General features: G+C 48.9%; 2 protein-coding genes and 1 pseudogene across 3 annotated transcripts; 2 read left to right on the forward strand and 1 right to left on the reverse strand.

The window, feature by feature from the left end:
* The first annotated feature begins 5746 nt into the window (after window positions 1-5746).
* Window positions 5747-23440, forward strand: LOC124018537 (annotated as a pseudogene). Its single transcript, XR_006835636.1, has 21 exons — window positions 5747-6057; window positions 6445-6602; window positions 7083-7276; window positions 8239-8312; window positions 9038-9205; window positions 9849-10124; window positions 10327-10464; window positions 13613-13759; window positions 14000-14116; window positions 14277-14378; window positions 14847-14911; window positions 15021-15105; window positions 15224-15351; window positions 16941-17027; window positions 17650-17806; window positions 18045-18052; window positions 20085-20305; window positions 21751-21919; window positions 22461-22619; window positions 22770-22892; window positions 23067-23440. The product of XR_006835636.1 is annotated as an exosome complex exonuclease RRP44-like (transcript).
* A 76-nt stretch (window positions 23441-23516) lies between these two features.
* LOC124018538 (protein aurora borealis-like) lies at window positions 23517-33178 on the reverse strand. The gene is made up of 10 exons (XM_046333869.1): window positions 33064-33178; window positions 32581-32748; window positions 31763-31869; window positions 29710-29840; window positions 29408-29518; window positions 29025-29257; window positions 28689-28845; window positions 27773-28452; window positions 27339-27479; window positions 23517-24224 (listed from the first exon to the last, which is right to left on the reverse strand). The coding sequence occupies exons 2-10, from the start codon at window positions 32731-32733 to the stop codon at window positions 24201-24203; spliced, it is 1737 nt and encodes a 578-aa protein (XP_046189825.1). The 5' UTR covers window positions 32734-32748; window positions 33064-33178; the 3' UTR covers window positions 23517-24200.
* Window positions 33179-33199: 21 nt separating this feature from the next.
* LOC124018536 (mitotic-spindle organizing protein 1) lies at window positions 33200-37522 on the forward strand. Its single transcript, XM_046333868.1, has 3 exons — window positions 33200-33483; window positions 33819-33964; window positions 36994-37522. Exons 1-3 carry the CDS (start codon window positions 33429-33431, stop codon window positions 37006-37008), a joined length of 216 nt encoding a protein of 71 aa, XP_046189824.1. The 5' UTR covers window positions 33200-33428; the 3' UTR covers window positions 37009-37522.
* Window positions 37523-69397: the final 31875 nt, after the last annotated feature.

Here is a 69397-nt window from a genome sequence, read left to right on the forward strand (position 1 = left end):
TCTTCTTCCTGCTGCTGTCAACGTTGTTCTGACTGGCACTCATCTCCTGACTCCTTCTGACAGGCTTCGACTTCTGACTGAAAACAGACATCGCAGAAAGCAGGCGAGGATGTTCCAGTCTGTGCTAGAAGAAACATGAAATGTAACAGAGATATCGGTGTGATGAACACTCACAACCTGGGTCACCTGCTACGTTTCAACATTCCAATGACCTGTCCTGAGGACATACCTGCATGTGGATGTATCTGTTTTATGACGAACACTTCCTGATGTGGGTAAGAATGGCGTGCTAGATGGTATGTTTGATTACGCAATAATGTTCAACACAATCACAATGATTGAACAATCACAAACTTAAATGGTTGAGAACAGTGTTGTCAGGGCTTAATAGTGTTGTCATGGCTTAATAGTGTTGTTATGGCTTAATAGTGTTGTTATGGCTTAATAGTGTTGTTACGGCTTAATAGTGTTGTTACGGCTTAATAGTGTTGTTGGGGCTTAATAGTGTTGTTAGGGCTTAATAGTGTTGTTATGGCTTAATAGTGTTGTTATGGCTTAATAGTGTTGTGACGGCTTAATAGTGTTGTTATGGCTTAATAGTGTTGTTATGGCTTAATAGTGTTGTCAGGGCTTAATAGTGTTGTCATGGCTTAATAGTGTTGTTATGGCTTAATAGTGTTGTTATGGCTTAATAGTGTTGTTATGGCTTAATAGTGTTGTTGGGGCTTAATAGTGTTGTTATGGCTTAATAGTGTTGTCATGGCTTAATAGTGTTGTCAGGGCTTAATAGTGTTGCTATGGCTTAATGGTGTTGTCAGGGCTTAATAGTGTTGTCATGGCTTAATAGTGTTGTCAGGGCTTAATAGTGTTGTCATGGCTTAATAGTGTTGTTATGGCTTAATAGTGTTGTTATGGCTTAATAGTGTTGTTAGACTGGCTTAATGCTGTGTTGTTACGGCTTAATAGTGTTGTTGGGGCTTAATAGTGTTGTTAGGGCTTAATAGTGTTGTTATGGCTTAATAGTGTTGTTATGGCTTAATAGTGTTGTTATGGCTTAATAGTGTTGTTATGGCTTAATAGTGTTGTTATGGCTTAATAGTGTTGTTATGGCTTAATAGTGTTGTTACGGCTTAATAGTGTTGTTGGGGCTTAATAGTGTTGTTATGGCTTAATAGTGTTGTTAGGGCTTAATAGTGTTGTTGGGGCTTAATAGTGTTGTTATGGCTTAATAGTGTTGTTATGGCTTAATAGTGTTGTTACGGCTTAATAGTGTTGTTGGGGCTTAATAGTGTTGTTACGGCTTAATAGTGTTGTTGGGGCTTAATAGTGTTGTTAGGGCTTAATAGTGTTGTTATGGCTTAATAGTGTTGTTATGGCTTAATAGTGTTGTTATGGCTTAATAGTGTTGTTGGGGCTTAATAGTGTTGTTGGGGCTTAATAGTGTTGTTAGGGCTTAATAGTGTTGTCAGGGCTTAATAGTGTTGCTATGGCTTAATAGTGTTGCTATGGCTTAATAGTGTTGCTATGGCTTAATAGTGTTGTCAGGGCTTAATAGTGTTGTCAGGGCTTAATAGTGTTGTTATGGCTTAATAGTGTTGTCATGGCTTAATAGTGTTGCTATGGCTTAATAGTGTTGTTAGGGCTTAATAGTGTTGTTATGGCTTAATAGTGTTGTTATGGCTTAATAGTGTTGTCAGGGCTTAATAGTGTTGCTATGGCTTAATAGTGTTGCTATGGCTTAATAGTGTTGTTATGGCTTAATTGTGTTGCCATGGCTTAATTGTGTTGCTAGGGCTAAAGGGGTGTTAATAGGGCTTAATAGTGTTGCTATGGCTTAATGGTGTTGTCAGGGCTTAATAGTGTTGTCATGGCTTAATAGTGTTGTCAGGGCTTAATAGTGTTGTTATGGCTTAATAGTGTTGTTATGGCTTAATAGTGTTGTTACGGCTTAATAGTGTTGTTATGGCTTAATAGTGTTGTTATGGCTTAATAGGGTTGTCAGGGCTTAATAGTGTTGTTACGGCTTAATAGTGTTGTCAGGGCTTAATTGTGTTGCTATGGCTTAATAGTGTTGTCAGGGCTTAATAGTGTTGTTATGGCTTAATAGTGTTGTTATGGCTTAATAGTGTTGTTACGGCTTAATAGTGTTGTCAGGGCTTAATTGTGTTGCTATGGCTTAATAGTGTTGTCAGGGCTTAATAGTGTTGTTATGGCTTAATAGGGTTGTCAGGGCTTAATAGTGTTGCTATGGCTTAATAGTGTTGTTATGGCTTAATTGTGTTGCTATGGCTTAATAGTGTTGTCAGGGCTTAATAGTGTTGCTATGGCTTAATAGTGTTGCTATGGCTTAATAGTGTTGTTATGGCTTAATAGTGTTGTCGGGGCTTAATAGTGTTGCTATGGCTTAATTGTGTTGCTAGGGCTAAAAGGGTGTTATTAGAGCTTAATAGTGTAGCTATGGCTTAATAGTGTTGTCAGGGCTTAATAGTGTTGTCATGGCTTAATAGTGTTGTCATGGCTTAATAGTGTTGTTATGGCTTAATAGTGTTGCTATGGCTTAATTGTGTTGCTAGGGCTATAATGGTGTTATTAGGGCTTAATAGTGTTGTTATGGCTTAATAGTGTTGCTATGGCTTAATAGTGTTGTCAAGGCTTAATAGTGTTGCTATGGCTTAATAGTGTTGTTATGGCTTAATAGTGTTGCTATGGCTTAATTGTGTTGCTATGGCTTAATAGTGTTGCTATGGCGTAATAGTGTTGCTATGGCTTAATTGTGTTGCTAGGGCTAAAAGGATGTTATTAGGGCTTAATAGTGTTGTTATGGCTGAATAGTGTTTCTATGGCTTAATAGTGTTGTCAGGGCTTAATAGTGTTGTTATGGCTTAATTGTGTTGCTATGGCTTAATTGTGTTGCTATGGCTTAATTGTGTTACTATGGCTTAATAGTGTTACTATGGCTTAATAGTGTTGCTATGGCTTAATAGTGTTGTCATGGCTTAGTGTTGTCAGGGCTTAATAGTGTTGCTATGGCTTAATAGTGTTGCTATGGCTTAATAGTGTTGCTATGGCTTAATAGTGTTGTCATGGCTTAATAGTGTTGTCAGGGCTTAATAGTGTTGCTATGGCTTAATAGTGTTGCTATGGCTTAATTGTGTTGCTATGGCTTAATAGTGTTGTCAGGGCTTAATAGTGTTGTTATGGCTTAATTGTGTTGCTATGGCTTAATAGTGTTGTCATGGCTTAATAGTGTTGTTATGGCTTAATAGTGTTGCTAGGGCTAAAAGGTGTTGCTAGGGCTTAATATTGTTGCTATGGCATAATAGTGTTGCTATGGCATAATAGTGTTGTGACTTGCAGCTTTTGAGAACTGTGATAACAGAACACTGACCATGCCATAACCTTTCCTTAACAAACAAAGTTAAACATCTCAGAAAAACACACAGGGATACGGAAGTCCCAGCTACCAACTGCTCTTAATGATGCAACTCTCAGTCAATATCATGTAGGATCATTTCAAACTGTGAAACTCAGCAACGATACGAGACCACTACCAAAGAGACCACTACCAAAGAGACCACTACCAAAGAGACTACTACCAAAGAGACTACTACCACTACCAAAGAGACTACTACTAAAGAGACCACTACCAAAGAGACCACTACCAAAGAGACCACTACCTAAAGAGACTACTACCAAAGAGACTACTACTAAAGAGACTACTACCAAAGAGACCACTACTAAAGAGACCACTACCAAAGAGACCACTACTAAAGAGACTACTACCAAAGAGACCACTACTAAAGAGACTACTACCAAAGAGACCACTACCAAAGAGACCACTACTAAAGAGACCACTACTAAAGAGACCACTACTAAAGAGACTACTACCAAAGAGACTACTACCAAAGAGACTACTACCAAAGAGACTACTACCAAAGAGACTACTACCAAAGAGACCACTACTAAAGAGACCACTACCAAAGAGACCACTACCAAAGAGACTACTACCAAAGAGACTACTACCAAAGAGACCACTACTAAAGAGACCACTACCAAAGAGACCACTACCAAAGAGACCACTACCAAAGAGACCACTACCAAAGAGACCACTACCAAAGATGTACCCTCTTTATAGAAAATGATAGATGTATCTGTTTAACTCACCGTGAAGAAGACCAGTGTTCACAATAGTGGCTGATGGTCGTGGATTAGAGGATTTTCTCACTCTCTCTGTCTCTGTCTCTCTCTGTCTCTCTCACTCCCACTCTCTCTCTCTCTCTCTCTCTCTCTCTCTCTCTCTCTCTCTCTCTCTCTCTACTCTCACTCTCACTCTCTCTCACTCTCACTCTCTCTGTCTCTGTCTCTCTCTGTCTCTCTCACTCCCATTCTCTCTCTCTCTCTCTCTCTCTCTGTCTTTCTTTCTCTCTCTCTTTCTCTCTCTCTGTCTCTCTATCTTTCTGTAACTCACTCTGTCTCTCTGTCTCTGTCTGTCTCTCTCTCTTTCTCTCTCTCTTTCTTTCTCTCTCTCTCTCTCTCTCTCTTTCTGTAACTCACTCTGTCTCTCTGTCTCTGTCTGTCTCTCTCTCTTTCTCTCTCTCTTTCTTTCTCTCTCTCTTTCTCTCTCTCTGTCTCTCTCTCTCTATCTTTCTGCAACTCACTCTGTCTCTCTGTCTGTCTCTGTCTCTCTCTCTTTCTCTCTGTCTGTCTCTGTCTCTCTCTCTCTGTCTCTCTCTGACGCTCCCCTTTCTGTCCTGAAGGGTAAGGATAGGGGTCAGGGAGGGAGGTGTGTCATGCTCTGAGCCAGAACAGTACACACATTTAAACCTGAAAGGTGAGTTACCTGAGTTGACTTATCAGTGAGACTAGAAAACCACTGGAGGATGATCATAAAGAACTGATGAGGACTAAACTCAACGAGCTGCTCTACAGCGCAACAACAGTGGTGATCATGGATGTGTGGCTGCCATTAATTAAGGGATGTAGCAATGGCTACATGTTGCTGTTTTGAATCCTGTGTATTATGGCATTGCGACTGACCTGAGGCAACCTGTGTGTGACACTTAATATGCATTAAACAAAGAGAGTGACGTCATCTTTGATTGAAGTCATTACACTATTCATGAAAAAAAAGTTACACACTTTGTCATAATCAGCACATAATGTAATAACTAACTGTAGTAACTATTACATTATGCTCAAAAATGTTATTACATTATGCGTTCAGCATATTTATTACACATTATTGGCAATTTATTACATTATCAGCATTTATAAAATGTTAAACGTAAAAGTTATTACATTATTACCAGATATTCCATTATTGTCAGTTATTACATTATCTGTCGCTACTGACCGTATAGATTTCAAGGAAACAAGATGACGTATCCACCCTGATTATGCATGCAAGTGTTGTTGATGAGCACTTGCACTGTGTCTATGACACTCCAGCCCGCAACGGCGCTGTAAATGCTTCTTGACGTTGGTTTGCACACCGCCATTCAAATGAAGAAGAAAAAGAAGATGGCCTTAAAAAGTTTTACACAGAGTTGGAAAATATTAAATTATGACATATTTAATTATCTATCATAAAATTCCCCCTAAATTGTTTTTAAAATACACACATGTCATTGATATATGTATAAAAAGTACACAAAGTATCTGGTAACTTTCACAATAGAATATGAATCAGATATGATCCGTCACAAGAAACCCCGGGAACGTTTTTATCTTCCCTCCCCTCCACGTGTGTACATCGGTCTCGGGTGGAATGTTTGTTGATGTACACCTATGAGTAGAAACGTATCAAAATTACTGTTGTGATATATATTTATCGGAGTTATGTTGAAATCAAAAACTTTCGTAAAGAAAACCCGATCAGGCGGGATCATGAAAATAGTCCGTGAGCATTACCTGCGAGACGATATTTGGTGCGGAAGTGAAGTTTGTACAGAATGCAAGCAAGAAGAGACTGTGTTGCAGAAAGACGCTTGCATTGAAAGCAACTTGTGTTCTTTCCCACACTATTTACTCCCAGACACAAATATTGTGTTGAGCCAGGTAAGTTACTATGCAATAATGTCTAACGTAAACGTTATTATTAACAACAAATTAATACAATAAAAGTACATGTCTAAAGTAAACGCTAGATTTTCCCACCGCATCACTACAGTTTTACATGTCTCACACGCCTCTAGTGAAAGTGTGAACCCCACTTATCGAGCTCAGGGTTTCGCAAATTCGGTCCTGCCCCCGTCCCCCGGTGGCACGTTCTGGTTTGTACCCTACCCAGCTGATTAAAATAATCAAAGCTTGATGATGAGTTTGATATTTGAGTCCGCTATGTAGTGCTGGGGCAAAAACCCTGATCTAGCTAACACTAATTTGACTAACTTTCAGGTGTGACATTCTATCACGCTGAGTCAGTATCCCTTTTAATGTCTGTAGATTGATATCCTGGAGGATCCCTTGATCAAGAACGTGATCATTCTGCAGACTGTACTCCAAGAGGTCCGCCACAGGAGCGCTCCCATCTACAAGCGGTTGAAAGACATCCTTCACGACAAGGAAAAACACTTTTACACTTTCACTAATGAACATCACAGGTAGAAAATAGATATATACTGTTTGCCTTAGATAACTGACTGTTTTGTAGTGATTTAAGAGGGTGCACCCTAACTTGGTTTTGAATCAGTGACCCTTGGGGTTATCCCACCACTGACGCCAATGTAGCAATTGACTGAAATAAGTTGGAGCAAGACTGAAGTCAGCATGTTTCCCAACCAAAACAGTTTGGGAGAGTTTGCGTATATTAAACGACAAACAACATTTAGTTTGTTTTTGTTTGTTTTTTGGACTTGGGCAAGGTTTTTTAAACTGTTCTTATTCACGTTTTCTCTTGAGAAATACTGCACCTAACATCCTAATCAGATGGAAAATTGCGTGACTAAGATCTCCTAGGCAAAAAAGTAAATTTAGCTCAGGCTAGTCGCCAGCCAAACTGAAGCATGTTGACTCCTTAACTGTCCATCCATTTGTGATCAATGCTTTTCAAAGCGACGTATGGTTGTATTCTTCTGTTCCAGAGAAACGTATATAGAGAGAGAGCAGGGGGAAAGCGCCAACGATCGTAATGACAGAGCCATCCGCATATCTACCAAGTGGTACAGTGATCACCTGAACAACACCCCCACGGACAAGAGGTTAAAGGTTGTTTTGCTGACCAACGACCGGGGCAACAAGGAGAAAGCAGAGGAGTCCGGCCTGCTCACATACAGATGTAAGAAACAAGACACCTCCGTTACCTCAGTACCCCAAGATTAGACCGCTGTTCTTGTCTTTAATATCACAATATCTGTTACCTCAGTACCCCAAGATGAGACCTCTGTTCTTACCTCAGTACCCCAAGATGAGACCTCTGTTCTTACCTCAGTACCCCAAGATGAGACTGGTGTTCTTGTCTTTAACCTTAAACACAAGGTCACAATACTAGGTGTGTTCAATATGTCGACTACGTGTTTACTCTAGTAGATGTGGACTACGTGTTTACTCTAGTAGATGTGGACTACGTGTTTACTCTAGTAGATGTGGACTACGTGTTTACTCTAGTAGGTGTGGACTACGTGTTTACTCTAGTAGATGTGGACTACATGTTTACTCTAGAAGATGTGGACTACATGTTTACTCTAGAAGATGTGGACTACGTGTTTACTCTAGTAGATGTGGACTACGTGTTTACTCTGGTAGATGTGGACTACGTGTTTACTCTGGTAGATGTGGACTACGTGTTTACTCTAGAAGATGTGGACTATGTGTTTACTCTAGTAGATGTGGACTACGTGTTTACTCTAGAAGATGTGGACTACGTGTTTACTCTAGTAGATGTGGACTACGTGTTTACTCTAGAAGATGTGGACTACGTGTTTACTCTAGTAGATGTGGACTACGTGTTTACTCTAGTAGATGTGGACTACGTGTTTACTCTAGAAGATGTGGACTACGTGTTTACTCTAGAAGATGTGGACTACGTGTTTACTCTAGAAGATGTGGACTACGTGTTTACTCTAGTAGATGTGGACTACATGTTTACTCTAGAAGATGTGGACTACGTGTTTACTCTAGAAGATGTGGACTACGTGTTTACTCTAGTAGATGTGGACTACGTGTTTACTCTAGTAGATGTGGACTACGTGTTTACTCTAGTAGATGCCGCCGTCTTCATCCGTCCTCTGTTCCACACAGGTGAGGAGTACGTCAAGAGTCTGATAGCCAACCCTGAGCTGGTGGATCGACTGGCTTTGACCAACGATGACAAGGTAACTCATATCTACACAATATCACATTTACACATATTTACTTTCTACAGCAGCTATTTTAGATTCATAGAGAAAGTTAGATCTGCATATTCAGTTAGATCTGCATATTCATAGAGAAAGTTAGATCTGCATATTCATAGAGCAAGTTAGATCTGCATATTCATAAAGTTAGATCTGCATATTCATAAAGTTAGATCTGCATATTCATAAAGTTAGGTCTGCATATTCATAAAGTTAGATCTGCATATTCATAAAGTTAGGTCTGCATATTCATAGAGACAGTTAGGTCTGCATATTCATAGAGACAGTTAGATCTGCATATTCATAGAGACAGTTAGATCTGCATATTCATAGAGACAGTTAGATCTGCATATTCATAAAGTTAGATCTGCATATTCATAGAGACAGTTAGATCTGCATATTCATAAAGTTAGATCTGCATATTCGTAGAGACAGTTAGAGCTGCATATTCGTAGAGACAGTTAGATCTGCATATTCATAGAGACAGTTAGATCTGCATATTCATAAAGTTAGATCTGCATATTCATAGAGACAGTTAGAGCTGCATATTCATAGAGACAGTTAGAGCTGCATATTCATAGAGACAGTTAGATCTGCATATTCATAGAGACAGTTAGATCTGCATATTCATAGAGACAGTTAGATCTGCATATTCATGGTTATTCCTGTAATTTATCCCTTTAATTTCTCTCTCCCTCCCCCAGAATGAGATCACCAGCAGTAAGGTGTTGTTCCCGGAGCACCTGCCCCTGTCTAGGATCCAGTCTGGGATTAAGAGTGGGACCTTCCAACAGGGAACGTTCCGGGCTAGCAGAGACAACTACCTGGAGGCTACTGTGTTCGTCCACGGAGAAGGAGATGACAGTACAGAGGTGAGCGCTGCTGAAGCATAGCTCGTGTTCATTAGTGGATTCTGGCCGTGTAACCTGACATAGTTAGTATGGAACCTCTGTTCATGTACCTCCAACAGTTAACTCCTCTGTTCATGTACCTGGTTAGTTAACTCCTCTGTTCATGTACCTGGTTAGTTAACTCCTCTGTTCATGTACCTGGTTAGTTAACTCCTCTGTTCATGTACCTGGTTAGTTAACTCCTCTGTTAACTCCTCTGTTCATGTACCTGGTTAGTTAACTCCTCTGTTCATGTACCTGGTTAGTTAACTCCTCTGTTCATGTACCTGGTTAGTTAACTCCTCTGTTCATGTACCTGGTTAGTTAACTCCTCTGTTCATGTACCTGGTTAGTTAACTCCTCTGTTCATGTACCTGGTTAGTTAACTCCTCTGTTCATGTACCTGGTTAGTTAACTCCTCTGTTCATGTACCTGGTTTGGAAAAGTGAGTGATCAACAGTATAATTCCTCCTTTACCATTGGATAGGAGTGGAGAATCTTTTTGTGCTGTTCTAAATGCCAGCTGGCGAGATGGGGATGAGTGAGTGAGTGATTGGATGGGAAATGTAAACGAAGCAGCGTTGGTTACCATGGTAACACTTCCTCTTCCTGTCCCGCCCCTCAGGTTCTGATCCAAGGCCTGCAGAACCTGAACAGGGCTGTCCATCAGGACCTGGTTGCTGTGGAGATCCTGCCTCTGAACCAATGGGTGGCTCCGTCCTCTGTGGTGCTGCAGGACGAGGGGCCCAAGGAGGATGATGTCACAGAGGAGGAGGAGGCAGAGTTGAAGAGTGGTCCGTCTGGGGCGGCGTCACGGAAGCCCACAGGCAGGGTGGTGGGCATCATCAAGAGGAACTGGAGACCCTTCTGTGGCATGCTCTTCCTGTCCCAAATCAAAGAGGTAAACTAGCATCACTCGCTCTGCTCTGTCAATCAACACATCAATCAAATCAAGCCTACATGAGTATTTATCCATAGGGATGCATATACCACCATGCTTTGGTTTCTCATGTGATTATTTTTATCGTCTGTCGTACTAGTTTTGTGCTGACGAAGATATCTCATTGTTCCTGGTCTGTTATACCCCGTCCTCCCCTTCCCAGGCGACCCGTCACCTCTTCACCCCAGCCGACCGCCGTATCCCCAGGATCCGTATAGAGACGCGCCAGGCGGCCACGTTGGCAGGACAGAGGATCATGGTGGCCGTCGACGGCTGGCCCAAGCACTCCAGATACCCGAATGTATGTGTCTCTCAGGTCCTCTTTATTACAGTTGGGCTGCTCAGATGATCATTATGGGATATCAATGCCTGGAGAAGTGTGTGATGTACATGAGATGTGCAGCTCGACTGCAATGAAGAGGACCTGGAACGCACCTCAATCATAACGGCTTATCTCTCCTCTTTCGGTCTTTGAGGAACTAGCAGAGACTAGACACCATTCTCTCCTCACCCACCCCTCTCTCCTCACCCACCCCTCTCTCCTCCTCTCCCTCTCTCCTCACCCACCCCCTCTCCTTCTCTCCCTCTCTCCTTCTCTCCCTCTCTCCTCCTCTCCCTCTCTCCTCACCCACCCCTCTCTCCTTCTCTCCCTCTCTCCTTTCTCCCTCTCTCCTCACCCACCCCTCTCTCTCCTCACCCACCCCTCTCTCCTCCTCTCCCTCCTCCTCCTCTCCTCTCTCCTCCTCTCCCTCTCTCCTCCTCTCCCTCTCTCCTTCTCTCCCTCTCTCCTTCTCTCCCTCTCTCCTCACCCACACCTCTCTCTCCTCACCCACCCCTCTCTCTCCTCACCCACCTCTCTCCTCACCCACCCCTCTCTCCTCACCCACCCCTCTCTCCTTAACCCTCTCTCCTCACCCACCCCTCTCTCCTTCTCTCCCTCTCTCCTCACCCACCCCTCTCTCCTCTCTCCCTCTCTCCTCCTTCCTCCCCTCTCTCCTTCTCTCCCTCTCTCCTCCTTCTCTCCCTCTCTCCTCCTTCTCTCCCTCTCTCCTCCTTCTCCCTCTCTCCTTCTCTCCCTCTCTCCTCACCCACCCCTCTCCTCTCCCTCTCTCCTCCTTCTCTCCCTCTCTCCTCCTTCTCTCCCTCTCTCCTCCTTCTCTCCCTCTCTCCTCACCCACCCCTCTCTCCTCCTCTCCCTCTCTCCTTCTCTCCCTCTCTCCTTCTCTCCCTCTCTCCTCACCCACCCCTCTCTCCTTCTCTCCCTCTCTCCTCCTTCTCTCCCTCTCTCCTCACCCACCCCTCTCTCCTTCTCTCCCTCTCTCCTTCTCTCCCTCTCCCCTCACCCACCCCTCTCTCCTTCTCTCCCTCTCTCCTCACCCACCCCTCTCTCCTTCTCTCCTTCTCTCCCTCTCTCCTCACCCACCCCTCTCTCCTTCTCTCCCTCTCTCCTCCTTCTCTCCCTCTCTCCTCCTTCTCTCCCTCTCTCCTCCTTCTCTCCCTCTCTCCTCCTTCTCTCCCTCTCTCCTCCTTCTCTCCCTCTCTCCTCACCCACCCCTCTCTCCTTCTCTCCCTCTCTCCTCCTTCTCTCCCCTCTCCTCCTTCTCTCCCTCTCTCCTCACCCACCCCTCTCTCCTTCTCTCCCTCTCTCCTTCTCTCCCTCTCTCCTCCTCTCCCTCTCTCCTCACCCACCCCTCTCTCCTTCTCTCCCTCTCTCCTTCTCTCCCTCTCTCCTCACCCACCCCTCTCTCTCCTCACCCACCCCTCTCTCCTCCTCTCCCTCTCTCCTCCTCTCCCTCTCTCCTCCTCTCCCTCTCTCCTTCTCTCCCTCTCTCCTTCTCTCCCTCTCTCCTCACCCACACCTCTCTCTCCTCACCCACCCTCTCTCTCCTCACCCACCCCTCTCTCCTCACCCACCCCTCTCTCCTCACCCACCCCCTCTCCTTCTCTCCCTCTCTCCTCACCCACCCCTCTCTCCTTCTCTCCCCCTCTCTCCTCACCCACCCCTCTCTCCTTCTCTCCCTCTCTCCTCCTTCTCTCCCTCTCTCCTCCTTCTCTCCCTCTCTCCTCCTTCTCCCTCTCTCCTTCTCTCCCTCTCTCTCCTCACCCACCCCTCTCTCCTTCTCTCCCTCTCTCCTCCTCTCTCCCTCTCTCCTCCTTCTCTCCCTCTCTCCTCCTTCTCTCCCTCTCTCCTCACCCACCCCTCTCTCCTCCTCTCCCTCTCTCCTTCTCTCCCTCTCTCCCTCTCTCCTTCTCTCCTCTCTCCCTCTCTCCTTCTCTCCCTCTCTCCTTCTCTCCCTCTCTCCTCACCCACACCCTCTCTCCTCACCCTCCCCTCTCTCTCCTTCCCACCCCTCTCTCCTCACTCTCCCTCTCTCCTCACTCACCCCTCTCTCCTTCTCTCCCTCTCTCCTCACCCACCCCTCTCTCCTTCTCTCCCTCTCTCCTCACCCACCCCTCTCTCCTTCTCTCCCTCTCTCCTCCTTCTCTCCCTCTCTCCTCCTCTCTCCCTCTCTCCTCCTTCTCCCCTCTCCTCTCTCCCTCTCTCCTCACCCACCCCTCTCTCCTTCTCTCCCTCTCTCCTCCTTCTCTCCCTCTCTCCTCCTTCTCTCCCTCTCTCCTCCTTCTCTCCCTCTCTCCTCACCCACCCCTCTCTCCTCCTCTCCCTCTCTCCTTCTCTCCTCTCTCCCTCTCTCCTTCTCTCCCTCTCTCCTCACCCACCCCTCTCTCCTTCTCTCCCTCTCTCCTCCTTCTCTCCCTCTCTCCTCACCCACCCCTCTCTCCTTCTCTCCCTCTCTCCTTCTCTCCCTCTCCCTCACCCACCCCTCTCTCCTTCTCTCCCTCTCTCCTCACCCACCCCTCTCTCCTTCTCTCCTTCTCTCCCTCTCTCCTCACCCACCCCCCTCCTTCTCTCCTTCTCTCCCTCTCTCCTCACCCACCCCTCTCTCCTTCTCTCCCTCTCTCCCTCCTCTCTCCCTCTCTCCTCCTCTCCCTCTCTCCTCCTTCTCCCTCTCTCCTTCTCTCCCTCTCTCCTCCTTCTCCCTCTCTCCTTCTCTCCCTCTCTCCTCACCCACCCCTCTCTCCTTCTCTCCCTCTCTCCTCCTTCTCTCCCTCTCTCCTCCTTCTCTCCCTCTCTCCTCCTTCTCTCCCTCTCTCCTCCTTCTCTCCCTCTCTCCTTCTCTCCCTCTCTCCTCCTCTCCCTCTCTCCTCCTCTCCCTCTCTCCTCCTCTCCCTCTCTCCTCACCCACCCCTCTCTCCTTCTCTCCCTCTCTCATCCTCTCCCTCTCTCATCCTCTCCTCCTCTCCCTCTCTTCTCCTCCTCTCCCTCTTCCTCCTCTCCCTCTTCCTCCTCTCCCTCTTCCTCCTCTCCCTCTCTCCTCCTCTCCCTCTCTCCTCCTCTCCCTCTCTCTTCACCCACCCTCTCTCCTCCTCTCCCTCTCTCCTCCTCTCAGGGCCATTTTGTTCGTAGCCTGGGAAGTGCAGGGGACAAGGAGACGGAGACGGAGGTGCTACTGCTGGAGCATGATGTCCCTCACCAGGACTTCTCACAGGCCGTCCTCAGTTTCCTCCCCAAGATGCCCTGGAACATCACAGAGGAGGTAACTGCACCGCACAGGGGGGTTCTGTTATGGCGGCCATTTTGTGTCAAGACATATATATCAATGGTTGTCAGCTGGTGGCTACGTTGTTGTAGCTATACCAATCAACAATTTGGTAACACTACTTAAAGCCTGTTGGTATAATTGCATTATGATGTGGTTATAATACTTTATAAAGGCTCATAACATGCTTATAACAGGTAATAATGCATCACTAAACCTTATTTGATCTCCTATCAGGACATGGCTGTGAGAGAGGACCTGAGGAACCTGACGGTCTGCAGTGTGGATCCTCCTGGCTGTACGGACATAGATGATGCTCTGCACTGTAGAGAGCTGCCCAATGGAAACCAAGAGGTAGGACACTGAGCAACTAACACAGTTTACCACAGCATTTTATTGGGACGGGTGAATGTTTGGATGAGGTAACAGAATCTATTTTAATTGGTAATATGGTGGAACAGAGTTGAAAGTTGTGAAGTCATCGTGTGTGTGTGTGTTTCTTTGTGGGTTGAAGGTTGGTGTCCACATTGCTGATGTGAGCCACTTCATTCGGCCAGGCAACGCTATGGACCTGGAGGCTGCTAACAGAGGAACTACAGTCTACCTGACTGGAAGGGTACAGACCATCTGTTTCATCACATAGTGACCTTGATGAACCCTAACTAGCTCTTTTAGTGAGTCTTAAATGGCACCCTATTCCCTATATAAGTGCACTATTTTTTTTTTTTACCAGAGCCCGGGTCAAAAGTAGTCCGAAATATATTTTTATTTCACCTTTATTTAACCAGGTAGGCTAGTTGAGAACAAGTTCTCATTTACAACTACGACCTGGCCAAGATAAAGCAAAGCAGTGTGAACAGACAACAACACAGAGTTACACATGGAGTAAACAATAAACAAGTCAATAACACAGTGGAAGGGAAAAAAAGAGTCTATATACATTGTGTGCAAAAGGCATGAGGAGGGAGGCGAATAATTACAATTTATCAGATTGGACTGTTAAATGATCAGATGGTCATGTGCAGGTAGATACAGGGATCCATTTCAGTGTTGTATTGCTAACACAGCTGATTGTCTCCCACAGAGGATCGACATGGTTCCTGAACTGCTGAGCTCCAACCTGTGTTCTCTACGATCCAGTGTGGCGAGGTGACTTCAATACTTCCTGAAGACATCATATATGTTGTTGTTGTTGTTGTTGTTGTTGTTGTTGTTGTCATTTACCATTAGTGGTGTTCATGGTGTCTCCTCTCGGCAGGCTGGCCTTCTCTTGTATATGGGAGATCAACGACAAGGCTGAGATAGTCCAGACCAGATTCACTAAAAGTGTCATCGACTCCAAGGTAGAGGGAGAGGAAACTCACACATTTGACAATGTAACAGTTGCGATTGAGACAATGTAAGAAATGCCCCTCAGGGATCAATAAAGTTTATTGAATTGAAAGATAATTCTTCCTCCAGGCCTCGCTGACATACGCCGAGGCCCAGATGAGGATTGATGACGCCAACATGAATGATGACACCACCAAGAGCTTACGAGGCCTGAACAGACTTGCCAAGATCCTGAAGAAACGGAGGATAGAGAAAGGGTGAGGTTATGAGACCTGGACAGACTAGCCAGGATCCTGAAGAGACAGGATAGAGAAAGGGTGAGGTTACGAGACCAGAACAGACTAGACAGGATCCTGAAGAAACGGAGGATAGAGAAAGGGTGAGGTTATGAGACCTGGACAGACTAGCCAGGATCCTGAAGAAACGGAGGATAGAGAAAGGGTGAGGTTATGAGACCTGGACAGACTAGACAGGACCCTGAAGAGACAGTATAGAGAAAGGGTGAGGTTATGAGACCTGGACAGACTAGACAGGACCCTGAAGAGACAGGATAGAGAAAGGGTGAGGTTATGAGACCTGGACAGACTAGACAGGACCCTGAAGAGACCGAGGATAGAGAAAGGGTAAGAGACCTGAACAGACTAGACAGGACCTGAAGAGACAGGATAGAGAGGCTCTTATCGAGACCAGAACAGACTAGACAGGACCCTGAAGAGACAGGATAGAGGAAGGGTGAGGCTACGAGACCTGAACAGACTAGCCAGGATCCTGAAGAGACAGGATAGAGGAAGGGTGAGGCTACGAGACCTGAACAGACTAGCCAGGATCCTGAAGAGACAGGATAGAGGAAGGGTAAGAGGCCTGAACAGACTAGACAGGATAGAGAAAGGGTGAGGTTACGAGGCCTGAACAGACTAGACAGGACTCTGAAGAGACAGGATAGAGGAAGGGTGAGGTTACGAGGCCTGAACAGACTAGACAGGATCCTGAAGAGACAGGATAGAGGAAGGGTGAGAGACCTGAACAGACTAGACAGGACCCTGAAGAGACAGGATAGAGGAAGGGTAAGAGGCCTGAACAGACTAGACAGGACCCTGAAGAGACAGGATAGAGGAAGGGTAGAGAGGCCTGAACAGACTAGACAGGACTCTGAAGAGACAGGATAGAGGAAGGGTGAGGTTACTAGACCTGGACAGACTAGACAGGACCCTGAAGAGACAGGATAGAGGAAGGGTAAGAGACCTGAACAGACTACATTTACATTTAGAGTCAGGATAGAGGAAGGGTATCCATAGGCCTGAACAGACTACAAGCCAGGACCCTGAAGAGACAGGATAGAGAAAGGGTAAGAGGCCTGAACAGACTAGCCAGGACCCTGAAGAGACAGGATAGAGGAAGGGTAAGAGGCCTGAACAGGCTAGCCAGGACCCTGAAGAGACCGAGGATAGAGGAAGGGTGAGGTTACTAGACCTGGACAGACTAGACAGGACCCTGAAGAGACCGAGGATAGAGGAAGGGTAAGAGGCCTGAATAGACTAGCCAGGACCCTGAAGAGACCGAGGATAGAGGAAGGGTAAGAGGTTATGAGACCTGGACAGACTAGACAGGATCCTGAAGAGACAGGATAGAGGAAGGGTCTGTGATGTCAGTAGTTGATTTCCTTTTCCCTAACTGTTGAAAGAGACGGATCATTAGAACTGTGGCAGATTGATGTATTCCCGAAGGTGATTAGTTGGTTGATGGATTGATTGTGTTTATTGATCTGGTTGCTGGTGTCATTAATCTATATGTTGTACTCTGTCTTTGTTGGTAATCTAACATGGTGGTTTTCCGTTGTGTGTTTCAGTGCGTTGACTCTCTCCTCGCCTGAGGTTCGCTTCCACATCGACAGTGAGACTCACGACCCCATAGACCTACAGACCAAGGAACTCAAGTACGTTGTTAGGCTTTTAGAATATAGAATTTAAAATAAGGCTTTTAGAATATAGAATTTAAAATAAGGCTTTTAGAATATAGAATTTAAAATAAGGCTTTTAGAATATAGAATTTAAAATAAGGCTTTTAGAATATAGAATTTAAAATAAGGCTTTTAGAATATAGAATTTAAAATAAGGCTTTTAGAATATAGAATTTAAAATAAGGCTTTTAGAATATAGAATTTAAAATAAGGCTTTTAGAATATAGAATTTAAAATAAGGCTTTTAGAATATAGAATTTAAAATAAGGCTTTTAGAATATAGAATTTAAAATAAGGCTTTTAGAATATAGAATTTAAAATAAGGCTTTTAGAATATAGCATTTAAAATAAGGTTCTATTTAAGGGGCTTGAAACTGTGCTGTCGTTTTGACCCTGACTAACGTGGTTTAAACTTCAACAAGTTCAGCTGAATTCACATGAATATTGACAAGCTTTTTGTGGCCTGTCAAAGCATCCTGCTGTTTCCAGTTGTACCTTGTCACTGGGTTATAACATCCAGCAGTAGATCTCTGCTCAGAGACTTGATGTTCACGCTGTATCGGTGGGTTCAAATTCAAATAACTTTATTGTTCCCCAGGGAGACCAACTCGATGGTGGAGGAGTTCATGTTGCTGGCCAACATCTCAGTAGCTCAGAAGATTTATGATGAGTTCTCAGAGTGCGCTCTTCTCAGGAAGCACCCCGCCCCTCCTCCATCCAACTACGACATCCTTAACAAGGCTGCCAAGTCTAAGGTACATCTGACGACCTCAACATCTCAGACTGACTAGACCTCAACATCTAAAACAAGTCTAATGACATCTATATATTCAGACTAGACATCTATAACCAGTCTAATGACATCTATATATTCCGACTAGACATCTATAGACAATACTTCTGTCTAAAACACAGTTTTAATAAGACTTTATCTTTTTTGGGGACAATTGTTCCTTTCCGGGTCGAAGGACAACGAAATAGGGACTGACGTAGAACCTTCAGTCTAATGTAGTCCTAACGTTGTTGTTTCTGACATCAGTCTAATGTAGTCCTAACGTTGTTGTTTCTGACATCAGTCTAATGTAGTCCTCACGTTGTTGTTTCTGACAGTCTAATGTAGTCCTAACGTTGTTGTTTCTGACATCAGTCTAATGTAGTCCTCACGTTGTTGTTTCTGACATCAGTCTAATGTAGTCCTAACGTTGTTGTTTCTGACATCAGTCTAATGTAGTCCTAACGTTGTTGTTTCTGACATCAGTCTAATGTAGTCCTAACGTTGTTGTTTCTGACATCAGTCTAATGTAGTCCTAACGTTGTTGTTTCTGACATCAGTCTAATGTAGTCCTAACGTTGTTGTTTCTGACATCAGTCTAATGTAGTCCTAACGTTGTTGTTTCTGACATCAGTCTAATGTAGTCCTAACGTTGTTGTTTCTGACATCAGTCTAATGTAGTCCTAACGTTGTTGTTTCTGACATCAGTCTAATGTAGTCCTAACGTTGTTGTTTCTGACATCAGTCTAATGTAGTCCTCACGTTGTTGTTTCTGACATCAGTCTAATGTAGTCCTCACGTTGTTGTTTCTGACATCAGTCTAATGTAGTCCTAACGTTGTTGTTTCTGACATCAGTCTAATGTAGTCCTCACGTTGTTGTTTCTGACATCAGTCTAATGTAGTCCTCACGTTGTTGTTTCTGACATCAGTCTAATGTAGTCCTAACGTTGTTGTTTCTGACATCAGTCTAATGTAGTCCTAACGTTGTTGTTTCTGACATCAGTCTAATGTAGTCCTAACGTTGTTGTTTCTGACATCAGTCTAATGTAGTCCTAACGTTGTTGTTTCTGACATCAGTCTAATGTAGTCCTAACGTTGTTGTTTCTGACATCAGTCTAATGTAGTCCTAACGTTGTTGTTTCTGACAGTCTAATGTAGTCCTAACGTTGTTGTTTCTGACATCAGTCTAATGTAGTCCTAACGTTGTTGTTTCTGACATCAGTCTAATGTAGTCCTAACGTTGTTGTTTCTGACATCAGTCTAATGTAGTCCTAACGTTGTTGTTTCTGACATCAGTCTAATGTAGTCCTAACGTTGTTGTTTCTGACATCAGTCTAATGTAGTCCTCACGTTGTTGTTTCTGACATCAGTCTAATGTAGTCCTAACGTTGTTGTTTCTGACAGTCTAATGTAGTCCTAACGTTGTTGTTTCTGACAGTCTAATGTAGTCCTAACGTTGTTGTTTCTGACATCAGTGTAATGTAGTCCTAACGTTGTTGTTTCTGACATCAGTCTAATGTAGTCCTAACGTTGTTGTTTCTGACATCAGTCTAATGTAGTCCTCACGTTGTTGTTTCTGACATCAGTCTAATGTAGTCCTAACGTTGTTGTTTCTGACATCAGTCTAATGTAGTCCTCACGTTGTTGTTTCTGACATCAGTCTAATGTAGTCCATAACGTTGTTGTTTCTGACATCAGTCTAACACAGTTCTCAGACGTTGTTGTTTCTGACATCAGTCTAATGAGTCCACACGTTGTTGTTTCTGACATCAGTCTAATGTAGTCCTCACGTTGTTGTTTCTGACATCAGTCTAATGTAGTCTAACGTTGTTGTTTCTGACATCAGTCAATGTAGTCCTCACGTTGTTGTTTCTCACCTATCAGACATCAGTCTAATGTAACACACTCACGTTGTTGTTTCTGACAGTGAGTCTAATGTAGTCTATCAGACGTTGTTGTTTCTGACATCAGTCTAATGTAGTCCAGACGTTGTTGTTTCTGAGATCAGTCTAATTCACCTCCTATCAGTTGGTTTCTGACAGTAGTCACCTATCAGACGTTGTTGTTTCTGACCATCAGTCTAATGAGTCCTAACGTTGTTGTTTCTGACATCAGTCTAATGAGTCCTAACGTTCACCTGTTTCTGACATCAGTGAGAACAGTCCTCACGTTGTTGTTTCTGACAGTGTAATGACCACTTAACGTTGTTGTTTCTGACATCAGTCTAATGTAGTCCTCACGTTGTTGTCCCTCCCCTCAGGACATGGTGATCCCCCACGGACTCGGCCAAGGCTCTAGCTGACTCTCTGGACTGGCCCACCCCCACGGCTTCCCTTCTGACTTCAACACCTTCCTCGTATCCTAGCAACACGCTGCATGATGCAGGCTGTGTACTTCACCCCCCTCCGGGATGGACAGTGACTTCCACCACTATGGACTGGCCTCTCCCATCTACACACACTTCACCTCACCTATCAGACGGTGAGAACACACACTTCACCTCACCTACTCGGACGGCGAGAACACTCTCTCTCTACTCCTGACTGGTCCACCCCCTTCTCTACTCTCAGACTGGACCACCCCCACCCCCTTCTCTACCTCTGACTGGACCACACCCCTCCTCTACTCCTGACTGGTCCACCCCATCCCCCTTCTCTACCTCTGACTGGACCACCCCCTCCTCTACTCCTGACTGGTCCACCCTCACCCCCCTCCCCTCTAGTTCTGACTGGTCCACCCCACCCCCCCCCCTTCTCTACCTCTGACTGGACCACACCCCCCCTCTACTCCTGACTGGTCCACCCCCTTCCTCTACCCTGACTGGACCCCCCCTCCTCTACTCCTGACTGGTCCACCCCCCCCCCCTTCTCTACCTCTGACTGGACCACCCCCCCCTTCTCTACTCCTGACTGGTCCACCCCACCCCCCTCCCTCCTGACTGGTCCACCCCCTTCTCTACCTCTGACTGGACCACCCCCTTCTCTACTCTGACTGGACCACCCCCCCCTCCTCTACTCCTGACTGGTCCACCCCCACACCCCCCCTTCCTCTACTCCTGACTGGTCCACCCCCTTCTCTACCCTGACCCCCCCCTTCTCTACCTCTGACCTCTGACTGGACCACCCCCTTCTCTACTCCTGACTGGTCACCCCCACCCCCCTTCTCTACCTCTGACTGGACCCCACCCCCTCCTCTACTCCTGACTGGTCCACCCCCCTTCTCTACCTCTGACTGGTCCCCCCACCCCCCTTCTCTACCTCTGACTGGTCCCACCCCCTTCTCTACTCTCTGACTGGACCACCCCCCTTCTCTACCTCTGACTGGTCCACCCCCCTTCTCTACCTCTGACTGGTCCCCCCCCCCTTCTCTACCTCTGACTGGACCACCCCCCTTCTCTACTCCTGACTGGACCCCCCCCTCCTCTACTCCTGACTGGCCCACCCCCCCTCCTCTACCTCTGACTGGCCCACCCTCCTCCCCTCCTCTACTCCTGACTGGACCACCCCCTTCCTCTACCTCTGACTGGACCACCCCCCTCCTCTACTCCTGACTGGCCCACCCCCCCCCTTCTCCCCCTCCTCTACTCCTGACTGGTCCACCCCCCCCTTCCTCTACCCCTGACTGGTCCACCCCCTTCTCTACCTCTGACTGGCCCACCCCCCTCCTCTACTCCTGACTGGTCCATCCCCCTCCTCTACTCCAGACTGGTCCACCCCCCCTTCTCTACCCTGACTGGTCCACCCCCCCCTCTACTCCTGACTGGTCCACCCCCCCCCTTCTCTACTCCTGACTGGTCCACCCCCACCCCCCCCTTCCTCTACCCTGACTGGTCCACCCCCCTTCTCTACTCCTGACTGGTCCATCCCCCCCCCACCACCCCCCTTCCTCTACCCTGACTGGTTCTGATGTGATTGTAACCTCTACAGATACTCTGACATCATCGTGCATCGGCTGCTGGCTGTAGCCATTGGAGCAGACAGCACTTACCCAGACCTGATGGACAAACACAAGCAGTCTGCCCTCTGCAACAACCTCAACTACAGACACAAGATGGCCCAGTACGCACAGCGAGCCTCTGTAGCCTACCACACACAGGTACTGGACTCACCCAACACACTGACCTGTTAGAGCCTCTAACCTTCCACACACAGGTACTGGACTCACCCAACACACTGACCTGTTAGAGCCTCTAACCTTCCACACACAGGTACTGGACTCACCCAACACACTGACCTGTTAGAGCCTCTAACCTTCCACACACAGGTACTGGACTCACCCAACACACTGACCTGTTAGAGCCTCTAGCCTTCCACACACAGGTACTGGACTCACCCAACACACTGACCTGTTAGAGCCTCTAACCTTCCACACACAGGTACTGGACCCACCCAACACACTGACCTGTTAGAGCCTCTAGCCTTCCACACACAGGTACTGGACTCACTATTTAACCAGGAAGTCCCATTTGAAGACGAGGGACCCATTTTTACAAAAGGACAACTAGGTCATATTCATTAGTGCACTGTAGCAAAATGCTCTGCAACGGAAATTGGAAAAATAACATTTCTTACTGGACATTTCCGGGTAGTCTCCCTGTTTCCATCTGTTTGACGAGATAATGTGTCGTTTCCTCCAGCTGTTCTTCAAGAGCAGAGGCATCCTGAACGAAGAGGGCTTCATCCTGTTTGTGAGGAAGAACGCCATCATCGTCCTCATCCCTAAGTTTGGTCTGGAGGGAACGGTGTTCTTTGAGAACAAAGATAAACCCAGCCCCAAACTGATCTTCAACGAAGAGGTATCCTCGTTGTGTCAGAGAAAATTAAAGCTTTTTTTTTTGTGTGTGTGTATGGATCAACTGTAACTCTGTGTGTGTGTGTGTATGGATCAACTGTAACTCTGTGTGTGTGTGTGTGTATGGATCAACTAACTCTGTGTGTGTGTGCAGGCTCCTAGTCTGACGGTGGAGGGCCACTCCTTCAACATGTTTGACAAGGTCAAAGTGACCATCAGTCTGGATGCGTCCAACGTCCAGCACCAGAAGATCAGGATGTCCCTGGTTGAACCTGTGGTACGTTTGTTGTTTCAAACTGAATCTCTCTGTAATTACAGAGATCCCATGGTGGTAATTTCCATGAAGTTATGAAATAAAACCATGTTCAGGTAACGGTTTGTGTCCGACGAGGTAAAATAGCCTTCTGTCAAATCACTCATTTCAGGCTTGGACATGGTTGTTGTTTTCTAGATCTCTGGAGTGAGTGTGGCGCCGTCTGAACCAGAACCAGAGGTCAAGAGAGCTAAACTGGACCGTTGAACAACCCCATCCTCAGACTGAAACTCTTCTCCTAGTTCAGTTTAGAGTTATTTTAAATGTCTAGCTTTTCTCTTCTACATTACAAGCACAGAACATCCTGTGGTTAATATGACTTTAAAACCTTCAGTCAGAACCTTTTTTTCCTTGACCTATAGAAAGTCATCCTTCCAGGTAAATGTTAATGGGATGATTTACTGTGGCAAGACATAATGACCCATGGGGTTTGTACGGTCTATTCTGGAAGGAATGTTACCTTGTAAAACTCCCAATAAAGCTCTTGGTTTTAGCCCATGTTCCTTTTCTCATCTCTTTGTCTAGTCTCTGTTTTGTGATTGGAGTCGGTGCATTTCATTCACACGTAGCCAGGAAACTGAAGAGTAGCCCAGTTGTACAACATTTAATGTGTCTCAGTGGTCTAGTCAGAACGTTACACTCATTCATAAAACATGTCATTTAATCAGCTGATGGTGGCTTTGTTTAAAGGGGAGCTCTGCAGTTATACAAATATTTATAACAAAATGTACAATAAATATCCTCAATCACAGTTCACATTCCCGTAATTGTTTAACTGATTAAAAATAATGCTAAATTCACAATCAACAAGAATATAAAATGTATAAATACATAACTGAGTCAATTTTCATCTGTCCCTTGTTCATGTCAACACTACGTTTTCCAAAATAGCACCTTATTCCCAATATAGTGCACTACTGACCAGGGCTCCAAAGTAGTGCACTATATAGGCTGCCATTTCAACTCCACTACGAGGGACAGCTAGCGCCAATAGGAATTCATTTCAAGGTTCATTTGTGCGAATGGCGGCATCTAAACATTGTCACTTAGCCGGGATGTTATTCAGTACACGATTCACTCTAAACAAAAGCGTTTGGCAACAGTTTGTTTCTATTGGACAAATTCAGGTAGGTTCCATGTCTAGAGTAAAGGGTTTCCAACAGAATCCGACTAATGAATACACCCCGACACGGCTGCTTTAAAACATGGCAAAACATCATCATTGGCTTTAGGTGGGAGGGGCTTCCTTATGTTCTCCTCCAATCAGCTCACTCAAGGGTGTTGAGGAAAAACAGTCTGGAAAACAAAAAAAGTATTCTCCATAAGCTGTACCACGTCAATCATGGTTGAGCAATGTTTAAACTCACATTAAATACCATCCAATTCTGGTGTCAGAGGAAAACCCTAAACATTGTCAAAGGCTCCAGCAACCAAAGTTATTCTCTCTGCTCCACAGCAAGAGGTACCGGAGTACCAAGTCTGGGACCAAAAGTCTCCTGAACAGCTTCTACCCCCCAGGCCGCCAGACTGCTGAACAGCTTCTACCCCCAGGCCGCCAGACCGCTGAACAGCTTCTACCCCCAGGCCGCCAGACTGCTGAACAGCTTCTACCCCCAGGCCGCCAGACTGCTGAACAGCTTCTACCCCCAGGCCGCCAGACTGCTGAACAGCTTCTACCCCCAGGCCGCCAGACTGCTGAACAGCTTCTACCCCCAGGCCGCCAGACTGCTGAACAGCTTCTACCCCCAGACCGCAAACAGCTTCTACCCCCAGGCCGCAGACAAACAGCTTCTACCCCCAGGCCGCCAGACCAGCTTCTACCCCCAGGCCGCCAGACTGCTGAACAGCTTCTACCCCCAGGCCGCCAGACTGCTGAACAGCTTCTACCCCCAGGCCGCCAGACTGCTGAACAGCTTCTACCCCCAGGCCGCCAGACTGCTGAACAGCTTCTACCCCCAGGCCGCCAGACTGCTGAACAGCTTCTACCCCCAGGCCGCCAGACCGCTGAACAGCTTCTACCCCCAGGCCGCCAGACTGCTGAACAGCTTCTACCCCCAGGCCGCCAGACTGCTGAACAGCTTCTACCCCCAGGCCGCCAGACTGCTGAACAGCTTCTACCCCCAGGCCGCCAGACTGCTGAACAGCTTCTACCCCCAGGCCGCCAGACTGCTGAACAGCTTCTACCCCCAGGCCGCCAGACTGCTGAACAGCTTCTACCCCCAGGCCGCCAGACTGCTGAACAGCTTCTACCCCCAGGCCGCCAGACTGCTGAACAGCTTCTACCCCCCAGGCCGCCAGACTGCTGAACAGCTTCTACCCCCAGGCCGCCAGACTGCTGAACAGCTTCTACCCCCAGGCCGCCAGACTGCTGAACAGCTTCTACCCCCAGGCCGCCAGACTGCTGAACAGCTTCTACCCCCAGGCCGCCAGACTGCTGAACAGCTTCTACCCCCAGGCTGCCAGACTGCTGAACAGCTTCTACCCCCAGGCCGCCAGTTTGGGCTGAACAGCATTTCACGGTTACCCAGTCTTAGTGTGTCCAGTTCCGCTGAACAGCTTCTGCTGTGGGTTCCCCCAGGCCGCCAGACTGCTGAACAGCTTCTACCCCTTAGTGTCTGCTGTGGGTTCCGTTACCCGGCTTAGTGACTGCTGTGGGTTCTACCCCCAGTGTCTGCTGTGGGTTCCGTTACTCGGTCTGTGTCTGCTGTGGGTTCCTACCCCCCCGGTCAGTGTGTCTGCTGTGGGTTCCAGTTACCCCCAGGGTCAGAGTGAACAGCTGTGGGTTCTACCCCTTAGTGTGTCTGCTGTGGGTTCCGTTACCCCCGGTCTTAGTGTGTCTGCTGAACAGGTTCTACCTCGGTCTTAGTGTGTCCAGGTTCCGTTACCTCTGAACAGCTTCTACTGTGGGTTCCGGCCTCGGTCTTAGTGTGTCTGCTGTGGGTTCCGTTACCCCCAGTGTGTCTGCTGTGGGTTCCAGACTCGGCTTGAACTGCTGTGGGTTCTACCCCAGGTCCTGTGGGACTGCTGTGGGTTCCGTTACCCCCCAGTGTCTGCTGTGGGTTCCAGACCTGCTGAACAGCTTCTACCCCCAGTCTGCCAGCTTTACCTCGGTCTTAGTGTGTCTGCTGTGGGTTCCAGTTACCTCGGTCTTAGTGTGTCTGCTGTGGGTTCCGTTACCCCCAGTGTCTGCGCCAGACTGCTTAGTGTGTCTGCTGTGGGTTCTACCCCTTAGGCCTGTGGGTTCCGACTCGGTCTTAGTGTGTCTGCTGTGGGTTCCGTTACCCGGTCCAGTCTGCTGTGGGTTCCGTTACCTCGGTCTTAGTGTGTCTGCTGTGGGTTCTACCCCTTAGTGCCGCCAGACCTCGGTCTGAACAGCTGTGGGTTCCTACCCGGTCTTAGTGTGTCTGCTGTTCCGTTAGAGTGTGTCTGCTGAACAGCTTCTACCCCCAGTGTCTGCTGTGGGTTCCTACCTCGGTTTAGTGTGTCTGCTTGGGTTCCGTTCTCGGTCTTAGTGTGTCTGCTGTGGGTTCCGTTACCTCGGTCTTAGTGTGTCTGCTGTGGGTTCCGTTACCTCGGTCTTAGTGTGTCTGCTGTGGGTTCCGTTACCTCGGTCTTAGTGTGTCTGCTGTGGGTTCCGTTACCTCGGTCTTAGTGTGTCTGCTGTGGGTTCCGTTACCTCGGTCTTAGTGTGTCTGCTGTGGGTTCCGTTACCTCGGTCTTAGTGTGTCTGCTGTGGGTTCCGTTACCTCGGTCTTAGTGTGTCTGCTGTGGGTTCGTTACCTCGGTCTTAGTGTGTCTGCTGTGGGTTCCGTTACCTCGGTCTTAGTGTGTCTGCTGTGGGTTCCGTTACCTCGGTCTTAGTGTGTCTGCTGTGGGTTCCGTTACCTCGGTCTTAGTGTGTCTGCTGTGGGTTCCGTTACCTCGGTCTTAGTGTGTCTGCTGTGGGTTCCGTTACCTCGGTCTTAGTGTGTCTGCTGTGGGTTCCGTTACCTCGGTCTTAGTGTGTCTGCTGTGGGTTCCGTTACCTCGGTCTTAGTGTGTCTGCTGTGGGTTCCGTTACCTCGGTCTTAGTGTGTCTGCTGTGGGTTCCGTTACCTCGGTCTTAGTGTGTCTGCTGTGGGTTCCGTTACCTCGGTCTTAGTGTGTCTGCTGTGGGTTCCGTTACCTCGGTCTTAGTGTGTCTGCTGTGGGTTCCGTTACCTCGGTCTTAGTGTGTCTGCTGTGGGTTCCGTTACCTCGGTCTTAGTGTGTCTGCTGTGGGTTCCGTTACCTCGGTCTTAGTGTGTCTGCTGTGGGTTCCGTTACCTCGGTCTTAGTGTGTCTGCTGTGGGTTCCGTTACCTCGGTCTTAGTGTGTCTGCTGTGGGTTCCGTTACCTCGGTCTTAGTGTGTCTGCTGTGGGTTCCGTTACCTTGGTCTTAGTGTGTCTGCTGTGAGGGAAGACCTCGTCGGGGTTGTGTGCTGCGTCAAACGACTCCTTACTCTGGCTGTCTGAACTCGTGGCATCTATCAGGCTGGCGGTGCCAGCGTATGTGTTGTACCCACTGTCCACCTACACAGAGCAAACAGGCAGTTCAAATCACTCCCATTAACATGGTCGTCAAAAATACAAGAATAATTCAAAGTACGTGACCCTTCTGTGTACATTCAACCCAATAACATTTTAGTGCAAAAAATGTCAAAAACACAGTGATTGAAACATACATATCAGTGTAACTCTTCCAAAAAAATGTATAAACATGAAAATGCCTTTACTGAAATGTAAAACTGGTGTCCAGCTTGTCAGAGGTCTATTCTGTTGTGATTAGAGCGTTTTAGTCAGTAGACGGCCGTCAGGATACAGACCTGCATGCTGTTGTCATAAGGGATGCTGCTTCCTTCAGCTAGCAGAGACACAAACATATGAGACGCCTCCGCGGCCATCACGCTCGCCCCCACACGGGAGCTGGTCAACCGGACACCAACAGGAGTCACACCTCCTTCCTCCTCCTCCTCTTCCACAGGGAGGTCCACTTCCACCTCGCCGTTCTCCTCCACCTCCTCCTCCATCTTCACTGAGTCCAACAGAGGCTGGTCCATCCCCGAACCCCCATCACACAGCCTCTCCATCCCCAGCAGACCCCCACTGGTCCTGGGTAAACACGGCTCCGGAGAGGGGGAACAGGAGCCCATCTCCATGGGTGGTAGTGAAGTAGGACACATATTGCCCTGGTCCAGGAGGGAAGGGTTGGGGGAGATGGTTGGGGGTGAGGCCCAGCAGTGGGCTCCGGGTCTGAGCTGAGGGTTGACCTGGGTCCGGCCCGGGGGCTGGAGGGAAGGGTTGGGGGAGATGGTTGGGGGTGAGGCCCAGCAGTGGGCTCTGGGTCTGAGCTGAGGGTTGACCTGGGTCCGGCCCGGGGGCTGGAGGGAGGAGCAGAAGTGGATGGGGGAACAGCCGTCTACGTAGGGGCTCTCTGTACAGGAGTTGATGTCCATGTCTAGGGGAACACCTTCAGGGGTCACGAAGCTCAGCTTCCTCCTCTCTCCTAGACAAGACAGACAATCACGGCATCACTCAAATGACCAACAGCATGGATACCTTTTCACCTAATGACTTGACTCAACAGGTCGAGGTCCGTAAAAGATGACTGTGCAAATCTGCACAGACATATTCAATCAGTTTCCATAGATACCGTCTCCAAAGCCGCATCAGGTTTATGGTATAACAGAGCATTTGAGACACAATAAGGACATAAAACACCCCTTTAACAGACTTGTATACCTGCTACGGGTGTCTGTGTGAACTGGGGCCCGATGGGGGACAGGGCAGGGGACTGGAAGCCAGCAGGAGAAGACCGCTCAGGGCACAGGGGGCTGGTGACACTTCCCAGGCTGTAGGTTCGGTAACGACCCTGGATAGGGCTGGACGAGAAAAGACCCTTTGAAACAAAGAGAGAGAGACAGCGTCTCATTAAAACAGCAAGAGAGAAAACAAGTGGTTATGTCTTTATTTGAAATCCTTTGTGATTCTTCCTCACACAGATTCCCTTAATTGTACACACTGGGCAGACACCATTGACATTGAATAGTGGCACACTTACAGTGGAGGGGTCAGGGCAGACATGCCAGACAACGGGCAGGACAGAGGAGAGGCGCTCATGGGTGAGAGGAAATCTCTATCTCCTCCCCCAGGGGCTCTCCTTCCCCCTCCTCCTTCTGGGCTGGGGGGGTTGGAGGACTCAGAGCCACTCCCTTGGCCGTCCAAAAACAACTTCCGTCTCAGAGACGAGGAGCTCAGGGTCTCCTGAACCTGATCCTGCTGAGACACCTCCTTCAATCTGTAGTATTCTCCTGGGGTGGGCGAGGGACAGCCGAGAGAGAGACACACAGACAGACAGAGAGGTTATTTGAGACCTGATAAGGGTTCTTGGCAGTTGGGTAATATCTGCACAGAGATAAACATGACGTGTATGGAGTGTTCACGGACATGTAAAGGTTTACCTAATATTTTGTCCAGGTGGAAGTCCACAGGTAAGGACAGGACTGTCTGGCAGCCTACTGTGGTCTTTTTAGTTGGTAGTGGCTCTTCTAGTATCAGTGGGGACATGGAACCTGAAGATAGAAGCTCTTACACATTTAACATCCATAGAAATGGCTGAACATAACAGTTACTCAGGAAATAGAAAATAAAACACTATAATGTGTGTGTGTGTGTGTAGGTGTGTAGGTGTGTAGGTGTGTAGGTGTGTAGGTGTGTGTATGTGTGTAAAGCGACTCAACTCCAACTCATTGGATTCACTTACTCTTCCCAAAGTGCACCTGTGCTGATTTCTGTTTGCTTGTTGGTTCTGTCCATGGTGAAGGCACAATGGCACCTTTAGTGAAAAACTGCTCGATGGCATTCTGACGTTTCTCCTCGATGTCAGAATCCATCCTGGATGTTTTCAAAAAACAAAAACAAAGCTGTTACCAGACCAATAAACCAATACCCCCAACCTCTCAGCAGCGGTTCTATTTCAAAGTGCTCCCCATTTCTCGTGTGCATTGTTAACCTTATCCTGGTCAGAGTTCCTCACCTGGTCTGACTGCAGTACAAGGACTGGTTACTAGTTCCTCACCTGGTCTGACTGTAGTACATGTACTGGTTACTAGTTCCTCACCTGGTCTGACTGTAGTACATGGACTGGTTACTAGTTCCTCACCTGGTCTGACTAGTACATGGACTGGTTACTAGTTCCTCACCTGGTCTGAAAGTACATGGTAGTTCCTCACCTGTCTGACTGCAGTACAAGGACTGGTTACTAGTTCCTCACCTGGTCTGACTGCAGTACATGGACTGGTTACTAGTTCCTCACCTGGTCTGACTGCAGTACAAGGACTGGTTACTAGTTCCTCACCTGGTCTGACTGCAGTACATGGACTGGTTACTAGTTCCTCACCTGGTCTGACTGCAGTACAAGGACTGGTTACTAGTTACTCACCTGGTCTGACTGCAGTACATGGACTGGTTACTAGTTCCTCACCTGGTCTGACTGCAGTACATGGACTGGTTACTAGTTCCTCACCTGGTCTGACTGCAGTACAAGGACTGGTTACTAGTTCCTCACCTGGTCTGACTGCAGTACATGGACTGGTTACTAGTTCCTCACCTGGTCTGACTGCAGTACATGGACTGGTTACTAGTTCCTCACCTGGTCTGACTGCAGTACATGGACTGGTTACTAGTTCCTCACCTGGTCTGACTGCAGTACATGGACTGGTTACTAGTTCCTCACCTGGTCTGACTGCAGTACAAGGACTGGTTACTAGTTCCTCACCTGGTCTGACTGCAGTACATGGACTGGTTACTAGTTCCTCACCTGGTCTGACAAGGACTGGTTACTAGTTCCTCACCTTGTCTGACTGCAGTACATGGACTGGTTATTAGTTCCTCACCTGGTCTGACTGGTACATGGACTGGTTACTAGTTCCTCACCTGGTCTGACTGCAGTACATGGACTGGTTACTAGTTCCTCACCTGGTCTGACTGCAGTACATGGACTGGTTACTAGTTCCTCACCTGGTCTGACTGCAGTACATGGACTGGTTACTAGTTCCTCACCTGGTCTGACTGTAGTACATGGACTGGTTACTAGTTCCTCACCTGGTCTGACTGAGGTACAAGGACTGGTTACTAGTTCCTCACCTGGTCTGACTGAGGTACATGGACTGGTTACTAGTTCCTCACCTGGTCTGACTGAGGTACAAGGACTGGTTACTAGTTCCTCACCTGGTCTGACTGCAGTACATGGACTGATTACTAGTTCCTCACCTGGTCTGACTGCAGTACATGGACTGGTTACTAGTTCCTCACCTGGTCTGACTGCAGTACATGGACTGGTTACTAGTTCCTCACCTGGTCTGACTGTAGTACATGGACTGGTTACTAGTTCCTCACCTGGTCTGACTGTAGTACATGGACTGGTTACTAGTTCCTCACCTGGTCTGACTGAGGTACAAGGACTGGTTACTAGTTCCTCACCTGGTCTGACTGAGGTACAAGGACTGGTTACTAGTTCCTCACCTGGTCTGACTGAGGTACAAGGACTGGTTACTAGTTCCTCACCTGGTCTGACTGCAGTACATGGACTAGTTACTAGTTCCTCACCTGGTCTGACTGCAGTACATGGACTGGTTACTAGTTCCTCACCTGGTCTGACTGAGGTACAGGACTGGTTACTAGTTCCTCACCTGGTCTGACTGCAGTACATGGACTGGTTACTAGTTCCTCACCTGGTCTGACTGAGGTACAAGGACTAGTTACTAGTTCCTCACCTGGTCTGACTGCAGTACATGGACTAGTTACTAGTTCCTCACCTGGTCTGACTGAGGTACAAGGACTGGCGGTGGATATCCTCAGCATCTATGTCCACAGGGAGCAGGCTAGACATCTCATCTATGTCCCATTTAAACTTGGCTGGTGTCTGAAAACAATGATCAAGAAAACATTGAAAATAACAATTCAGGTAGTGATTGAAGGAACGTCACCAGGTGGCTCTGTAAAACAGGTGATTACGTTCACAAGAGGACAATGACAGGACTTCTGAAGGAGACAAACATGTTAACTGACTTGTCCTTCAGGCTATCGAAGTGGGTGAACTACACAAGATATGTATGAGACCAGACCATAAATGTGTACAAAATATTAGATTGACAGACTGACCAGGTGAAAGCTATGATCTTTTATTGATGTCTCTTTTTAAATCCACTTCAATCAGTGAAGATGAAGGGGAGGAGACAGGTCAAATAAGGATTTATAAGCCTTGAGACATGGATTGTGTACATATGCCATTCAGAGGGTGAATGGGCAAGACAACAGATTTAAGTGCATTTGAACGGGGTCTGCTAGTAGGTGCCAGGGGCACCTGTTTGAGGGTGGCCAGAACTGCACCACTGCTGGGTTTTTCACAGTCAACAGTTTCCAGTGTGGATGAAGAATGGTCCACCAAACAAAAGACATCCAACCAACTTGACACACACCTGTGGGAAGCATTGTAAAGTCAACATGGGCCAGCTTCCCTGTGGAACGCTTTCTACACCTTGTAGTCCATGCCCCCCGACGAACCGAGGCTGTTCTGATGTCAAAAGGCAATGCAACTCAATGTTTTGTACACTCAGTGTAGGTTTACACTTACGGTTCCGGAGGTCTTGGAGGACTTGAAGACAGAGGGGCTGGGGACCACGGATTCTTGCAGGCGATGGTAGTCGTTGGGGCTCTCGAAGGGGTTACGGATAGCTGCCCTCCCTGGAGTCTCAGGAGTGATCTGGACATCTGGAAGATCTCCCATAGTCTGGCCACAAACCTGAACCCATTGATGCAGGAATTCAAACATGAATTCAGCTTTGATCCAGTATAAATAGTATGCTAATCTAAGTACTAGAGAAAGCCAAACAATTACTGTAATACTATCAAGAGAACAAACCTTACTTACGTGAAAGAGTAGCTAGCTAACGTTAGCTAAACTAGCTGGCTGTTGGTCCCACAATCTAGTACATACTTGCTATCCCAAACGTTTCGTTAAATGCCTGGCTAGCTAAGGCTTCGGCAACTATTCTGAGAGGTTCATTTGATAGATCTAATTCGATATGTTATTTTATATTAGAGCCCTGATACTTACAGCAGCTGCAGAAGTTTTCAGCACAACCAAAATAAGGTTCCAGAATCAGTTGTTTCAAACGTTGATTTCAATTTTCCCACAACCCCCATTGACCAATAGAAATTAACAGGAAGTGCCTGATAACCAATCCGATTGAAGATTTCAGAACGCTCCAAATTTACATCGACGTCACTTCCTTTCGCTTGTGTGGTCGTTAGTAAGCTAACTAGCAAAGTATATACTCATGGTAGACTTTATTAACAAATGTACTATTTCTAATTTATCCAAATGACGGGGTTGTGATAGTAGAAGTATTTTTGTAAATCAGCTTGAACTGTTGAAGTTGCTGTTGAGTTAATCTCGGAGGTCCCACACGAACTGGGATCATGGCTAGCAGTGCTAATGCTAACAACATGAATGCTGTCCGAGAAACGATGGATGGTGAGTTAGCTAAACGTTAGCTTGCTAGGTTATGATAATGTCTGTTGTAGAACCTAGATATGTGTTTTTACCAATGTGACACACTATTGATTGCAATGCCTGAAGTTTGGCTTGACAGTAAGGTAGTTAGCTAGGTAACTTTAGCTAGCTAGCTAGCTATTTATCACATTTCGTTCTGTACCCATGGCAACAGTCCACCACACAACAGTATTAGCGAGGACACTTACCTTGAAAGGCGACATGGTTTAAACAATACAGCTCGTTATGTGCCAGACACTGGGTATCTAGGGTGCCAATTTCATGTTCTTATTTTCTCTCCTACTTTTCCCCACAAGTGCTGCTGGAGATCTCTAGGCTATTGAACACAGGACTGGACATGGAGTCTCTGTCTATCTGTGTCAGGCTGTGTGAGCAGGGCATCAACCCAGAGGCCCTGTCTTCTGTCATCAAGGAGCTACGTAAAGCCTCCGATTCACTAAAAGTAAGGCCATGTTCAGGGGACAGGGATAGGTACTTACAGAATGGAGTCAATAGAGACACAATAGGACAAGGTTGTCCACACTTTTGAGAACCAAATGTTGTCTGTACCAAGTTTGTCATGTGGGCCCTGCTATAGAGACTCAATAGGACTAGGACTAAATGGACTCTGCTCTGTACAAGACGGTAGCTCTCCAGGAACAGGGTTGGAGAGCCCTGTATTAGACTCTGCCCTGTACAGGACGGTAGCTCTCCAGGAACAGGGTTGGAGAGCCCTGTATTAGACTCTGCCCTGTACAGGATGGTAGCTCTCCAGGAACAGGGTTGGAGAGCCCTGTATTAGACTCTGCCCTGTACAGGATGGTAGCTCTCCAGGAACAGGGTTGGAGAGCCCTGTATTAGACTCTGCCCTGTACAGGACCATAGCTCTCCAGGAACAGGGTTGGAGAGCCTTGTATTAGACTCTGCCCTGTACAGGACCATAGCTCTCCAGGAACAGGGTTGGAGAGCCCTGTATTAGACTCTGCCCTGTACAGGACCATAGCTCTCCAGGAACAGGGTTGGAGAGCCCTGTATTAGACTCTGCCCTGTACAGGACCATAGCTCTCCAGGAACAGGGTTGGAGAGCCCTGTATTAGACTCTGCCCTGTACAGGACCATAGCTCTCCAGGAACAGGGTTGGAGAGCCCTGTATTAGACTCTGCCCTGTACAGGACCATAGCTCTCCAGGAACAGGGTTGGAGAGCCCTGTATTAGACTCTGCCCTGTACAGGATGGTAGCTCTCCAGGAACAGGGTTGGAGAGCCCTGTATTTACTCTGCCCTGACAGGACCTAGCTCTCCAGGAACAGGGTTGGAGAGCCCTGTCTTAGACTCTGTGTACAGGACCTAGCTCTCCAGGAACAGGGTTGGAGAGCCCTGTAAAGACTCTGCCCTGTACAGGACCATAGCTCTCCAGGAACAGGGTTGGAGAGCCCTGTATTAGACTCTGCCCTGTACAGGATGGTAGCTCTCCAGGAACAGGGTTGGAGAGCCCTGTATTAGACTCTGCCCTGTACAGGACGGTAGCTCTCCAGGAACAGCCCTGTATTAGACTCTGCCCTGTACAGGATGGTAGCTCTCCAGGAACTGCCCTGTATTAGACTCTGCCCTACAGGACCGTAGCTCTCCAGGAACAGGGTTGGAGAGGATTAGACTCTGCCCTGTACAGGATTCTCCAGGAACAGGGTTGAGCCCTGTATTAGACTGCCCTGTACAGGATGGTAGCTCTCCAGGAACAGGGTTGGAGAGCCCTGACTCTGCCCTGTAGCTCTCCAGGAACAGGGTTGGAGAGCCCTGACAATTGAAGACTCTGCCCTGTACAGGACCGTAGCTCTCCAGGAACAGGGTTGGAGAGCCCTGTATTAGACTCTGCCCTGTACAGGACCGTAGCTCTCCAGGAACAGGGTTGAGAGCCCTGTAATAGACTCTTTACAGGATGGTAGCTCTCCAGGAACAGGGTTGGAGAGCCCTGTATTAGACTCTGCCCTTACAGGATGGTAGCTCTCCAGGAACAGGGTTGTATTTAGACTCTGCCCTGTACAGGAAGCTCTCCAGGAACAGGGTTGGAGAGCCAAAGTTAGACTCTTTCTCTAGCTCTCCAGGAACAGGGTTGGAGAGCCAGACTTGCAATGATGGAGGACCATCAGCTCTCCAGGAACAGGGTTGGAGAAAATTAGACTCTGCCCTTACAGGACCATATCCAGGAACAGGGTTGGAGTGTCCTTTATTAGACTCTGCCCTGTACAGGACCATAGCTCTCCAGGAACAGGGTTGGAGAGCCCTGTATTAGACTCTGCCCTGTACAGGACCATAGCTCTCCAGGAACAGGGTTGGAGAGCCCTGTATTAGACTCTGCCCTGTACAGGACCTAGCTCTCCAGGAACAGGGTTGGAGAGCCCTGTATTAGACTCTGCCCTGTACAGGATGGTAGCTCTCCAGGAACAGGGTTGGAGAGCCCTGTATTAGACTCTGCCCTGTACAGGGGGGTAGCTCTCCAGGAACAGGGTTGCAAAAGGTATTAGACTCTGCCCTGTACAGGTTTCCAGGACAGGGTTGGAGAGCCCTGTTATTAGACTCTGCCCTGTACAGGACCATACAAAGCCCCAAGACTCTGCCCTGTACAGGATGGTAGCTCTCCAGGAACAGGGTTGGAGAGCCCTGTATTAGACTCTGCCCTGTACAGGACCGTAGCTCTCCAGGAACAGGGTTGGAGAGCCCTGTATTAGACTCTGCCCTGTACAGGATGGTAGCTCTCCAGGAACAGGGTTGGAGAGCCCTGTATTAGACTCTGCCCTGTACAGGACCGTAGCTCTCCAGGAACAGGGTTGGAGAGCCCTGTATTAGACTCTGCCCTGTACAGGACCGTGCTCTCAGGGTTTTGGAGAGCCCTGTCATTAGAAACAGGATGGTAGCTCTCCAGGAACAGGGTTGGAGAGCCCTGTATTAGACTCTGCCCTGTACAGGACCGTAGCTCTCCAGGAAAGGGTTGGAGAGCCCTCTGCCCTGTACAGGAATCCAGGAACAGGGTTGGAGAGCCCTGGACTCTGCCCTGTACAGGACCGTAGCTCTCCAGGAACAGGGTTGGAGAGCCCTGTAATAGACTCTGCCCTGTACAGGATGGTAGCTCTCCAGGAACAGGGTTGGAGAGCCCTGTATTAGACTCTGCCCTGTACAGGATGGTAGCTCTCCAGGAACAGGGTTGGAGAGCCCTGTATTAGACTCTGCCCTGTACAGGACCATAGCTCTCCAGGAACAGGGTTGGAGAGCCCTGTATTAGACTCTGCCCTGTACAGGACAGGGTCAATTGCTGTGGTTATCCTTCACATAACTGCCACTGTTTTAATGAGTCCATTATGCTTCAATCTGATAGGCTAGATTTATTTCTGACTGGATCTAGGTACCTCCATCTCTGTCTCACCACTGTGTTGCACCTGTCGTCACAAACTTAATGTGTAAAAAGAATCTGCCAATATTTGTCTGCCTTCTGTTCCAGGCCTCTGACAACTGAAGATCTGAGACGGAGCCCAACAAAACAATTCTGCTGAGCGGAAGTCTTTTCACGCAGTCAAGTTTCACAATATTGCCAAATAGTGAGCGTCCATTACCCTGACCTATTCCTCGTGCCTCTGGATTTGATCCCTGGCTTCATTTGGAGAAATATGGTGTGTGTTTAACATTTGGTCTGGCAACATCAGGGGCCAATTCTCCTTGTGTTCCTGTCATCAGCTTGGTGTGCAATCTGACAATATGAATGACTGCAATGCCCTGATATCCAGTGTTTCAGTACCCCTCCCTCCCGCAATCATATAGGTTGTCAGTTCAGTCGTCTTTCTTCTGACTGAAGGAAGCCTAATGATTGGCACTCCCCATCATCACACAGTGCTACAATGATGGGTTGTTTTCAATTCCTTCATGGCTTTTTGGATGTGTAAAAAAAAAAGTCTTATTTATTGCGAATTGTGTGTAGTTTTATATGAATTTAATGTCTGTTTTTTTTCCTTCAATGTCTGGCATGTCAAAGTTATTTTTCTCTATCTCTGAAGTGTCCAGGATTGGCAATGATGGATGGAACTCAATATTAAAAGTAGTTGCATTTTATATCCACCAGGTGGCAGTGTCTCTTTACTTACTCATTAGATCATGATAGTTCAGAAGTACTATACTTTTTTAAATATTTTTTTTATTTCACCTTTATTTAACCAGGTAGGCTAGTTGAGAACAAGTTCTCATTTGCAACTGCAACCTGGCCAAGATAAAGCATAGCAGTGTGAACAGACAACACAGAGTTACACATGGAGTAAACAATTAACAAGTCAATAACACAGTAGGAAAAAAGGGGGGGAGTCTATATACATTGTGTGCAAAAGGCATGAGGAGGTACAGTTTACCAGTAGAAAAGTTTACTTAGTTAAATTAAAAAGAGTCATAAATAAGTGTAGATACTAAATCCTCCAAGTCCTCTGCAATGTTCTTCTGTTGAGGAATTCTCTGAAAAGGACTGGACTCCTGAGTGACGTAGTGGTCTAATGCACTGCATCTCAGTGCAAGAGGTGTCACTACAGACCCTGGTTCGATTCCAGGCTGTATCACAACTGGCTGTGATTGGGAGACCCATAGGGCAGCATCCACAATTGGCCCAGTGTCATTAGGGTTTGGCCGGGGGAAGGCCGTCATTGTAAATAAGAATTTGCTCTTGACTTGCCTAGTTAAATATCTTTCAATTGGAGATCTCAGGAAAATGTCTCTGCACAAGTAATAAGAAGGAAGAAGGTAGGGAACTAGTGGGTAACTAGCCCCCCTAAGAACAATGTCTAATTGCTGACACAAAAAAGCTACATTTGGAGAAAAAATTGTATGTGGATGAAGGTCATTGCTTTGGCAAATAAACTATAGAGGGAAATAAATGGCTATTCACTTTTTTAGTTTAGTTATTTTATGAAATGTTTTTAGGAAAGGGGTGTTTTAAAGTGCCTGCAGTGCCAGTTAACCCGGTAGCAGATTGTGCCAGTTACCCCGGTAGCAGATTGTGCCAGTTACCCCGGTAGCAGATTGTGCCAATTACCGCGGTAGCAGATTGTGCCAGTTACCCCGGTAGCAGATTGTGCCAGTTACCCCGGTAGCAGATTGTGCCAGTTACCCCGGTAGCAGATTGTGCCAATTATCCCGGTAGCAGATTGTAGCAGATTGTGCCAGTTACCCCGGTAGCAGATTGTGCCAGTTACCCCGGTAGCAGATTGTGCCAGTTACCCCGGTAGCAGATTGTGCCAGTTACCCCGGTAGCAGATTGTGCCAGTTACCCCGGTAGCAGATTGTGCCAGTTACCCCGGTAGCAGATTGTGCCAGTTACCCCGGTAGCAGATTGTGCCATTAGGGTTTCATAGGGTTTCACAAGTGTGTTAAAATCCATGTAATCAGTTTAATTTAGACATTCTTTAGTAAGTAATACTGAAAAGCTAAGTCTAGTTGTTTTTATTTGAATTATTTGAATAAAATATGTGGGGGGATGGTGTCATCATTAATATCCGCACTATGAAGAGATTTGATGTAAAGTCCTTTTTAACTCACCTGCACATTCATTTTCTTTGCTCTTTGTTCCTTTTCAATACAATCCATGATGTACAATTGCACTAAATATGATTTGAATAATGCCAGGTGTTAAATCCCAGCAGTCTTTAAAATTTCATTCAGGATCAAAAGGTTTTCAATAGTTGTTTTTAATTCATTAAAAAAAATCTTAAGTGGAATGAATATAACTAATAATATAGAATGACAATAGGGTATAACATTTCATAACTGAACTAATGAATTCAGTGTAACATTGATGTGGCAGCTTTCTTATGTTCTGCTATTGCATTTGTACATACAGCACCTGTCAAACGTGTGTAACTCGGACTCATTCAATGGTTTTTTCTTTATTCGGACTATTTTCTGCATTGTAGAATAACAAGGCAAAGGGTGGCTACTTTGAAGAATCTCAAATATAAAATATATTTTGATTTGTTTAACACTTTTTTTGTTTACTACATAGATTCTATATGTGTTATTTCATAGTTTTGATTTCTTCACTATTATTCTACAATGTAGGAAATAGTCAAAATAAAGAAAACCCTTGAATTAGTTGGTGTGTCCAAACTGTTGACTGGTAGTGTAGGTCACAAATAAATCTATCCCCAGTCAAATTGGAGCACAACTCATGAGTTCCACTGCTCAGACCTAATCCAGTCCCCACCTGTTACTGAAAACAGGGGAGAGATGCCAATTTAAAAACTGCTGCACTCATCCAACATATTACTACTTTACTCAAAAATAATCTGCATGTTTCTCTCTTGATTATTTATCTTAAGGCTCTCCTACTTGTATATTTAAAGAACAATTATAGATCTAACTATATTGTATATATCTACAACTTTTTCAACATTTCAAATAATTTAATCAATTTATCACAAAATCGTTTTGTTGAAATATCTCCAAAAGTTGTGATGAGGACATTTTTGTTGTTGCGTAAGAGCAGTGACAGACTAGGGAATGTGTTGGGAGGGGCAGTAACCCCCTACTACCTTAATATTGGGTGGGTGTTGTTGTTGAATAAGAGCAGTGACAGACTAGGGAATGTGTTGGGAGGGGGCAGTAACCCCTACTACCTTAATATTGGGTGGGTGTTGTAGTTGAATAAGAGCAGTGACAGACTAGGGAATGTGTTGGGAGGGGGCAGTAACCCCTACTACCTTAATATTGGGTGGGTGTTGTTGTTGAATAAGAGCAGTGACAGACTAGGGAATGTGTTGGGAGGGGGCAGTAACCCCCTACTACCTTAATATTGGGTGGGTGTTGTAGTTGAATAAGAGCAGTGACAGACTAGGGAATGTGTTGGGAGGGGCAGTAACCCCCTACTACCTTAATATTGGGTGGGTGTTGTTGTTGAATAAGAGCAGTGACAGACTAGGGAATGTGTTGGGAGGGGCAGTAACCCCCTACTACCTTAATATTGGGTGGGTGTTGTTGTTGAATAAGAGCAGTGACAGACTAGGGAATGTGTTGGGAGGGGGCAGTAACCCCCTACTACCTTAATATTGGGTGGGTGTTGTTGTTGAATAAGAGCAGTGACAGACTAGGGAATGTGTTGGGAGGGGCAGTAACCCCTACTACCTTAATATTGGGTGGGTGTTGTTGTTGAATAAGAGCAGTGACAGACTAGGGAATGTGTTGGGAGGGGGCAGTAACCCCCTACTACCTTAATATTGGGTGGGTGTTGTTGTTGAATAAGAGCAGTGACAGACTAGGGAATGTGTTGGGAGGGGGCAGTAACCCCCTACTACCTTAATATTGGGTGGGTGTTGTTGTTGAATAAGAGCAGTGACAGACTAGGGAATGTGTTGGGAGGGGGCAGTAACCCCTACTACCTTAATATTGGGTGGGTGTTGTTGTTGAATAAGAGCAGTGACAGACTAGGGAATGTGTTGGGAGGGGGCAGTAACCCCTACTACCTTAATATTGGGTGGGTGTTGTTGTTGAATAAGAGCAGTGACAGACTAGGGAATGTGTTGGGAGGGGGCAGTAACCCCTACTACCTTAATGTTGGGTGGGTGTTGTTGTTGAATAAGAGCAGTGACAGACTAGGGAATGTGTTGGGAGGGGGCAGTAACCCCCTACTACCTTAATATTGGGTGAATGCACCAATTTTAAGTCGCTCTGGATAAGAGCGTCTGCTAAATGACTTAAATGTAATGTAATGTAATGTAAATGTTTTTTAAGGGTTGCAAGATGAACTGTTAACAAGGCTACTGGTTGCAGGTAGTTGTTCCCTTCAGCAGGGCCCTTCCAAGGTGCCCTGCACAGTGGCTGAACATTTGTTTCCTGTGTTGTGGGAGCAGTAAGACACATGTGGTCTATCAAATACAGTCAGGCATTTAATAGATATATCTACCCAGGCAAACCGTATGTAGTGTATTGGCATCTCTGGGTTGGGGCCCCCAGTCTATCATCAAGACAAATGATGGGCATCACAGACTCGTTTTAATCTCCATAACAAGAGACTCACTGTGTTGGAAATTAATGAAAACAAGATTGTCTTTCATTTGAGTTGATGTGAAACGCGCAGGCAGCCAGCTGCTAAATGTGGAGGAATGAAGAAGAGAAGAAGAATCAACATTTAGCTTCGGTAGGTGAGAAAAGACTTCCATTTGTTCCCCGCCGCTGGCTCGGAGATAAATTAGCTTGTTTGTCTACCAGCCATCTGTTTGGTATTTGATATGTGCTGCGCACGGGACCCAACGTATCGAATACGGCGCGAGATGAACAGCATCATCATCATCTTGAGGCTGTAAATATGAGAGTTTATCATCATCATGTTGTAGGCTACAATAATAGTTGATGACCAATGGGGATGTTTGGATACAGCCAGCTGTGGCTGCTGAGACTAACCATATTACAATCAATGATGATTACATTACAAATATATTGTAGGCCTACAGTTAATGATGGAAATCAGACCTGTCTTTGTTATCATCACATTTCCAAATAGCTCAATCGTCTGCTTGTAGCACTGAAAGCGGCAATCAGCCGTAGTCTGTCCCTGTCCCCCCCCTGTTTCGCCCCCCACCCCTGTTCCGGTAAAAGGCTGAGGGATGGGGCTGGAGGAGTTTCACCGATCTACAGTTTATAGTTAGAGCTATTGATGCAAGGACTGACCATCCATGATAATCAACATATTCATTTGAACCATGTTTCATATCGTGTTTGTTTCCATGTACTTTGTTTATAAACACTGTAGTAAAACAAGCTTATATTTTGGGTTCTGAAGGGGTACGACAGTTGAACTGAGTTCATGAGGCATTTATACTTTATATTATTCAAGAATCAATGGGTCCATATCATTCATTTATACAAATTAAGTCCAAAAATGGATGAAGCAACTGCTGATTTCCCCTTTAAACATTGTGCCCTTCAGCATCAGTTACTCAGTAAACAGTGGACTTCCTAGAAGTCTTTTTCCATTGGCTCAGTGAACGTTACAGCAGTTACTTCAACCCTGGGCCTGTAGTCAGATCAACAACGAGTGACTCTTCCTCAGGAACACAGCCTAGCAACTCCATTACCATTAGTTGACTGAAGAAGAGAGCAGTAAGGTCTGACAGCAGTTACTTCAACCCTGGGCCTGTAGTCAGATCAACAACGAGTGACTCCATTACCATTATTTGACTGAAGAGGAGAGCAGTAAGGTCTGAAAGGTGTCCTTGCCCCTGTTTTTAATCAAGCCTAATACAATTAAAGTGTGTGTGTTTCTGTCAATAAAAAGAAGCCGGGTTTGGAGCGGAGCTGGTCTTGACTCCTGCTGTTTGCTTTGTTCATTAACAGGAGATGAGCAGATGGCTGCTGGTCTGACGGTCGCTCTGCCTCTCCTCTCTCTACCCTGTCTGTCTCCTCTCTCTACCCTGTCTGTCTCCTCTCTCTACCCTGTCTGTCTCCTCTCTCTACCCTGTCTGTCTCCTCTCTCTACCCTGTCTGTCTCCTCTCTCTACCCTGTCTGTCTCCTCTCTCTACCCTGTCTGTCTCCTCTCTCTACCCTGTCTGTCTCCTCTCTCTACCCTGTCTGTCTCCTCTCTCTACCCTGTCTGTCTCCTCTCTCTACCCTGTCTGTCTCCTCTCTCTACCCTGTATGTCTCCTCTCTCTACCCTGTCTGTCTCCTCTCTCTACCCTGTCTGTCTCCTCTCTCTACCCTGTATGTCTCCTCTCTCTACCCTGTCTGTCTCCTCTCTCTACCCTGTCTGTCTCCTCTCTCTACCCTGTCTGTCTCCTCTCTCTACCCTGTCTGTCTGTCTCCTCTCTCTACCCTGTCTGTCTCCTCTCTCTACCCTGTCTGTCTCCTCTCTCTACCCTGTCTGTCTCCTCTCTCTACCCTGTCTGTCTCCTCTCTCTACCCTGTCTGTCTCCTCTCTCTACCCTGTCTGTCTCCTCTCTCTACCCTGTCTGTCTCCTCTCTCTACCCTGTATGTCTCCTCTCTCTACCCTGTCTGTCTCCTCTCTCTACCCTGTCTGTCTCCTCTCTCTACCCTGTCTGTCTGTCTCCTCTCTCTACCCTGTATGTCTCCTCTCTCTACCCTGTCTGTCTCCTCTCTCTACCCTGTCTGTCTCCTCTCTCTACCCTGTCTGTCTCCTCTCTCTACCCTGTCTGTCTGTCTCCTCTCTCTACCCTGTCTGTCTCCTCTCTCTACCCTGTCTGTCTGTCTCCTCTCTTTACCCTGTCTGTCTGTCTCCTCTCTCTACCCTGTCTGTCTCCTCTCTCTACCCTGTCTGTCTCCTCTCTCTACCCTGTCTGTCTCCTCTCTCTACCCTGTCTGTCTCCTCTCTCTACCCTGTCTGTCTCCTCTCTCTACCCTGTCTGTCTGTCTCCTCTCTCTACCCTGTCTGTCTGTCTCCTCTCTCTACCCTGTCTGTCTCCTCTCTCTACCCTGTCTGTCTGTCTCCTCTCTTTACCCTGTCTGTCTGTCTCCTCTCTCTACCCTGTCTGTCTCCTCTCTCTACCCTGTCTGTCTCCTCTCTCTACCCTGTCTGTCTCCTCTCTCTACCCTGTCTGTCTCCTCTCTCTACCCTGTCTGTCTCCTCTCTCTACCCTGTCTGTCTCCTCTCTCTACCCTGTCTGTCTCCTCTCTCTACCCTGTCTGTCTGTCCTCTCTCTACCCTGTCTGTCTGTCTCCTCTCTCTACCCTGTCTGTCTCCTCTCTCTACCCTGTCTGTCTCCTCTCTCTACCCTGTCTGTCTGTCTCCTCTCTCTACCCTGTCTGTCTCCTCTCTCTACCCTGTCTGTCTCCTCTCTCTACCCTGTCTGTCTGTCTCCTCTCTCTACCCTGTCTGTCTCCTCTCTCTACCCTGTCTGTCTCCTCTCTCTACCCTGTCTGTCTCCTCTCTCTACCCTGTCTGTCTCCTCTCTCTACCCTGTCTGTCTGTCTCCTCTCTCTACCCCCTGTCTGTCTCCTCTCTCTACCCTGTCTGTCTGTCTCCTCTCTCTACCCTGTCTGTCTCCTCTCTCTACCCTGTCTGTCTGTCTGTCTCTCTCTCTACCCTGTCTGTCTCCTCTCTCTACCTGTCTGTCTGTCTCCTCTCTCTACCCTGTCTGTCTGTCTCCTCTCTCTACCCTGTCTGTCTCCTCTCTCTCTGTCTGTCTCCTCTCTCTACCCTGTCTGTCTCCTCTCTCTACCCTGTCTGTCTCCTCTCTCTACCCTGTCTGTCTGTCTCCTCTCTCTACCCTGTCTGTCTCCTCTCTCTCTGCCCTGTCTGTCTCCTCTCTCCTCTCTCTCTGTCTGTCTCCTCTCTCTACCCTGTCTGTCTCCTCTCTCTACCCTGTCTGTCTGTCTGTCCTCTCTCTACCCTGTCTGTCTGTCTCCTCTCTCTACCCTGTCTGTCTCCTCTCTCTACCCTGTCTGTCTCCTCTCTCTACCCTGTCTGTCTCCTCTCTCTACCCTGTCTGTCTCCTCTCTCTACCCTGTCTGTCTGTCTCCTCTCTCTACCCTGCCTGTCTGTCTCCTCTCTCTACCCTGTCTGTCTGTCTCCTCTCTCTACCCTGTCTGTCTCCTCTCTCTACCCTGTACCCTGTCTGTCTCCTCTCTCTACCCTGTCTGTCTCCTCTCTCTACCCTGTCTGTCTCCTCTCTCTACCCTGTCTGTCTGTCTCCTCTCTCTACCCTGTCTGTCTCCTCTCTCTACCCTGTCTGTCTGTCTCCTCTCTCTACCCTGTCTGTCTCCTCTCTCTACCCTGTCTGTCTCCTCTCTCTACCCTGTCTGTCTCCTCTCTCTACCCTGTCTGTCTCCTCTCTCTACACTGTCTGTCTCCTCTCTCTACCCTGTCTGTCTCCTCTCTCTACCCTGTCTGTCTCCTCTCTCTACACTGTCTGTCTCCTCTCTCTACCCTGTCTGTCTCCTCTCTCTACCCTGTCTGTCTGTCTCCTCTCTCTACCCTGTCTGTCTCCTCTCTCTACCCTGTCTGTCTCCTCTCTCTACCCTGTCTGTCTCATCTCTCTACACTGTCTCCCCTCTCTACACTGTCTGTCTCCTCTCTCTACACTGTCTGTCTCCTCTCTCTACCCTGTCTGTCTGTCTCCTCTCTCTACCCTGTCTGTCTCCTCTCTCTACCCTGTCTGTCTGTCTCCTCTCTCTACCCTGTCTGTCTGTCTCCTCTCTCTACCCTGTCTGTCTGTCTCCTCTCTCTACCCTGTCTGTCTGTCTACCCTGTCTGTCTGTCTCTCTCTACCCTGTCTGTCTGTCTGTCTGTCTCCTCTCTCTACCCTGTCTGTCTGTCTCCTCTCTACCCTGTCTGTCTCCTCTCTCTACCCTGTCTGTCTCCTCTCTCTACCCTGTCTGTCTCCTCTCTCTACACTGTCTGTCTCCCTCTCTCTACCCTGTCTGTCTCCTCTCTCTACCCTGTCTGTCTGTCTCCTCTCTCTACCCTGTCTGTCTCCTCTCTCTACCCTGTCTGTCTGTCTCCTCTCTCTACCCTGTCTGTCTCATCTCTCTACACTGTCTCCCCTCTCTACACTGTCTGTCTCCTCTCTCTACACTGTCTGTCTCCTCTCTCTACCCTGTCTGTCTGTCTCCTCTCTCTACCCTGTCTGTCTCCTCTCTCTACCCTGTCTGTCTCCTCTCTCTACCCTGTCTGTCTCCTCTCTCTACCCTGTCTGTCTCCTCTCTCTACCCTGTCTGTCTGTCTCCTCTCTCTACCCTGTCTGTCTCCTCTCTCTACCCTGTCTGTCTGTCTCCTCTCTTTACCCTGTCTGTCTGTCTCCTCTCTCTACCCTGTCTGTCTCCTCTCTCTACCCTGTCTGTCTCCTCTCTCTACCCTGTCTGTCTCCTCTCTCTACCCTGTCTGTCTCCTCTCTCTACCCTGTCTGTCTCCTCTCTCTACCCTGTCTGTCTGTCTCCTCTCTCTACCCTGTCTGTCTGTCTCCTCTCTCTACCCTGTCTGTCTCCTCTCTCTACCCTGTCTGTCTGTCTCCTCTCTTTACCCTGTCTGTCTGTCTCCTCTCTCTACCCTGTCTGTCTCCTCTCTCTACCCTGTCTGTCTCCTCTCTCTACCCTGTCTGTCTCCTCTCTCTACCCTGTCTGTCTCCTCTCTCTACCCTGTCTGTCTCCTCTCTCTACCCTGTCTGTCTCCTCTCTCTACCCTGTCTGTCTCCTCTCTCTACCCTGTCTGTCTCCTCTCTCTACCCTGTCTGTCTCCTCTCTCTACCCTGTCTGTCTGTCTCCTCTCTCTACCCTGTCTGTCTCCTCTCTCTACCCTGTCTGTCTCCTCTCTCTACCCTGTCTGTCTGTCTCCTCTCTCTACCCTGTCTGTCTCCTCTCTCTACCCTGTCTGTCTCCTCTCTCTACCCTGTCTGTCTGTCTCCTCTCTCTACCCTGTCTGTCTCCTCTCTCTACCCTGTCTGTCTCCTCTCTCTACCCTGTCTGTCTCCTCTCTCTACCCTGTCTGTCTCCTCTCTCTACCCTGTCTGTCTCCTCTCTCTACCCTGTCTGTCTCCTCTCTCTACCCTGTCTGTCTCCTCTCTCTACCCTGTCTGTCTCCTCTCTCTACCCTGTCTGTCTCCTCTCTCTACCCTGTATGTCTCCTCTCTCTACCCTGTCTGTCTCCTCTCTCTACCCTGTCTGTCTCCTCTCTCTACCCTGTCTGTCTCCTCTCTCTACCCTGTATGTCTCCTCTCTCTACCCTGTCTGTCTCCTCTCTCTACCCTGTCTGTCTCCTCTCTCTACCCTGTCTGTCTCCTCTCTCTACCCTGTCTGTCTGTCTCCTCTCTCTACCCTGTCTGTCTGTCTCTCTCTCTACCCTGTCTGTCTGTCTCCTCTCTTTACCCTGTCTGTCTGTCTCCTCTCTCTACCCTGTCTGTCTCCTCTCTCTACCCTGTCTGTCTCCTCTCTCTACCCTGTCTGTCTCCTCTCTCTACCCTGTCTGTCTCCTCTCTCTACCCTGTCTGTCTCCTCTCTCTACCCTGTCTGTCTCCTCTCTCTACCCTGTCTGTCTCCTCTCTCTACCCTGTCTGTCTGTCTCCTCTCTCTACCCTGTCTGTCTCCTCTCTCTACCCTGTCTGTCTCCTCTCTCTACCCTGTCTGTCTCCTCTCTCTACCCTGTCTGTCTCCTCTCTCTACCCTGTCTGTCTCCTCTCTCTACCCTGTCTGTCTCCTCTCTCTACCCTGTCTGTCTGTCTCCTCTCTCTACCCTGTCTGTCTCCTCTCTCTACCCTGTCTGTCTCCTCTCTCTACCCTGTCTGTCTGTCTCCTCTCTCTACCCTGTCTGTCTCCTCTCTCTACCCTGTCTGTCTCCTCTCTCTACCCTGTCTGTCTCCTCTCTCTACCCTGTCTGTCTCCTCTCTCTACCCTGTCTGTCTGTCTCCTCTCTCTACCCTGCCTGTCTGTCTCCTCTCTCTACCCTGTCTGTCTGTCTCCTCTCTCTACCCTGTCTGTCTCCTCTCTCTACCCTGTCTGTCTGTCTCCTCTCTCTACCCTGTCTGTCTCCTCTCTCTACCCTGTCTGTCTCCTCTCTCTACCCTGTCTGTCTGTCTCCTCTCTCTACCCTGTCTGTCTCCTCTCTCTACCCTGTCTGTCTGTCTCCTCTCTCTACCCTGTCTGTCTCCTCTCTCTACCCTGTCTGTCTCCTCTCTCTACCCTGTCTGTCTCCTCTCTCTACCCTGTCTGTCTCCTCTCTCTACCCTGTCTGTCTGTCTCCTCTCTCTACCCTGTCTGTCTGTCTCCTCTCTCTACCCTGTCTGTCTGTCTCCTCTCTCTACCCTGTCTGTCTGTCTCCTCTCTCTACCCTGTCTGTCTGTCTCCTCTCTCTACCCTGTCTGTCTCCTCTCTCTAGACTGTCTGTCTCCTCTCTCTACCCTGTCTGTCTCCTCTCTCTACCCTGTCTGTCTCCTCTCTCTACCCTGTCTGTCTCCTCTCTCTACCCTGTCTGTCTGTCTCCTCTCTCTACCCTGTCTGTCTGTCTCCTCTCTCTACCCTGTCTGTCTCCTCTCTCTACCCTGTCTGTCTCCTCTCTCTACCCTGTCTGTCTCCTCTCTCTACCCTGTCTGTCTCCTCTCTCTACCCTGTCTGTCTGTCTCCTCTCTCTACCCTGTCTGTCTCCTCTCTCTACCCCTGTCTGTCTCCTCTCTCTACCCTGTCTGTCTCTCTCTCTCTACCCTGTCTGTCTGTCTCTCTCTCTACCCTGTCTGTCTCCTCTCTCTACCCTGTCTGTCTCCTCTCTCTACCCTGTCTGTCTGTCTCCTCTCTCTACCCTGTCTGTCTCCTCTCTCTACCCTGTCTGTCTCCTCTCTCTACCCTGTCTGTCTCCTCTCTCTACCCTGTCTGTCTCCTCTCTCTACCCTGTCTGTCTGTCTCCTCTCTCTACCCTGCCTGTCTGTCTCCTCTCTCTACCCTGTCTGTCTGTCTCCTCTCTCTACCCTGTCTGTCTCCTCTCTCTACCCTGTCTGTCTGTCTCCTCTCTACCCTGTCTGTCTCCTCTCTCTACCCTGTCTGTCTCCTCTCTCTACCCTGTCTGTCTGTCTCCTCTCTCTACCCTGTCTGTCTCCTCTCTCTACCCTGTCTGTCTGTCTCCTCTCTCTACCCTGTCTGTCTCCTCTCTCTACCCTGTCTGTCTCCTCTCTCTACCCTGTCTGTCTCCTCTCTCTACCCTGTCTGTCTCCTCTCTCTACCCTGTCTGTCTGTCTCCTCTCTCTACCCTGTCTGTCTGTCTCCTCTCTCTACCCTGTCTGTCTGTCTCCTCTCTCTACCCTGTCTGTCTGTCTCTCTCTCTACCCTGTCTGTCTGTCTCCTCTCTCTACCTGTCTGTCTGTCTGTCTCCTCTCTCTAGACTGTCTGTCTCCTCTCTCTACCCTGTCTGTCTCCTCTCTCTACCCTGTCTGTCTCCTCTCTCTACCCTGTCTGTCTCCTCTCTCTACCCTGTCTGTCTCCTCTCTCTACCCTGTCTGTCTGTCTCCTCTCTCTACCCTGTCTGTCTCCTCTCTCTACCCTGTCTGTCTCCTCTCTCTACCCTGTCTGTCTCCTCTCTCTACCCTGTCTGTCTCCTCTCTCTACCCTGTCTGTCTGTCTCTCTCTCTACCCTGTCTGTCTGTCTCCTCTCTCTACCCTGTCTGTCTGTCTCCTCTCTCTACCCTGTCTGTCTGTCTCCTCTCTCTACCCTGTCTGTCTCCTCTCTCTACCCTGTCTGTCTCCTCTCTCTACCCTGTCTGTCTCCTCTCTCTACCCTGTCTGTCTGTCTCCTCTCTCTACCCTGTCTGTCTGTCTCCTCTCTCTACCCTGTCTGTCTGTCTCCTCTCTCTACCCTGTCTGTCTGTCTCTCTCTCTACCCTGTCTGTCTCCTCTCTCTACCCTGTCTGTCTCCCTCTCTCTACCCTGTCTGTCTCCTCTCTCTACCCTGTCTGTCTCCTCTCTCTACCCTGTCTGTCTCCTCTCTCTACCCTGTCTGTCTCCTCTCTCTACACTGTCTGTCTCCTCTCTCTACCCTGTCTGTCTCCTCTCTCTACCCTGTCTGTCTCCTCTCTCTACACTGTCTGTCTCCTCTCTCTACCCTGTCTGTCTCCTCTCTCTACCCTGTCTGTCTGTCTCCTCTCTCTACCCTGTCTGTCTCCTCTCTCTACCCTGTCTGTCTCCTCTCTCTACCCTGTCTGTCTCCTCTCTCTACCTGTCTGTCTCCTCTCTCTACCCTGTCTGTCTCCTCTCTCTACCCTGTCTGTCTCCTCTCTCTACCCTGTCTGTCTGTCTCCTCTCTCTACCCTGTCTGTCTCCTCTCTCTACCCTGTCTGTCTGTCTCCTCTCTCTACCCTGTCTGTCTGTCTCCTCTCTCTACCCTGTCTGTCTGTCTCCTCTCTCTACCTGTCTGTCTGTCTCCTCTCTCTACCCTGTCTGTCTGTCTGTCTGTCTCCTCTCTCTACCCTGTCTGTCTGTCTCCTCTCTACCCTGTCTGTCTCCTCTCTCTACCCTGTCTGTCTCCTCTCTCTACCCTGTCTGTCTCCTCTCTCTACCCTGTCTGTCTCCTCTCTCTACCCTGTCTGTCTCCTCTCTCTACCCTGTCTGTCTCCTCTCTCTACCCTGTCTGTCTGTCTCCTCTCTCTACCCTGTCTGTCTCCTCTCTCTACACTGTCTCTCCCTCTCTACACTGTCTGTCTCCTCTCTCTACCCTGTCTGTCTCCTCTCTCTACCCTGTCTGTCTGTCTCCTCTCTCTACCCTGTCTGTCTCCTCTCTCTACCCTGTATGTCTCTCTCTCTACCCTGTCTGTCTCCTCTCTCTACCCTGTCTGTCTCCTCTCTCTACCCTGTCTGTCTCCTCTCTCTACCCTGTCTGTCTGTCTCCTCTCTACCCTGTCTGTCTCCTCTCTCTACCCTGTCTGTCTGTCTCCTCTCTTTACCCTGTCTGTCTGTCTCCTCTCTCTACCCTGTCTGTCTCCTCTCTCTACCCTGTCTGTCTCCTCTCTCTACCCTGTCTGTCTCCTCTCTCTACCCTGTCTGTCTCCTCTCTCTACCCTGTCTGTCTCCTCTCTCTACCCTGTCTGTCTGTCTCCTCTCTCTACCCTGTCTGTCTGTCTCTCTCTACCCTGTCTGTCTCCTCTCTCTACCCTGTCTGTCTGTCTCCTCTCTTTACCCTGTCTGTCTGTCTCTCTCTCTACCCTGTCTGTCTCTCTCTACCCTGTCTGTCTCCTCTCTCTACCCTGTCTGTCTCCTCTCTCTACCCTGTCTGTCTCCTCTCTCTACCCTGTCTGTCTCCTCTCTCTACCCTGTCTGTCTCCTCTCTCTACCCTGTCTGTCTCCTCTCTCTACCCTGTCTGTCTCCTCTCTCTACCCTGTCTGTCTCCTCTCTCTACCCTGTCTGTCTGTCTCCTCTCTCTACCCTGTCTGTCTCCCTCTCTCTACCCTGTCTGTCTCCTCTCTCTACCCTGTCTGTCTGTCTCCTCTCTCTACCCTGTCTGTCTCCTCTCTCTACCCTGTCTGTCTCCTCTCTCCCCCTGTCTGTCTGTCTCCTCTCTCTACCCTGTCTGTCTCCCTCTCTCTACCCTGTCTGTCTCCTCTCTCTACCCTGTCTGTCTGTCTCCTCTCTCTACCCTGCCTGTCTGTCTCCTCTCTCTACCCTGTCTGTCTGTCTCTCTCTCTCTACCCCCTGTCTGTCTCCTCTCTCTACCCTGTCTGTCTGTCTCTCTCTCTACCCTGTCTGTCTCCTCTCTCTACCCTGTCTGTCTGTCTCCTCTCTCTACCCTGTCTGTCTGTCTCCTCTCTCTACCCTGTCTGTCTCCTACCCTCTCTACCCTGTCTGTCTGTCTCCTCTCTCTACCCTGTCTGTCTCCCTCTCTCTACCTGTCTGTCTGTCTCCTCTCTCTACCCTGTCTGTCTCCTCTCTCTACCCTGTCTGTCTCCTCTCTCTACCCTGTCTGTCTCCTCTCTCTACCCTGTCTGTCTCCTCTCTCTACCCTGTCTGTCTGTCTCCTCTCTCTACCCTGTCTGTCTCCTCTCTCTACCCTGTCTGTCTGTCTCCTCTCTCTACCATGTCTGTCTGTCTCCTCTCTCTACCCTGTCTGTCTCCTCTCTCTACCCTGTCTGTCTCCTCTCTCTACCCTGTCTGTCTCCTCTCTCTACCCTGTCTGTCTCCTCTCTCTACCCTGTCTGTCTCCTCTCTCTACCCTGTCTGTCTGTCTCCTCTCTCTACCCTGTCTGTCTGTCTCCTCTCTCTACCCTGTCTGTCTCCTCTCTCTACCCTGTCTGTCTGTCTCCTCTCTTTACCCTGTCTGTCTGTCTCCTCTCTCTACCCTGTCTGTCTCCCTCTCTCTACCCTGTCTGTCTCCTCTCTCTACCCTGTCTGTCTCCTCTCTCTACCCTGTCTGTCTCCTCTCTCTACCCTGTCTGTCTCCTCTCTCTACCCTGTCTGTCTCCTCTCTCTACCCTGTCTGTCTCCTCTCTCTACCCTGTCTGTCTCCTCTCTCTACCCTGTCTGTCTCCTCTCTCTACCCTGTCTGTCTCCTCTCTCTACCCTGTCTGTCTCCTCTCTCTACCCTGTCTGTCTGTCTCCTCTCTCTACCCTGTCTGTCTCCTCTCTCTACCCTGTCTGTCTCCCTCTCTACCCTGTCTGTCTCCTCTCTCTACCCTGTCTGTCTGTCTCCTCTCTCTACCCTGTCTGTCTCCTCTCTCTACCCTGTCTGTCTCCTCTCTCTACCCTGTCTGTCTCTCTCTCTCTACCCTGTCTGTCTCTCTCTCTCTACCCTGTCTGTCTGTCTCCTCTCTCTACCCTGCCTGTCTGTCTCCTCTCTCTACCCTGTCTGTCTGTCTCCTCTCTCTACCCTGTCTGTCTCCTCTCTCTACCCTGTCTGTCTGTCTCCTCTCTCTACCCTGTCTGTCTCCTCTCTCTACCCTGTCTGTCTCCTCTCTCTACCCTGTCTGTCTGTCTCCTCTCTCTACCCTGTCTGTCTCCTCTCTCTACCCTGTCTGTCTGTCTCCTCTCTCTACCCTGTCTGTCTCCTCTCTCTACCCTGTCTGTCTCCTCTCTCTACCCTGTCTGTCTCCTCTCTCTACCCTGTCTGTCTCCTCTCTCTACCCTGTCTGTCTGTCTCCTCTCTCTACCCTGTCTGTCTGTCTCCTCTCTCTACCCTGTCTGTCTGTCTCCTCTCTCTACCCTGTCTGTCTGTCTCCTCTCTCTACCCTGTCTGTCTGTCTCCTCTCTCTACCCTGTCTGTCTCCTCTCTCTAGACTGTCTGTCTCCTCTCTCTACCCTGTCTGTCTCCTCTCTCTACCCTGTCTGTCTCCTCTCTCTACCCTGTCTGTCTCCTCTCTCTACCCTGTCTGTCTCCTCTCTCTACCCTGTCTGTCTGTCTCCTCTCTCTACCCTGTCTGTCTGTCTCCTCTCTCTACCCTGTCTGTCTCCTCTCTCTACCCTGTCTGTCTGTCTCCTCTCTCTACCCTGTCTGTCTCCTCTCTCTACCCTGTCTGTCTGTCTCCTCTCTCTACCCTGTCTGTCTGTCTCCTCTCTCTACCCTGTCTGTCTGTCTCCTCTCTCTACCCTGTCTGTCTGTCTCCTCTCTCTACCCTGTCTGTCTCCTCTCTCTACACTGTCTGTCTCCTCTCTCTACCCTGTCTGTCTCCTCTCTCTACCCTGTCTGTCTGTCTGTCTCCTCTCTCTACCCTGTCTGTCTGTCTCCTCTCTCTACCCTGTCTGTCTGTCTCCTCTCTCTACCCTGTCTGTCTGTCTCCTCTCTCTACCCTGTCTGTCTCCTCTCTCTACACTGTCTGTCTCCTCTCTCTACCCTGTCTGTCTCCTCTCTCTACCCTGTCTGTCTCCTCTCTCTACCCTGTCTGTCTCCTCTCTCTACCCTGTCTGTCTCCTCTCTCTACACTGTCTGTCTCCTCTCTCTACCCTGTCTGTCTCCTCTCTCTACCCTGTCTGTCTCCTCTCTCTACACTGTCTGTCTCCTCTCTCTACCCTGTCTGTCTCCTCTCTCTACCCTGTCTGTCTGTCTCCTCTCTCTACCCTGTCTGTCTCCTCTCTCTACCCTGTCTGTCTCCTCTCTCTACCCTGTCTGTCTCATCTCTCTACACTGTCTGTCTCCCCTCTCTACACTGTCTGTCTCCTCTCTCTACACTGTCTGTCTCCTCTCTCTACCCTGTCTGTCTGTCTCCTCTCTCTACCCTGTCTGTCTCCTCTCTCTACCCTGTCTGTCTGTCTCCTCTCTCTACCCTGTCTGTCTGTCTCTCTCTCTGTCTACCCTGTCTGTCTGTCTCCTCTCTCTACCCTGTCTGTCTGTCTCCCTCTCTCTACCCTGTCTGTCTGTCTCCTCTCTCTACCCTGTCTGTCTGTCTCCTCTCTCTACCCTGTCTGTCTGTCTCCTCTCTCTACCCTGTCTGTCTCCTCTCTCTACCCTGTCTGTCTCATCTCTCTACCCTGTCTGTCTCCTCTCTCTACACTGTCTGTCTCCTCTCTCTACCCTGTCTGTCTCCTCTCTCTACCCTGTCTGTCTGTCTCCTCTCTCTACCCTGTCTGTCTCCTCTCTCTACCCTGTCTGTCTGTCTCCTCTCTCTACCCTGTCTGTCTCATCTCTCTACACTGTCTGTCCTCTCTCTACACTGTCTGTCTCCTCTCTCTACCCTGTCTGTCTCCTCTCTCTACCCTGTCTGTCTGTCTCCTCTCTCTACCCTGTCTGTCTGTCTCCTCTCTCTACCCTCTCTGTCTGTCTCTCTCTCTCTACCCTGTCTGTCTCCTCTCTCTACCCTGTCTGTCTGTCTCCTCTCTACCCTGTCTGTCTCCTCTCTCTACCCTGTCTGTCTGTCTCCTCTCTCTACCCTGTCTGTCTCCTCTCTCTACCCTGTCTGTCTGTCTCCTCTCTCTACCCTGTCTGTCTGTCTCCTCTCTCTACCCTGTCTGTCTGTCTCCTCTCTCTACCCTGTCTGTCTGTCTCCTCTCTCTACCCTGTCTGTCTCCTCTCTCTACACTGTCTGTCTCCTCTCTCTACCCTGTCTGTCTCCTCTCTCTACCCTGTCTGTCTGTCTCCTCTCTCTACCCTGTCTGTCTGTCTCCTCTCTCTACCCTGTCTGTCTGTCTCCTCTCTCTACCCTGTCTGTCTGTCTCCTCTCTCTACCCTGTCTGTCTCCTCTCTCTACACTGTCTGTCTCCTCTCTCTACCCTGTCTGTCTCCTCTCTCTACCCTGTCTGTCTCCTCTCTCTACCCTGTCTGTCTCCTCTCTCTACCCTGTCTGTCTCCTCTCTCTACACTGTCTGTCTCCTCTCTCTACCCTGTCTGTCTCCTCTCTCTACCCTGTCTGTCTCCTCTCTCTACACTGTCTGTCTCCTCTCTCTACCCTGTCTGTCTCCTCTCTCTACCCTGTCTGTCTGTCTCCTCTCTCTACCCTGTCTGTCTCCTCTCTCTACCCTGTCTGTCTCATCTCTCTACACTGTCTCCCCTCTCTACACTGTCTGTCTCCTCTCTCTACACTGTCTGTCTCCTCTCTCTACCCTGTCTGTCTGTCTCCTCTCTCTACCCTGTCTGTCTCCTCTCTCTACCCTGTCTGTCTGTCTCCTCTCTCTACCCTGTCTGTCTGTCTCCTCTCTCTACCCTGTCTGTCTGTCTCCTCTCTCTACCCTGTCTGTCTGTCTCCTCTCTCTACCCTGTCTGTCTGTCTCCTCTCTCTACCCTGTCTGTCTGTCTGTCTGTCTCCTCTCTCTACCCTGTCTGTCTGTCTCCTCTCTACCCTGTCTGTCTCCTCTCTCTACCCTGTCTGTCTCCTCTCTCTACCCTGTCTGTCTCCTCTCTCTACACTGTCTGTCTCCTCTCTCTACCCTGTCTGTCTCCTCTCTCTACCCTGTCTGTCTGTCTCCTCTCTCTACCCTGTCTGTCTCCTCTCTCTACCCTGTCTGTCTGTCTCCTCTCTCTACCCTGTCTGTCTCATCTCTCTACACTGTCTCCCCTCTCTACACTGTCTGTCTCCTCTCTCTACACTGTCTGTCTCCTCTCTCTACCCTGTCTGTCTGTCTCCTCTCTCTACCCTGTCTGTCTCCTCTCTCTACCCTGTCTGTCTCCTCTCTCTACCCTGTCTGTCTCCTCTCTCTACCCTGTCTGTCTGTCTCCTCTCTACCCTGTCTGTCTCCTCTCTCTACCCTGTCTGTCTCCTCTCTCTACCCTGTCTGTCTCCTCTCTCTACTCTGTCTGTCTCATCTCTCTACCCTGTCTGTCTCCTCTCTCTACCCTGTCTGTCTGTCTCCTCTCTCTACCCTGTCTTTCTCCTCTCTCTACCCTGTCTGTCTCCTCTCTCTACCCTGTCTGTCTCCTCTCTCTACCCTGTCTGTCTCCTCTCTCTACCCTGTCTGTCTCCTCTCTCTACTCTGTCTGTCTCATCTCTCTACCCTGTCTGTCTCCTCTCTCTACCCTGTCTGTCTCCTCTCTCTACACTGTCTGTCTCCTCTCTCTACCCTGTCTGTCTCCTCTCTCTACCCTGTCTGTCTGTCTCCTCTCTCTACCCTGTCTGTCTCCTCTCTCTACCCTGTCTGTCTCCTCTCTCTACCCTGTCTGTCTCATCTCTCTACACTGTCTCCCCTCTCTACACTGTCTGTCTCCTCTCTCTACACTGTCTGTCTCCTCTCTCTACCCTGTCTGTCTGTCTCCTCTCTCTACCCTGTCTGTCTCCTCTCTCTACTCTGTCTGTCTCCTCTCTCTACCCTGTCTGTCTGTCTGTCTGTCTCCTCTCTCTACCCTGTCTGTCTCCTCTCTCTACCCTGTCTGTCTCCTCTCTCTACCCTGTCTGTCTGTCTGTCTGTCTCCTCTCTCTACCCTGTCTGTCTGTCTCCTCTCTACCCTGTCTGTCTCCTCTCTCTACCCTGTCTGTCTCCTCTCTCTACCCTGTCTGTCTCCTCTCTCTACACTGTCTGTCTCCTCTCTCTACCCTGTCTGTCTCCTCTCTCTACCCTGTCTGTCTGTCTCCTCTCTCTACCCTGTCTGTCTGTCTCCTCTCTCTACCCTGTCTGTCTCCTCTCTCTACCCTGTCTGTCTGTCTCCTCTCTCTACCCTGTCTGTCTCATCTCTCTACACTGTCTCCCCTCTCTACACTGTCTGTCTCCTCTCTCTACACTGTCTGTCTCCTCTCTCTACCCTGTCTGTCTCCTCTCTCTACCCTGTCTGTCTCCTCTCTCTACCCTGTCTGTCTCCTCTCTCTACCCTGTCTGTCTGTCTCCTCTCTACCCTGTCTGTCTCCTCTCTCTACCCTGTCTGTCTCCTCTCTCTACCCTGTCTGTCTCCTCTCTCTACCCTGTCTGTCTCCTCTCTCTACCCTGTCTGTCTGTCTCCTCTCTACCCTGTCTGTCTCCTCTCTCTACCCTGTCTGTCTCCTCTCTCTACCCTGTCTGTCTCCTCTCTCTACTCTGTCTGTCTCATCTCTCTACCCTGTCTGTCTCCTCTCTCTACCCTGTCTGTCTGTCTCCTCTCTCTACCCTGTCTTTCTCCTCTCTCTACCCTGTCTGTCTCCTCTCTCTACCCTGTCTGTCTCCTCTCTCTACCCTGTCTGTCTCCTCTCTCTACCCTGTCTGTCTCCTCTCTCTACTCTGTCTGTCTCATCTCTCTACCCTGTCTGTCTCCTCTCTCTACCCTGTCTGTCTGTCTCCTCTCTCTACCCTGTCTTTCTCTCTCTCTACCTGTCTGTCTGTCTCCTCTCTCTACTCTGTCTGTCTCTCTCTCTACTCTGTCTGTCTCATCTCTCTACCCTGTCTGTCTCCTCTCTCTACTCTGTCTGTCTCATCTCTCTACCCTGTCTGTCTCCTCTCTCTACCCTGTCTGTCTGTCTCCTCTCTCTACCCTGTCTGTCTCCTCTCTCTACCCTGTCTGTCTGTCTCCTCTCTCTACCCTGTCTGTCTCCTCTCTCTACCCTGTCTGTCTGTCTCCTCTCTTTACCCTGTCTGTCTGTCTCCTCTCTCTACCCTGTCTGTCTCCTCTCTCTACCCTGTCTGTCTCCTCTCTCTACCCTGTCTGTCTCCTCTCTCTACCCTGTCTGTCTCCTCTCTCTACCCTGTCTGTCTCCTCTCTCTACCCTGTCTGTCTGTCTCCTCTCTCTACCCTGTCTGTCTCCTCTCTCTACCCTGTCTGTCTGTCTCCTCTCTCTACCCTGTCTGTCTCCTCTCTCTACCCTGTCTGTCTCCTCTCTCTACCCTGTCTGTCTCTCTCTCTCTACCCTGTCTGTCTCCTCTCTCTACCCTGTATGTCTCCTCTCTCTACCCTGTCTGTCTCCTCTCTCTACCCTGTCTGTCTCCCTCTCTCTACCCTGTCTGTCTCCTCTCTCTACCCTGTATGTCTCTCTCTCTACCCTGTCTGTCTCCTCTCTCTACCCTGTCTGTCTCCTCTCTCTACCCTGTCTGTCTCCTCTCTCTACCCTGTCTGTCTGTCTCCTCTCTCTACCCTGTCTGTCTCCTCTCTCTACCCTGTCTGTCTGTCTCCTCTCTTTACCCTGTCTGTCTGTCTCCTCTCTCTACCCTGTCTGTCTCCTCTCTCTACCCTGTCTGTCTCCTCTCTCTACCCTGTCTGTCTCCTCTCTCTACCCTGTCTGTCTCCTCTCTCTACCCTGTCTGTCTGTCTCCTCTCTCTACCCTGTCTGTCTGTCCTCTCTCTACCCTGTCTGTCTCCTCTCTCTACCCTGTCTGTCTGTCTCCTCTCTTTACCCTGTCTGTCTGTCTCCTCTCTCTACCCTGTCTGTCTCCTCTCTCTACCCTGTCTGTCTCCTCTCTCTACCCTGTCTGTCTCCCTCTCTCTACCCTGTCTGTCTCTCTCTCTACCCTGTCTGTCTCTCTCTCTACCCTGTCTGTCTCCTCTCTCTACCCTGTCTGTCTCCTCTCTCTACCCTGTCTGTCTCCTCTCTCTACCCTGTCTGTCTGTCTCCTCTCTCTACCCTGTCTGTCTGTCTCTCTCTCTACCCTGTCTGTCTCCTCTCTCTACCCTGTCTGTCTCCTCTCTCTACCCTGTCTGTCTGTCTCCTCTCTCTACCCTGTCTGTCTCCTCTCTCTACCCTGTCTGTCTCCTCTCTCTACCCTGTCTGTCTGTCTCCTCTCTCTACCCTGTCTGTCTCCTCTCTCTACCCTGTCTGTCTCCTCTCTCTACCCTGTCTGTCTCCTCTCTCTACCCTGTCTGTCTCCTCTCTCTACCCTGTCTGTCTGTCTCCTCTCTCTACCCTGCCTGTCTGTCTCCTCTCTCTACCCTGTCTGTCTGTCTCCTCTCTCTACCCTGTCTGTCTCCTCTCTCTACCCTGTCTGTCTGTCTCCTCTCTCTACCCTGTCTGTCTCCCTCTCTCTACCCTGTCTGTCTCCTCTCTCTACCCTGTCTGTCTGTCTCCTCTCTCTACCCTGTCTGTCTCCTCTCTCTACCCTGTCTGTCTGTCTCCTCTCTCTACCCTGTCTGTCTCCTCTCTCTACCCTGTCTGTCTCCTCTCTCTACCCTGTCTGTCTCCTCTCTCTACCCTGTCTGTCTCCTCTCTCTACCCTGTCTGTCTGTCTCCTCTCTCTACCCTGTCTGTCTGTCTCCTCTCTCTACCCTGTCTGTCTGTCTCCTCTCTCTACCCTGTCTGTCTGTCTCCTCTCTCTACCCTGTCTGTCTGTCTCCTCTCTCTACCCTGTCTGTCTCTCTCTCTACACTGTCTGTCTCCTCTCTCTACCCTGTCTGTCTCCTCTCTCTACCCTGTCTGTCTCCTCTCTCTACCCTGTCTGTCTCCTCTCTCTACCCTGTCTGTCTCCTCTCTCTACCCTGTCTGTCTCCTCTCTCTACCCTGTCTGTCTCCTCTCTCTACCCTGTCTGTCTGTCTCCTCTCTCTACCCTGTCTGTCTCCTCTCTCTACCCTGTCTGTCTCCTCTCTCTACCCTGTCTGTCTCCTCTCTCTACCCTGTCTGTCTGTCTCCTCTCTCTACCCTGTCTGTCTGTCTCCTCTCTCTACCCTGTCTGTCTGTCTCCTCTCTCTACCCTGTCTGTCTGTCTCCTCTCTCTACCCTGTCTGTCTCCTCTCTCTACACTGTCTGTCTCCTCTCTCTACCCTGTCTGTCTCCTCTCTCTACCCTGTCTGTCTCCTCTCTCTACCCTGTCTGTCTGTCTCTCTCTCTACCCTGTCTGTCTCCTCTCTCTACCCTGTCTGTCTCCCTCTCTCTACCCTGTCTGTCTCCTCTCTCTACCCTGTCTGTCTGTCTCCTCTCTCTACCCTGTCTGTCTGTCTCCTCTCTCTACCCTGTCTGTCTGTCTCCTCTCTCTACCCTGTCTGTCTCCTCTCTCTACCCTGTCTGTCTGTCTCCTCTCTCTACCCTGTCTGTCTCCTCTCTCTACCCTGTCTGTCTCCTCTCTCTACCCTGTCTGTCTGTCTCCTCTCTCTACCCTGTCTGTCTCCTCTCTCTACCCTGTCTCTCTCTCTCTACCCTGTCTGTCTGTCTCCTCTCTCTACCCTGTCTGTCTCCTCTCTCTACCCTGTCTGTCTCCTCTCTCTACCCTGTCTGTCTGTCTCCTCTCTCTACCCTGTCTGTCTCCTCTCTCTACCCTGTCTGTCTGTCTCCTCTCTCTACCCTGTCTGTCTGTCTCTCTCTCTACCCTGTCTGTCTGTCTCCTCTCTCTACCCTGTCTGTCTGTCTCCTCTCTCTACCCTGTCTGTCTCCTCTCTCTACACTGTCTGTCTCCTCTCTCTACCCTGTCTGTCTCCTCTCTCTACCCTGTCTGTCTCTCTCTCTCTACCCTGTCTGTCTCCTCTCTCTACCCTGTCTGTCTCCTCTCTCTACACTGTCTGTCTCCTCTCTGTACCCTGTCTGTCTCCTCTCTCTACCCTGTCTGTCTCCTCTCTCTACACTGTCTGTCTCCTCTCTCTACCCTGTCTGTCTCCTCTCTCTACCCTGTCTGTCTGTCTCCCCTCTCTCTACCCTGTCTGTCTCCTCTCTCTACCCTGTCTGTCTCCTCTCTCTACCCTGTCTGTCTCATCTCTCTGTCTGTCTCCCCTCTCTACACTGTCTGTCTCCTCTCTCTACACTGTCTGTCTCCTCTCTCTACCCTGTCTGTCTGTCTCCTCTCTCTACCCTGTCTGTCTCCTCTCTCTACCCTGTCTGTCTCCTCTCTCTACCCTGTCTGTCTGTCTGTCTGTCTCCTCTCTCTACCCTGTCTGTCTCCTCTCTCTACCCTGTCTGTCTCCTCTCTCTACCCTGTCTGTCTGTCTGTCTGTCTCCTCTCTCTACCCTGTCTGTCTGTCTCCTCTCTACCCTGTCTGTCTCCTCTCTCTACCCTGTCTGTCTCCTCTCTCTACCCTGTCTGTCTCCTCTCTCTACACTGTCTGTCTCCTCTCTCTACCCTGTCTGTCTCCTCTCTCTACCCTGTCTGTCTGTCTCCTCTCTCTACCCTGTCTGTCTCCTCTCTCTACCCTGTCTGTCTGTCTCCTCTCTCTACCCTGTCTGTCTCATCTCTCTACACTGTCTCCCCTCTCTACACTGTCTGTCTCCTCTCTCTACACTGTCTGTCTCCTCTCTCTACCCTGTCTGTCTGTCTCTCTCTCTACCCTGTCTGTCTCCTCTCTCTACCCTGTCTGTCTCCTCTCTCTACCCTGTCTGTCTCCTCTCTCTACCCTGTCTGTCTGTCTCCTCTCTACCCTGTCTGTCTCCTCTCTCTACCCTGTCTGTCTCCTCTCTCTACCCTGTCTGTCTCCTCTCTCTACTCTGTCTGTCTCTCTCTCTACCCTGTCTGTCTCCTCTCTCTACCTGTCTGTCTGTCTCCTCTCTCTACCCTGTCTGTCTCCTCTCTCTACCCTGTCTGTCTCCTCTCTCTACCCTGTCTGTCTCCTCTCTCTACCCTGTCTGTCTCCTCTCTCTACCCTGTCTGTCTCCTCTCTCTCTGTCTGTCTCCTCTCTCTACCCTGTCTGTCTCCTCTCTCTACTGTCTGTCTGTCTCCTCTCTCTACCCTGTCTGTCTCCTCTCTCTACCCTGTCTGTCTCCTCTCTCTACTCTGTCTGTCTCCTCTCTCTACTCTGTCTGTCTCCTCTCTCTACCCTGTCTGTCTCCTCTCTGTCTACCTCTGTCTGTCTGTCTCCTCTCTCTACCCTGTCTGTCTCCTCTCTCTACCCTGTCTGTCTCCTCTCTCTACTCTGTCTGTCTCCTCTCTCTACCCTGTCTGTCTCCTCTCTCTACCTGTCTGTCTGTCTCTGTCTCTCTCTCTCTCTGTCTGTCTCCTCTCTCTACCCTGTCTGTCTCCTCTCTCTACCCTGTCTGTCTGTCTGTCTCCTCTCTCTACCCTGTCTGTCTCCTCTCTCTACCCTGTCCCTCTCTCTCTGTCTGTCTCTACCCTGTCTGTCTCTCTCTACCCTGTCTGTCTCCTCTCTCTACCCTGTCTGTCTGTCTCCCTCTCTCTACCTGTCTGTCTGTCTCCTCTCTCTACCCTGTCTGTCTGTCTCTCTACCCTGTCTCTCTACCCTGTCTGTCTCCTCTCTCTACCCTGTCTGTCTCCTCTCTCTACCCTGTCTGTCTCCTCTCTCTACCCTGTCTGTCTCCTCTCTCTCTACCCTGTCTGTCTGTCTCCTCTCTCTACCCTGTCTGTCTCCTCTCTCTACCCTGTCTGTCTGTCTCCTCTCTCTACCCTGTCTGTCTGTCTCCTCTCTCTACCCTGTCTGTCTCCTCTCTCTACCCTGTCTGTCTCCTCTCTCTACCCTGTCTGTCTCCTCTCTCTACCCTGTCTGTCTCCTCTCTCTACCCTGTCTGTCTCCTCTCTCTACCCTGTCTGTCTCCTCTCTCTACCCTGTCTGTCTCCTCTCTCTACCCTGTCTGTCTCCTCTCTCTACCCTGTCTGTCTCCTCTCTCTACCCTGTCTGTCTGTCTCCTCTCTCTACCCTGTCTGTCTCCTCTCTCTACCCCTGTCTCCTCTCTCTACCCTGTCTGTCTCCTCTCTCTACCCTGTCTGTCTCCTCTCTCTCTGTACCCTGTCTGTCTGTCTCCTCTCTCTACCCTGTCTGTCTCCTCTCTCTACCCTGTCTGTCTGTCTCCTCTCTCTACCCTGTCTGTCTCTCTCTACCCTGTCTGTCTCCTCTCTCTACCCTGTCTGTCTCCTCTCTCTACCCTGTCTGTCTGTCTGTCTCCTCTCTCTACCCTCTGTCTGTCTCCTCTCTCTACCCTGTCTGTCTCCTCTCTCTACCCTGTCTGTCTGTCTCCTCTCTCTACCCTGTCTGTCTGTCTCTACCCTGTCCTCTCTCTACCCTGTCTGTCTCCTCTCTACCCTGTCTGTCTCTCCTCTCTCCTGTCTGTCTCCTCTCTCTACCCTGTCTGTCTCTCTCTCCTGTCTGTCTGTCTCCTCTCTCTACCCTGTCTGTCTCCTCTCTCTGTCTGTCTGTCTCCTCTCTCTACCCTGTCTGTCTCCTCTCTCTACCCCTGTCTGTCTCCTCTCTCTACCCTGTCTGTCTCCTCTCTCTACCCTGTCTGTCTCCTCTCTCTACCCTGTCTGTCTCCTCTCTCTACCCTGTCTGTCTCCCCTCCTCTGTCTGTCTCCTCTCTCTACCCTGTCTGTCTCCTCTCTCTACCCTGTCTGTCTCCTCTCTCTACCCTGTCTGTCTCCTCCTCTACCCTGTCTGTCTGTCTCCTCTCTCTACCCTGTCTGTCTCCTCTCTCTACCCTGTCTGTCTGTCTCCTCTCTACCCTGTCTGTCTGTCTCCTCTCTCTACCCTGTCTGTCTGTCTCCTCTCTCTACCCTGTCTGTCTGTCTCCTCTCTCTACCCTGTCTGTCTCCTCTCTCTACACTGTCTGTCTCTCTCTCTCTACCCTGTCTGTCTCTCTCTCTGTCTCTACCTGTCTGTCTCTCCTGTCTGTCTGTCTCCTCTCTCTACCCTGTCTGTCTCCTCTCTCTACCCTGTCTGTCTCCTCTCTCTACCCTACCTGTCTGTCTGTCTGTCTCTCTCTCTCTACCCTGTCTGTCTCCTCTCTCTACCCTGTCTGTCTCTCTCTCTGTCTGTCTCCTCTCTCTACCCTGTCTGTCTCCTCTCTCTACCCCTGTCTGTCTCCTCTCTCTACCCCTGTCTGTCTGTCTGTCTGTCTCTCTCTCTCTCTACCCTGTCTGTCTCCTCTCTCTACCTGTCTGTCTGTCTCCTCTCTCTACCCTGTCTGTCTGTCTCCTCTCTCTACCCTGTCTGTCTGTCTCCTCTCTCTACCCTGTCTGTCTGTCTCTACCCTGTCTGTCTCCTCTCTCTACCCTGTCTGTCTGTCTCTCTACCTGTCTGTCTCTCTCCCTGTCTGTCTCCTCTCTACCCTGTCTGTCTCCTCTGTCTCTACTACCCTGTCTGTCTCCTCTCTCTACCCTGTCTGTCTCCTCTCTCTGTCTGTCCCTGTCTGTCTGTCTCCCTCTCTCTACCCTGTCTGTCTCCTCTCTCTACCCTGTCTGTCTCCTCTCTCTACCCTGTCTGTCTCCTCTCTCTACCCTGTCTGTCTGTCTCCTCTCTCTACCTGTCTGTCTGTCTCCTCTCTCTACCTACCTGTCTGTCTGTCTCCTCTCTCTACCCTGTCTGTCTCCTCTCTCTACCCTGTCTGTCTGTCTCCTCTCTCTACCCTGTCTGTCTCTACCCTGTCTGTCTCCTCTCTCTACCCTGTCTGTCTGTCTCCTCTCTCTACCTGTCTGTCTGTCTACCCTGTCTGTCTCTCTCTACCCTGTCTGTCTGTCTCTCTCTCTACCCTGTCTGTCTCCTCTCTCTACCCTGTCTGTCTCCTCTCTCTACCCTGTCTGTCTCCTCTCTCTACCCTGTCTGTCTCCTCTCTCTACCCTGTCTGTCTCCTCTCTCTACCCTGTCTGTCTCCTCTCTCTACCCTGTCTGTCTCCTCTCTCTACCCTGTCTGTCTCCTCTCTCTACCCTGTCTGTCTGTCTCCTCTCTCTACCCTGTCTGTCTCCTCTCTCTACCTGTCTGTCTGTCTCCTCTCTCTACCCTGTCTGTCTCCTCTCTCTACCCTGTCTGTCTCCTCTCTCTACCCTGTCTGTCTGTCTCTACCCTGTCTCTCTGTCTACCCTGTCTGTCTCCTCTCTCTACCCTGTCTGTCTCCTCTCTCTACCCTGTCTGTCTCCTCTCTCTACCCTGTCTGTCTCTCTCTACCCTGTCTGTCTACTCTCTACCCTGTCTGTCTCCTCTCTCTACCCTGTCTGTCTGTCTCCTCTCTCTACCCTGTCTGTCTCCTCTCTCTACCCTGTCTGTCTGTCTCCTCTCTTTACCCTGTCTGTCTGTCTCCTCTCTCTACCCTGTCTGTCTCCCTCTCTCTACCCTGTCTGTCTCTCTACCCTGTCTGTCTCTCTCTCTACCCTGTCTGTCTCCTCTCTCTACCCTGTCTGTCTGTCTCCTCTCTCTACCCTGTCTGTCTGTCTCCTCTCTCTACCCTGTCTGTCTCCTCTCTCTACCCTGTCTGTCTGTCTCCTCTCTTTACCCTGTCTGTCTGTCTCCTACCCTGTCTGTCTCCTCTCTCTACCCTGTCTGTCTCCTCTCTCTACCCTGTCTGTCTCCTCTCTCTACCCTGTCTGTCTCCTCTCTCTACCCTGTCTGTCTCCTCTCTCTACCCTGTCTGTCTCCTCTCTCTACCCTGTCTGTCTCCTCTCTCTACCCTGTCTGTCTCCTCTCTCTACCCTGTCTGTCTGTCTCCTCTCTCTACCCTGTCTGTCTGTCTCCTCTCTCTACCCTGTCTGTCTCCTCTCTCTACCCTGTCTGTCTCCTCTCTCTACCCTGTCTGTCTGTCTCCTCTCTCTACCCTGTCTGTCTCCTCTCTCTACCCTGTCTGTCTCCTCTCTCTACCCTGTGTGACGACCCTCCCACTCTGTCTGCCGTATTCTGTCTTTGTTCTTGTTTCCTTATTAGGATGCCGGTGGGCGGAGTTGAGAGGGTCGTCAGCTACATGGGAAACACCTGGGCCAGGTGTCTCCCAGGATAAATAGACCTCTTCCACATTCATGGAGGAGACTCTCTCCATGCAGACACCTGTTGTAGATTGTGGTGTGGTTCTTGGTGGCCTTTTGTTTGTGTGCTTTGGCACCTTTCAACACCCTGCATTATCACATTCATGCATGCAAAACACTCACTTACACTACGGACTACTGATTACACACACCATTGGATATTTTCCTTAGTTGCTTTAGTTAATAAATATATCTTTTGTTACTCCTTATCTCCACGTTGTCTCCCTTTGTTACGGGCTTTGAGCCGGTTCGTGACAAGTGGGGGCTCATCCGGGATCTTTGAACTATTGGTTTGGGAGACCGTGGAGGTACGTGTTTGGTTTGAATATGGTGTTTGAGTGTGATCGGCCCAGTATTGGTTGCCTTTGTTGTTTGGTTTGTGTGCTGCGTTGGAGAGAGTATAATGGTTAGTTTCCAGGCCTTGCCTAGCCTGGAAACTCTTGTTCTACTTTCTGTTGGGAAGTCAGTCTGAGGAGGTGAGTAAATCGGCTGTGTACCTCGGTAGGAGATTTGTGTAGGGTAGTGGAACTTGCTACCCGGAGCTATAGCCTTTTTCCCCTGATAGGTTTAGCGACGTGTTTCATTTTTTGGAATATGTTGGGCATGGTTAATGTTTGTTATTTTTGTGTGGTGTCTGTGGACTGAGCAGTTGTCTCGGGGCACATCCGTGGCTTGGTGGAATTTGCCAGCATGCTGGGGAGTTCTATTTCCTTGCCAGCGGGCTACAGTGCATAAATTCCCACCGCAAATCTGCACGAAGACTAGGGTTGAGTTATTGTAGGTTTTGGGGAAGCTCCATATCTCATCTCTCTTCTGTGGTGCTCAGGGTGATTGTCAATTCTCGGGTTGTGTTTTTGTGTGATTATGGCGTCTTATGTAGATAAGTTCATTCGCTCTCCATCAGAGGAATTGTTAGATTTAGGTACTAAAGAACAGCTGTTGAAGGTCGCGGAACACTACAAGGTTGAGATTAGTGATAAACGTCTAAAGAATTCTATTAGGTTGATATTGAAAGCCAATCTGATGGAGAGTGGTATTCTTGAAGTTACCACCGGGCCAGCCTCTGCTGAGGATTTGTTGTCTCCCCATAACGTTACAATGGCCATTCCATCGGTTAGTCCTAGTAGCCTTCTTTTTGAACAGCAGAAAGAACTGCTTTTGTTACAGCTAGAGCATGATCGTGAGAAGCTAGAGCATGATCGGCAGCATGATCGTGAAGCTAGAGCATGATCGTGTGAAATATGAAAAGGAATTGGCATTTAAACAATATATGGAGCGTGCTAAAATCAAGTTGCAACAAGAACGTATAGAGTTGATTAGGGAAGGAAAGATCTCAGGGGAGAGTTTGTTTTGGGAAGGTGACCCAGATTTACCTAGGGGTAGTTCCGCTTTGGTTGTGCCCCAGAGACATTTGATATTGTTGGGAACTTGCGGTTATTGCCTCGGTTTAATGAAAGGGACCCGAGACATTCTTTTCGTTGTTTGAGCGGGTTGCTAACGCTAGGAGTTGGCCTGATTCTGACCGCACTTTAATGTTGCAGTGTGTGCTGACTGGTAAAGCGCAGGAAGCATATTCAGCTCTTAGTGTACACGACAGTGCCAGTTATGATAAAGTTAAAACAGCTGTGTTACAGATTTATGAATTGGTCCCTGAGGCTTACCGCCAACGATTTAGAACTTTAAAAAGGGACGATAACCAGACTCATGTTGAGTTTGCGCGACAGTTATCTTTACAGTTTAATCGCTGGTGTTCTGCCTCTGCAGTTGTGACTTTCAAGGGCTGTGTGATCTGATTATGTTAGAGCAATTTAAGGACACAATTCCTGATCGTATTGCCACTTATATTAATGAACAGAAAGTAAAGAATGTTGCTGAAGCTGCGGTTTTGGCGGACGAGTATGTGTTGACTCACAAAAGTGTCTTTGCAAAACCCCGTATTCGGAAAGAGTGGGGCGTTCGGATAGATTTGGGCTTCGCTCACCGAGATACTTTGATTCTCGGGCAGAGTTCTATTCAACTAGGGTTGAACCTGACTCCCATGGTAAGGCTGACTTTGGGCAGGAGTGTCACTACTGTCAAGGTTCAGGTCATTGGAAAAACGAATGTCCACTTCTCAGGTCAAAGGGTGCTTACGCTAAATCTAAGCCTGCTGCGTTAGCTGCACCTGTTCCACATCAGTTCATTCTTGACTCATTTCCTCAGGCCCAGGAGAATGTGAAAGTCCATATTGATCCAGACTATTTACCTTTCATTACAGAAGGTTTTGTGTCTATGTTAGGAAGTAAAGACCTAGTGCCAGTGAAGATCCTGAGAGACACAGGTGCCTCTGAATCATTTGTGTTGGAGTCTGTGTTACCCTTTTCTGCTGAGACTGATTCGGGAATAGTGTTCTAATTAGGGGAATAGGTTTGAACACTCTGTCAGTTCCATTGCATAAACTGATGTTGGATTGTGGGCTGGTGAAGGGTGAAGTTGTTGTGGGGGTGCGTCCTTCGTTGCCTATTGAGGGTATCGACGTTATCCTTGGGAATAACTTAGCAGGTGAGCGTGTATGGCCAGTTGTGTTTCCATCTCTAGTGGTTTCCACTAAGCCGTCATTTGTTGGGATTCCTGATGAGAGTGTACAGAGTTTCCCAGAGGTGTTCTCTGCGTGTGCAGTGACACGTTCTATGAGCCGTGGCGAACTAGTCACTGCGCCGACTAATGATAATAATACAAAGTATGTCACTGTTTTCCCTGTTATCCCGTTATCTGTAACCCGCTCAGATCTAATCAATGCTCAACGGGATGACCCCACGTTGGAAGAGTTGCGTGATCAAATTGTGCCTATAGAACAGTTGGGAGATTTCGCCCATGGCTATTTTCTCCAAGAGGATGTCCTGATGAGAAAGTGGGTGTCTCATGATAGTGTTTGTCTGGGGGAGGCAATTAGTCAGGTTGTTGTACCAGTTAAGCTTCGTGAGTTGGTGTTGGAAACTTCTCACAGTGACGTTGCTGGACATATGGGGGTGAGGAAAACCTACAATCGCATATTAAGACATTTCTTTTGGCCTAGATTAAAGAGGATGTTTCTGATTTTATCAAAACTTGTCACACCTGTCAATTAACTGGTAAGCCTAATCAAGCTATTAAACCAGTACCATTGTTTCCTATTCCTGTACTCAGCCAACCTTTTGAGTATCTGATTATTGACTGTGTGGGTCCTCTGCCTCGTTCTAAAAAGGGTAGCAGTTACCTGTTCACTGTGATGTGTCAGACCACTAGGTTTCCTGCTGCCTATCCTCTCCGATCTATCACGACTAAATCGGTGTTAAAAGCTTTGACTCAGTTTCTCTCATTGTTTGGAATCCCTAAGGTCATTCAGAGTGATCAAGGACCTAATTTTACCTCTAATCTGTTTGGTCAGGTTCTTCAACAGCTCCATATTAAACACAATGTGTCTAGCGCCTATCACGCGCAAAGTCAAGGAGCACTGGAACGTTTC

Source organism: Oncorhynchus gorbuscha, unplaced genomic scaffold (genome assembly GCF_021184085.1).
Source record: "Oncorhynchus gorbuscha isolate QuinsamMale2020 ecotype Even-year unplaced genomic scaffold, OgorEven_v1.0 Un_scaffold_541, whole genome shotgun sequence".
NCBI lineage: Eukaryota > Metazoa > Chordata > Actinopteri > Salmoniformes > Salmonidae > Oncorhynchus > Oncorhynchus gorbuscha.

Bases quoted from the DNA above. Each gene is read 5' to 3' on its own strand.
- LOC124018538 (XM_046333869.1), bottom strand. From the start codon at position 32,733: ATGGGAGATCTTCCAGATGTCCAGATCACTCCTGAGACTCCAGGGAGG. The intron at 29,841-31,762 runs GTGAGGAACTAG...GAAAACATCCAG, and splicing joins TTGTACCTCAGTCAGACCAG to GATGGATTCTGACATCGAGG. The intron at 27,480-27,772 runs GTCTGTATCCTG...TGCTCTGTGTAG, and splicing joins CTTATGACAACAGCATGCAG to GTGGACAGTGGGTACAACAC.
- LOC124018536 (XM_046333868.1), top strand. From the start codon at position 33,429: ATGGCTAGCAGTGCTAATGCTAACAACATGAATGCTGTCCGAGAAACG. The intron at 33,484-33,818 runs GTGAGTTAGCTA...TTTCCCCACAAG, and splicing joins TGTCCGAGAAACGATGGATG to TGCTGCTGGAGATCTCTAGG.